The sequence below is a fragment of the Homarus americanus genome, unplaced genomic scaffold (assembly GCF_018991925.1).
Source record: "Homarus americanus isolate GMGI-L3 unplaced genomic scaffold, GMGI_Hamer_2.0 scaffold6317, whole genome shotgun sequence".
NCBI lineage: Eukaryota > Metazoa > Arthropoda > Malacostraca > Decapoda > Nephropidae > Homarus > Homarus americanus.
This window is the reverse complement of record NW_024730668.1, coordinates 22,031,104-22,103,192: the sequence shown is the minus strand read 5'-3', so window position 1 is coordinate 22,103,192 and position 72,089 is coordinate 22,031,104. Positions and strand designations below refer to the sequence as shown.

The 72,089-nt window shown below is 39.3% G+C and overlaps 2 protein-coding genes across 5 annotated transcripts in view; both read right to left on the bottom strand.

The window, feature by feature from the left end:
- The window catches only part of LOC121867129 (kelch domain-containing protein 3-like), a 30,110-nt gene extending 22,828 nt beyond the window's left edge, over positions 1-7,282 (bottom strand). The window contains exons 1-2 of the mRNA XM_042366885.1: positions 7,153-7,282; positions 3,203-3,358 (exon numbers count right to left, since the gene is read on the bottom strand). Of these exons, the coding sequence (XP_042222819.1) occupies positions 3,203-3,353 (151 nt within the window). The 5' untranslated portion in view covers positions 3,354-3,358; positions 7,153-7,282. The remainder of the gene's footprint in view (positions 1-3,202; positions 3,359-7,152) is intronic.
- Positions 7,283-16,732: 9,450 nt separating this feature from the next.
- Positions 16,733-63,713, bottom strand: LOC121867335 (leucine-rich repeat protein soc-2 homolog). Of its 4 annotated transcripts, none has more exons than XM_042367257.1 (4): positions 63,474-63,713; positions 32,100-32,243; positions 17,596-17,763; positions 16,733-17,301 (listed from the first exon to the last, which is right to left on the bottom strand). In XM_042367257.1, exons 1-4 carry the CDS (start codon positions 63,607-63,609, stop codon positions 17,138-17,140), a joined length of 612 nt encoding a protein of 203 aa, XP_042223191.1. In that variant the 5' UTR covers positions 63,610-63,713; the 3' UTR covers positions 16,733-17,137. The 4 variants fall into 4 exon arrangements, with proteins under 4 accessions (XP_042223191.1, XP_042223193.1, XP_042223194.1 ...); XM_042367259.1 differs by lacking the exon at positions 63,474-63,713 and adding an exon at positions 48,147-48,452; XM_042367260.1 differs by lacking the exon at positions 63,474-63,713 and adding an exon at positions 45,538-47,871.
- Positions 63,714-72,089: the final 8,376 nt, after the last annotated feature.

The following is a 72,089-nucleotide window of genomic DNA, read 5'->3' as shown; positions in this document are numbered from 1 at the left end:
CTCACCATCTTTAAGGCCAGGATGGAGGCTACACCTCCAGTCCCCACTTAGACTCCCCAAAGTCTGTGGGACTCAGGTTGATGTCTCCACTCCACCTTAAGAGTCCCCATAGCCTCAAAGGAGACATGTGATGATGACCAGACTTGTTCTTAATGATGTGGTGAGTGTTGTTTAGTTCTTTTGTACTGAGAGTAGTATTTGAGTGTCCAGACTGGCCAGGAACCTATACCCATTAAACCCCATGTTATAATGATTCTGATTCACGATATTTTGGCTGCGGTGGGGTTTTCAAGAACCTAACTAATTATTATTATTAATACAGTATTATTATTATTACTATTATTATTACATTTTTGCCCCCCAGGCCCTGAAGTGGGTCAGTGACCTGTGCCCGGGTGGGCTAATCCCTGTAAAAAAAAAAAAAAAAAAAAATGTAAGTCGTTTCTCAGGAAAAACTTCTAAACTTGACCCATTCACAATATTGCACTGAAGTAATAAGTGAACTCAAGCAGTCTTGGTCCTAATGTTGCATGGCAAATATTTTTGTCATTCCTTCACAGCAAGTATTTTTTGTATTCCTTCAAATAGTTCTGTTCCTGGTATCAGTTACTGTATACAGGTTGTACCTCTCTAGTCCGGCATTCTGTGGTCCGGAAACTCCCGTGGTCCGGAACGATTTTAGTTTGTCCAATAGGTAGATAGGCAGCTTTTTTTTTTTTTTTTTTACTTATCTGAATTATTATTATTATTACAGGAGTATTAAATTTTTGCCCCTCAGGCCCTAATGTGGGTCAGTGACCTATTCCCGGGTGGGCTAATCCCCTTAATAAAAAAAAAAATCCGCAGGAAATTAAGGTTTGTTTACATCCGGCAGTTCGGCTGCTCTCTCTCTCTGCTTGTCTATACAGAGTACAACATTTAACCCTTCAATATATATGAGCAGTAAATAAGTGATGCTTTCATATTCTTATGTAGAGTAATGACGATATATTTTCACATGTGCGCACTTACATACGAGCAGTCTCACTTTTTTTTTTTACCATTAATGGTTAGCTACTTATATTGTTCAATTTATTAACATTAAATAACATTACAGGTACTTCAAGCAACCATATTCATTTTTTTACATTAATTTTACTACAGCTAAACTCAGGGTCTTATTTTCTTCAGTTTTATATGTAGAACCAATCAGTCACTGGTTTCGTAAGCGTTAACATAAACAATGCCGGCAGCCGTCTCGTCTCCTCTAATATTCCACGTATTATTAATAAATTGTATTGTTAATTTTGCACACACGTACATAAATTCAATAAAAACAAATTCAGAAACATTAATTAAAATATATATGAACAGTAAATAAGTGTTGCTTTCATATTCTTATGTAAAGTAATGATGATATGTTTTCCCGTGTGCGCATGGGCACTTACACATGCGATCTCTCTTCTTTCTTTACCATTATCGTTAGCTACTTCTATTGTTCCATTTATTAACATTAATAACATTACTTAAAACAACCATATTAATTTTACTACAGCTACAACCAAGGTCTTATTTTCTTCAGTTTTATATGTAGAACCAGTCAGTCACTGGTTTTGTAATCAACGAATACAATGCTGTGTCATTTCCTCGTGTGTTTTAATATTCTACGTATTATTAATGAATTGTATTGCTCATTTTGCACACATAAACATTAATTCAATAAAAATGACATTCAGTAATAAACAATAATGAATCTTTTGTACATAAGAGAAATGACGCTGTTTACACGATTATGCACGTCGTCTGCAAGTTGGCGGGCCGTTCAAACCCGTCGAAATTCAAGTTTCTGGCGTCAAAATTTTTATTTATTTATTTTTGTGTGTGTTCCAATAAAATACGTTAAGAATTAAAAACTCGCGAAATTTGAGAAGCTACTATACGACATTTAACCCTTCAATATGTCTTCAAAGAGACCATGATGCAGAGAAAGTGGTGCTAGTGCTTCCAGGCATAAGCACAAGTCACTATCTATCCAGGAAAAGGGTGAATTTCCATGGTCCGGCACCGGTCAGGTCCCGAGGTTGCTGGACTAGAGAGGTACAACCTGTACCAGTACATCTAAACCTGCCTATCATGCCTAACTTCTAAACACAATTATGTCATCATGGAAAGCCTCATATACAGTAGCTAGATATGGACATAAAAATAATACAGTAATTATAATCATTACAACAACAACTAATATGAAACAAGGCATGCCCTTGGGGTATGAATTTTTTTTTATTTTTCAGATGTACAGTACAGTATTATTACATGTACTGTACCTGCTACTACAATATCTGCATCCTTCACTGGTGTAAACTATTGTTTGTGATGTACAAAATCCTTTTCAAATTACCATATACAATACTATATATACAGTAAGATATACAGGACTGTGGGAATAGAATAAATTAAATTCCAAACTTCAAAAGTTTGGCATCCCCCGGGTTATGGAAAGGTTCCGTTCTAGAAAATTGTTCCGTAACATGAAATTCAGTAACGCAGGATCGATTTTCTTATTGACTCCCATTAGATAATTTAAGATGCGTTCCTACTGTTTTTTTTCAGGCAAGAACCGTAAAACAAGCACATACTGTATATGAAAGAAAATAAACCGTTTTAAACACATACAATGATTCATTCATGATGTAACATGATAGTAAATGCACACAACACTTGAATTTAATTCACCAGAAACAATGTCATGTGCTACATGAGGTGGTGCAATCGGAGTTACTGGGAGTTACCTCCTTAAAACATCATGTACTGTACTGTACGTATAATGTCCAACGGTGAAATCTTTTGTTCTATATCGCGATTTTATGTTTGAAAAACTTAAAAAATTTGCCCAAATTTCATAAGGGCATATACAGTCCTGAACACAGATGCAAAACTGAACACAAGCTGGGGAATGAATTTAAACTGACTGACACTATTTTTGTTGTTGTAGTGGGTCCTCAACCATCTTGTAGCAAGTACCCAGAATCCACACGAAATAAATGTTAAAATATTTTTTATATATACAGTAGTCTTTTTTAATTACAAAATTGACCAAAATTCCATAAGGGCAAATATTTTTATAAAAATTTCCAAATTCTGTAAGCTCGAACTTCCGTAACCCGAATTTCCGTAATGCGGGGGATGCCTGTATTCTTTCTGGGAGAAGAGAGTTGTCATTTACCTGTGTCTAAGATGTGTACATCCATATTTCGTATAGTTCGGTAGTTTTCACCTGTACAGTAACCCCCAAAGGAGTAAATTTTTTCACCCACTGGGACAGCAGCATGATTAACACGCTGTGGGCCACCTTCCAGCTCCACCGTCCACAGCATGATGCCTGCAGTATTAAAGACCAAGGAAATTTAAAATGTAATTTCAGTATGCACACAAAACTTAAGGAAAATAATACTGTACAGTGTACATGCGATAAATATATTGTACAGTATTAAGAAAATTATAAGGACTGAAGAATAAATTTAAAAATACTATATTCTTAGAATAAAAAGGCATAACTTGTTCAAAAAGATAATATCAATTTTAATTCATGATGCAAATATTCAGGAGGGTACTCGTTATTCATTGTATCTATACATGTCATTTCATATATACAGGTAGTCCCCGACTTACGACCGACTCGACTTACGTCCACCCACACTTACGACCGCCTCAGTCGTACCAAAATGTGGTCAAATTATGTATTTTTGAGTCCCAAAGTCAGTACTTTAAAATGGCTGGCAAGCTTAAAAGTGGGTGTTTTGTGGTGCTGAGAAGAAAAGGAGACCCAAATTTTCAATTTTCTATGTGTTATTTAAGCATTTCCGACTTACGACCATTTCGACTTACGTCCTGGATGTCGGTCCCTAACCCCATCGTAAGTCGGGGAGTACCTGTACATTGCTAACAAAGAAAGGAAGAAATTTTCATTATACATTATTTGTTTCACATACTGTAAACTTCTTGTGCACCATCCACTGTTTTATACTAAGTGTGTGTGCATATATAAAGTAGTGTAAAAAACATTTAATATATTGTGAATATAGCTATACTGTAATAAGTAATAAAAGTGCCCTACAAGTGTTAAGTCTCTACACAAATACATCAGTCACCTCTCGCATGACTAAGCTATCCTAACATTGCTAATCCAGACCTAACCAAAAACCCTGGAGTTGTTAGGTTATACGGTAGGTCAGACTTGGATTCATGTGTCTTCATGGGCTACTACATGGGTGAATTTTTAACTGAATCTTTCCTTACCACTCACCATATTTACATTCTTATTAGTAAAACAAAAATTATTAGAGAAGCTTCTGTCATAAAACAACATATAGGTAATAACACCAAATAAATACAGTGAACTTTTACTTAATAAAGTTAGACCTTAAAATACTTTTTCGATCTATCCAACATTCAATCTGATTCGTTGAGGCTGATAATCAAGATTATTGAATTTGTTGACTTGCAAATATGCTGGACAAATAGCAGAGGCAAGTACAGGTCTGTGACCAGACAAAAAACTACTACCTATACTGTATGTAGGAAAGTTATATATATGAAACAAATCACAAACACCTCAACTTATAATTGGAAAAATAAAATACTATACCTGTATGTTGGACAACGTTCTTTTAAAAAGTGAAAATGGAAATACAGTCAGCCCTCGACTTACGACGGGGTTAGGGACCGACGACCAGGTCGTAAGTCAAATTGGTCGTAAGTCGAAAAGGCAAAAATAATACATAGAAAAGCTAAAATGGGTGTCTCTTTTTCTTCTCAGCACGACGAGAACTCTCACTTTTACGTTTGCCAGCCATTTTAAAGGGAATTACAAACGAGAATTTTGTCAGTACACAGCGCGATCACTAACGTCGGGACTCAAAAATTCGTAATTTGAAAAATATTTTATACAACTGCGGCGATCGTATGTCCGGGTGGTCGTAAGTCGAGGAGTACCTGTAACTGCCATTTCTTGTGCAAATTGGTATAACTCTTGTTATGTGTTTATATATTCCGTGACGCGTAAAGAGGGATGTGTCATCCATTTCTCCGTATGTCACGATATGCTGCAATACTGACAGGTGCCTCAGTTTGTATTGTGATGCGTTCATGGAAGGGTGTGCAATTCATGCCCTCTTGACTTTGAGGATGTAATATGCCATGTTGGACTTGACAATGATAAAGCGATGTAAGTGTTTGTTGATTATGGCTTTATACCTCCTTGTTAAGTTGTGTTAAGTTAGGTTTCTACATTATTCTCCACACAGCTTCAAGAAAACTATGCATTTGCACAGAAACGAATAGCAGATTCATGTTCAGCACAGCAAAATTATCCTAAATAATATTTTGATTAATAATTTGTAGTTGCCACCACTTAACTGAATAATGAGTCATATATGGGGAGATAGAGAAAAAATATAAATAATTCATTCTATGACTTTTCCGTCTAAATTTTTTAGTTTTCAAGTTATTTTAACTTTTATTTTATAATATTTGGTCAATCAGCGAGTGTTGATGTGACATAATACTCGTACACTAATCTGCATTCATGGCCAGTTGAAAGATGGCTTTTATGTGCAATGGATGTACGAGTACGGTACATTGGCTAGCTGCTGCATTATTCAGTGCATTTTGAACAATGAAGCAGCAGCCATTGTCATTTTTTGGGCTCAAGGTGTTCTTGTTTCATCTGTAAAGTGTCCAGATGTAATTCAGTTTCAATACCATGTATATCACCATGCATGGTACCGTGAAAAGAGACGGACACTGACGAAGGCACCATTCAAGTCGCATCACTATCCTCCTGTATCTCTTACTTAAGGTAAGTTTCTTACACACTAGGGGTTAGGTTAGATAGGTGATGTTAGGTTAGGTTTTTTAGTTTTTTTTTTTACATTGTTTTACCTTCCATTTTTGTTTTTCAATATCTAAAGTACGGGTCACTTCCAACAGCAATGAAGGTCAAATTTGTATTTAACATGATGATTTACTATAAAAAACCATTTGCAAAAGCCATTTAGGTGGTAGCAACTACAGTACTAAATATTTACCAATATTTCCTTGTCACGGACCTTCACTAGGGTTATTATTCGGGTTAGCACATCTTCAAATTGTATAGAAACACTTACCTTTAGGCAATTTATAACTCATACAAAAATTCCTCAACCCTTGAAACCTCTTTGAAAGGTTTCTTTCAGAAATATCACATAAGTGAGGAATGCCTAAGAAGTTAGATCATTAAATCTCCACCCTACCCCACTGGGGTTGGGGCTCCCCGCAGGAATTAGGTGAGGTTAGGTTAAGGTAGGTTAATTTAGTGAAAATTAGCGGTCTAGATGTTTAGCTTCTGATGTATTTGGATGTATTTTGTTCAGATCTCACCTTATTTTTGATGGAAAATAGCCGTTTTTGATCAAGGATGACTTGCATCTTTACTTAAAAAAACGACACATTTTCCATGGAAACTAAGGTCAGGTCTGACCAAAACACATCAGAAATCAAACATCTCGTGAAAAAATTCGAGGGTTGTGCTAAAACAAATAATTACCTACAGTTGTATCACTTTATACCCTTTATTTCATGTCAGCGAACGACCTGGCAAATAAGCCCCAACCTTATTCACTGTTTTTTCTAAGCATTACCATGATCAGCACACCATTAAAATGTGTACATGAAAAGACCCACTAGACTGTCACTGCTCAACAAAACGCAAAAGTAAACATTCTCTGGATTCACCCACATTAACATGACCAACTTTGCTGAGATTTCTTTACATTTTCTTGGGAGATTATGTTCTATAGTCCTGACATTGTATACATTATACAAGTACTCAACAATCAAAATCATCTATTCATCAAGTAGCTTTTGTTGTCCCACTATTGCAGCCATTCAGCAATTGACCTAGTGACACTAAGCTCTCATACATTTCACTAAGACCGTGGTAACTTTACTGAAGTATCAAATTATCAGTATCTGTCATCGCCAAAAAACATATTTCAATTTAAAGCAAGTGGAGTGGATGTTTTTTGTAAAATATATGACCAACGAATATAGGCTTTTAATGTCTCTTATGCTATTCTTAGTTTGGATCGACAAAGTATGCCACTGCCAATAGCCCAGTATTGCTGTATTACTTACATTTACGCTGCTCCAATGTATATATTGAGTATAGCAACTTTTAACTGAATTTCTGTCTCCTTACCGAGATGACGCAACCCTGAGTAACTGCAGCTCCCAGGGCGGCGGTAGAGGTCGGTTTGTTATGGTGATCTGTGCTGCTTACCTCTCTCCCTCACCACCCGCCCTCCCTCCCTCCCACATGTCCCTCCCTCTCTCCCTACCTCACCACGACTACGGCACCCACACCAATCTACCGTTAAATCTACGCCATCACTTCTAATCGTCGATGACTTCAGCTATTTTATCTAAAAAAATACTTTAGGCCATTTAGGGTGTTTTCCCCAAAATCCAGAGGCCTGTTTCTATTCCAACGCCGTATCCCACTATTTTTCTTTAAAAAAGAAGATAAAACTAGAAAAGTATGCTTTCGAAGATAGCTTCTCTCTCTCTTCATGTAAGTGGTGGAATGATAAATAAAAATACAATTTCATCAGTAATCGGCTCGTTAGCCGCTTGGATGGACGATAATGGCGTTTCTGTTACGCACTGTTGGCAATTGCTGTATTTATAATTTCACCACATAACAGTTAAGGATTCTATTGTAGTAGGAGTATGGCTCACTCCAATTGGCAGTTCACCCCAGAGCCGTTGATAGAGTTCGGCTAACCCAGCACCTGTTGTTACTCAGTAGGTGGAAAGTCTTCTCGGCTGTCTCACACATAGTTAATACACATACTTATTGAAATGTAAACATGCATGACAAATTTTATGAATAAACAACATCATCATCATCCTCTACAGTACGAGAGCAAACTTCTTCAGTTCAGTAACAACATGGCGCCCGCTTGGCCGAACTCTTTATCAACGGCTCTGGTTCACCCCAGAGCAGAAGAGAGAGTTCGGCCTGTAGAGTTATGAGATATTGGTTCACACTCAGGATGGGTTGGAGAAAGGAAACTCACAATGTGCTCTCTGTATACATATTGTATTGGATGTACATTTTACAATGCAGCTTGGTGCTGGGTAGGCAGCATGGTTACAAGCGTTGAGTAGAGAGCTGGTTGGTGAGGGTGTAGTGGATTCCTCCCCTACAAGCACCGAACCTTCTCGAATTCCTCAGCCTACGCCTCCAGCGCTGCCCACGGAGCGGGGGTCAACTATCTACCCACGCCTACCCCCGCCATATAAGACCTGACACCGCTGTGACCAGCCTCTTTCTACCCAGTGCCACCAGCAAGCAACACCTCCTCCGCGCCAGCCTGGCGGCTCCCGCTCCTGCCGGTGACTTCGGCGTCCCTCAAGCTGCGTGCTCTCCTCTGGACACCCTCACCAACCAGCTCTCTCTACTCAACGCTTGTTACCATGCTGCCTACCCAGCAACAAGCTGCATTGTACATCCAATACAATATGTATACAGTGAGCACATCGTGAGTTTCCTTTCTCCATCCCATCCTGAGTGTGAACCAATATCTCATAACCCTACAAGGGTGCCCCAGAGGAGGGCACGCAGCTTGAGGGACGCCATGGTCGCCGGCGGGAGCGGGAGCCGCCAGGCTGGAACAGAGGAGGAGGAGGTGTTGCTTGCTGGTGGCCATAGGTAGAAAGAGCGTGGTCACAGTGGGGTGAGGTCTTATAAGGCAGGGGTAGGCGTGGATTGATAGTTGACCCCCGCTACGTCAGGCAGCGCTGGAGGCGCAGGCTGGGGAATTCGAAGAGGGTCGGCAACTCAGCGACAAACGGCGTTTGTAGGGGATGGAATCCACTACAGGCCAACCGGGCGCCATGCTATTACTCAGCTGGTGGGAAATCTTCTCGGGCTCTCTCTTACATAGTTTATAAACATGCTTATCCAATTGTAAACATGTGTGACAATTTTACTGAATAAACATCATCATAGGTAGAAGGTAGTAGGCAGCTACCAAACAGGAAGGTACTACCGCCTGGGAAGATATTGGAAGCATAATGTATTGTCTAATGGTAGACCCTGCTGCCATATGGCATCACGAATATTGTGGCCAAGTCCAAGGTTGCTGATCTGACTTTCTGCCTCATTTACACACAATTGCAGGGTCTCAATTGTTTCTCGTACGATTGACAACACATCATACTGTACTTATAGTGTTTCTCACTAATGATTTTTTATTATCATTATTACAGTGTTGTTATTGTTATTATTTTATTTTACTTTTTATTATAAATTTTATTTACTATGAATTACTGTATTATTATTATTATTATTATTATTATTATTATTATTATTATTATTATTATTATTATTATTATTATTATTATTATTAAATTTTCGCCCCCCAGGCCCCGATGTGGGTCAGTGACCTGTGCCCGGGTGGGCTAATCTCCTTAAAAAAAAAAAAAAAAAAAATCCTCTACAGTACGAGCTCAAACTTTTACATCACCTGAGTAGCAACATGGCGCTATGTATGACAACCTATGACAACCGGGCGCCATGTTGTTACACAATGGCGGTCTGTGACTCTGTGGTGTAATGGTCAGCATGTGAGCGGACCCTGGTTCGATCCCCGGGCTGGATGAAACTATGGGCAACTTTCTTTACCCATTTGCCTCTGTCTACCCAGAAGTAATTGGGAACCTGGATATTAATCGATTTGCGGATCGTGTTCCGGGGTACTGGTTAACCAGTGCAGTTGGCGAGTTGTCCGGTCTTCTCGGACTATTCCTTGTTACTGGGTCATACAAGTTGATATAACTCGTTAACTCAGGGTGTGGTTGTTGTGTTGGCGACAGCTTCTTCACCTTAAACAAATTCACTCCTCGGTGGCCCTTGGGCCGGCCATCCTCGTTACACAAGGGATAACCAATTATGTTGTTACGCAGCAGGAGGGAACTGGGAAGTCTTTTCGGGCAGACCAGCTGTGGCTTCTGTTCTCATATTATTACCAAATTGATAATTATATATACTGTACTGTATATCATATTGTGAGATTGTGAGATGGAGTACCATCGTACAATACGTTTTCCCATGTGTTGAGGTGTGAGCTTGTCTGTGGCAGCGCCCGGTTACTAGTCACCGTTTCCACGTTTACGGGTACCCTGCCAGATCCGGAATGCTCACTTTACGCGGTACATGAACATTTTACGCGGAGAGCGGCTCGGGCAAGGTGCGCACAAGGTCGCCCAGGCATCAAAACATTACCGAGTTCTTCACCCGCCACCCACCACAGCAGGCCCCAGTCAGTGATAGTGAGGATATGGACTTATATGGACTTTGAGGGGTTTGACAAAGAGGCCCTGCAAGCCTCTGTGGTGGATAGTGATACAATTGATACAAGTGATACAGGTGAGGGCCAATAATCTGCCCTCTGCCTCGGAACCAACCCCCCATCTGTGCAGCCATCTTTTCTACTAATGTAAGTGTTAAAAAACCTAATATTATTGATATTTCTCTTAATTATTAATTGTGTGTGCATACCATCATAAATTAAGAAGTTATTTTTACTACAACGTAGGTATTGTGTCGGAAAAAGTGGAGTTTGGGGGTCGGCCCGGTCTCTATTTCAATTAATCCCATATGTTCTGTTGTTCACTTTATGTCACATTTTTACGCTGGCCTCTATGGGTTCAATTGGATCACAGAAAGCTGAGGTTTCACATATATATATATATATGCTGATAACCACAAGAAAAGAAGAAAACACGAAGTTCCCAAGCGCTTTCGTGTAATTCATATCTTCAGGGGTGAGTACAGACTAGAGAGAGCTCATTTGGTGATGCTACTGCATTGATCAGATAATGCTCTCCTCAATATTACCATGTAATCTAATTGATAGTAGGAACATCACAGAATCTGTCTATTAAACATACCGGCCATTCAACATGAATTTGAGTAACGGCATGTACAAGCTGGACAATTTTGTAATTAAGAAGATTTGTGATCAGGTGAGAAGGCCGGGTCACTTGAGCATCTGACCTGACCACCAACCGTTGTGTGCTATTTAAAGATTAGTAGGGTCATTACCTAATACCTGACCATTGTGGACCTGGTCTCACCCTCCTCTGTATATATACACCTTGATTTGTATTACTCTTTCTAGTCTGTACTCACCCCTGAAGATGTGAATTACACGAAAGCGCTTGGGAACTTCGTGTTTTCTTCTTTCCTTGTGGTTACTGTGCACATACCTAGACAAGACCCCACAGTGATTTACTTGCATATATATATATATATATATATATATATATATATATATATATATATATATATATATATATATATATATATATATATATATATATATATATATATATATATATATATACAGTATATATATATATATATATATATATATATATATATATATATATATATATATATATATATATACAGTATATATATATATATATATATAATATATATATATATATATATATATATATATATATATATATATATATATATATATATATATATATATATATATATATATATATATATATATATATATATATATATATATATATATATATATATATATATATATATATATATATATATATATATATATATATATATATATATATATATATTGATTATTGAAACATGCAAACATTTCTATAAATTTGGGGGCCCACTGATGAGTTTGGCCTGGGGCCCACAAGTAGGTAAAGATTCTTTCAGATTGACACTGGTTCTACTGGGAATACTCTACCCCTCAGTTTTGCCATACATGTCAAACCTACAAATAGAGTCCTTAAGACCTGGAACCAAGGCAGTCAGGTTCCAGTTGGTATATGCATTAGGAATTTGTACAACCCTGTAACTGGTCAGAAATGTCCTATTGATGTCATTGTCTTTAAAGATAATCTTACACAACTTTTAGGAAAGAATGATTGTCAACAGATGGGACTGGTGGAAGTAAAGGAGGGCAACTTTGAGAGAGTGTACAATATCAAACTAGAAGATGAGTATTTGGATGTAATAAAGGGCTCTCTAGGAACTCGCCATGGTGTACAGTCCCTCAAAGTTGATCCAAATATTAAACCTGTAATTATGCCTGACATTCGCTTGCCAATATTCATGAAACCTTAACTAAAGGCAGAACAAGAGAGACAAGTCAAGCTGGGTGTAATTGTACCTGTAGATGAACCAACCCCTTTGGTGTGTCAATTTGTCGTGAGTCCCAAAAAGGATGGGAAAGTCAGAGTTTGCATAGACCCAAGAGAGCTGAATAAGGACCTTCACAAGAACACTACCTGAATGCACTTCCTATTCTTGAGGACACCCTTCATAAATTGGGCCAGTCTAAAGTATTCTCAAAAGTCAACTTGGCATCTGGCTATCGGCATGTGAGACTTAACCACATTCCAAACACGTCATGGTAGATTTAGGTGGCTTCACCTACCTTTTGGGCTGAATATATCCTCAGAAATTTTTCAGAAGCAGTTACTTGAGGCACTAGCAGGTTTGAAGGGAGTTGTCTGCATTGCTGACAATGTCATAATACATGGGGCCGACACGACAGAACACGATGCAATTTTAGAATTTTTCTCAAATGTTGTAGAGAAGCAGCTGCAACTACCTAGCTTATACTACAGATGGGTGACCTAATCGAAGTGTGTAAACATCTCAGGGGGCACTACTCGGCCGAATGTACATACCTGGAGCTGGCAGATGTCCTCCCCACAAGGGGTCACAGCTCAAGGTTGAAGAAGCCTCAACTCCAGAAAACCGAGGGCAAATTTTTTTCAGAGTAAGAATTGTGAACTACAGTATTGGAACAATCTGCAGGAGAGCGTTGTGACAGCACCGAGAGTTATCTCTTTCAAGACCAGACTTGGCCAACATTGGAGCAGGTTCAGATACATTCAGGAGCCAGTGCATAACAGACATGACCAACCGCCCAAGCGGCTAACGATCCAATCAGTGGCGAAGAGAATTAAAGTCAAAATGTTACTTGAGTACAGTACTCAAGTAAATTTATTTAGTTACTTTTAAACTCTGCCTCTCAATCCTCATAGGTGCTGGATAACTGGGGTTCTACTGTATAAATCACAGCCTTCATATGATTGAATACATCATTATCACCTTTTTATAGCCATTTTCTACACTTGCCTGGATTACCTGTGATATGTGATGAGAGCTCCCCATGCTGCACAGTATCTTGCAGCCTGTCTTGTCAGGTTCTTATCCTTGAGGTCATTTCGAAGTTCCAACAACTTCTCCACATGTCATTCTTGGCCTAACCCAAGCTCATGCACTGAAGATTAGATAAGAAGATGAGTTTATGCAGTCAACTTTTATGCTGACTATTTTGTGGATATTTTGCTCAAGTTCCTATATCATGAGTAGGTTCTTTATTTAAATTTCCCAGGTTTAAGTAACAGACAAGGTAGAGTCTTTATAGGTAAAAAGGATTCCTCACAAAAGCCTAATACATTTCAGATATGACTGGAAAGTTACAAAGGAATTTTTTTAATAGGCAATTCTCAAATGAAAGTCAGGCGACATTATCATTATCTGTATATTTATAAGGTTGCGTATAAAAAAATCAAACTACATGTACAGTCTAATATTAAGCCAGAAGAATATGGTCAACATAAACTACTAATATGCCTGTGTGTATATATATATATATATATATATATATATATATATATATATATATATATATATATATATATATATATATATATATATATATATATATATATATATATATATATATATATATATGTGTGTGTGTATATATACAATGTGTGTATATATATATATATATATATATATATATATATATATATATATATATATATATATATATATATATATATATATATATATATATATATATATATATATATATATATATATATATATATATATATATATATATATATATATATATATATAAATATGTGTGTGTGTGTGTGTATAAAACACACCTATCATCATATAATGACTGCTGGCCAAGGCAAATCATCATATTGTTTGTTTCCCCAAAATAAAATAAACAAATTGTATCTCTTTTTTTATATAAATCTATTTGAAGCAGTGTATGAATTACATAAAAAAAAAAAAGTTGAAAATGCACTCATCAAAACAGGTTAGTGTCAACTGGTTTTCACTTTCCAAATACTCAACATCAACAGTAAGCAACTGAAACGGCAGGGAACTGAAGCCTATCAGTTGTGAAAATTATAACATTACAGTATCAAAACAAGCTACTGTTATGACCAACTCTGTACCTAGGTGACACAGCAGATTGAGAATGGGTTTCACAAGAGATGTAGCTCTATATGGTCTTATCAATATTGTTAGTATCCCAAAGTCTTGCTTCTAATTAACATCATTTCATATTACCTTTACTCATATTTTTCACTTGCAAATCTCTTTCCTGTCATAACACAGGGTGAACACATCCTTTTCATGTGTCGTAACTCATTCCCACAAATATAATACCTGTAAGTCTTGGTTTATAGTTATATGGTCTCTATTCAAATACTCCAGTCAAAATTCAAAATGTCTTCAGATACAAGCTGCTTCTGTAAAGATTTTGCCAATAATCCAAACAGGTTGCAGTACAGCATATGGGTCTTAATCAAATCTATATACAGTACAATATCTGCATTGAATAAGAGTGCATTTGATAATAAAACTTTTGTGTGTAATGCCATTAATAAAATTTAATACACCGTACACAGTAAACACTGAAAAATTAAATACTTTTATAAAGTACAGTATTCACGAACACTAGTAGGCATTACATTATGTATAAAGAATTGTGAAACAAAATTCCTCCCCAGTTTGTGATTTGCTACACATTTAAAAAAAATTAATTCAATGACATTTAGTTAAATATTTTCACATGTTCTATGAACTGGATTCTGTGTATTATTGGTAGGCAGGTAATTTTTTTGGAAAGAACATGTTATTAACAACATTATTCATAAGGATATTCATTCTCAGAGTAAAACAGAAAAAATTTCAAGTGAGGGTGATGATTGTTCTCACCAAGTTTGAAGACAAATAAGAAGTCCTAATAATAAGACTTGTAACTGTATAGTTATCTCCCTCAAACCATGAATAAAATTAACCAATGTTCAACTTACAGTATACCAATAACATAGTCTAAAGAATAGTATTTGGAAAGCATATAAAAGTCAAGTTCATAGAAACCATTCTACAGGCCTCACGGAATGCAACAGTGTTTTAACCCTACATCAGATGACAATGGTGTCCAATGCAGTACAGTATAGCAAATCAAATATTTCTGTTTATTGTCAGGCAAATTTTGTTTTATATACTGCATATTTTCCAAATTAATATTTTCTTAACCATTTAATAAATGACTGCACACAGTACATTCAGAAACTACTGTATGCACTTCCATATATACAGTACCTTGTACAGGTATACACTGTATATAAAATAAAAAAAAATTGCAGCCCACCACCATTTGAATAATTTGAGTATCTTTGTTTATATATATATATATATATATATATATATATATATATATATATATATATATATATATATATATATATATATATATATATATATATATATATATATATATATACTGTATATAATACAATACTGTATATACATCCTAAAACTCTGACTAGATACTGTATTAGTTCTAGAGTTAATGTGAAAGACATTGCCTGCCATATGCACAATATTACACCGGCAAAAAACATTTATTCACGCTCTTGCATATTATTTATAAAAATATCAAAGATAAATTCAAGCCATTGTTCAAACCAGTTGCTTCATGTTGTACAGACTTCTGTTTACGATATTTACTATCTTAATAAATCCATCTTTTGTTCAGCTTTAACCCTTCATTGAGTTAATTAAATTACTCTAAGTCAAACGAGTCCTAAAATCTTGGAAACATTAAACATCTGTTTGTAGTCCTGGCTTGGTACTCTCAAAAAACATATAAAACAGCCATATTTCCCATCATCCCAGCTGACTATGCTTATACTTGTCTCAGATAAACACAATGGAATAAAAAATGAAGACATGGGGTGACTTGAGTCAAAATGTTTTACAGGAAAACCCTTGAATAAGATGTTTCCTACTGTGCCTGAATCACAAATGATTATGGCATTAATGGATATTTTCACCTTGTTTCAAGCATACTGTTACCAATAATTTTTTTTTTATAAATCTAACAAATTTGCATTGGATATAATTTCAAATACATATTGTGTTAATACAACAGTCTAACATATTGTAACACAATGGGCCATCTCAAGTCAATACATATGACAAGGTATAACACTCTTAGCTCCCTTGTCAAAAAAACTGAATAAAGAAACAACCAGACTTAACAAATATTTTGAGAAGTTCAATATCACTTAATATGCTTGGACAGGTAATATGGTTGTACAGTAATTCCAATAACAGTACAGTACTGCAATTATATATATATACAGTATATATATATATATATATATATATATATATATATATATATATATATATATATATATATATATATATATATATATATATATATATATATATATATATATATATATATATATATATATATATATATATATATATATATATATATATATATATATATATATATATATATATATATATATATAAGTATACGTACTGTATTACTACTGTACTGTACTGTACTTAAAAAAAAATTATTGTTTTTCCAATCTGTTATGCCTATACATATTATCATCTTCACTATTTGGTTGTAAGTACATCTCCTTCACTTTATAATCTGTCTATAGACATGGAATCTAAGACAAATTAATAATCACTAGTAACAGAACTATGATCCTTTGACACAAGTCTTTGATCACAATGACAAAGTTGTGAGCCCCTTTTATGGTGATACAACAGCTTGTAATATTCATCATTACAAAATGTTTAACACTTCACAGGCAACATTCTCAAATCCAAAGCAATGAAATCTAAGAATCAACAGAGATGATGGTCTCAGGTTAAAAAGAGCTGAGGTTATTGTAAGGATATCATTGTTGTACAGTTGATTCAGATAGTAAGATCTTCCCAGTCCTCCATCTCCCTTGGTGTAAGTGTAACCCTCAGGTTGGTCACTGCTCTCAAGCCATCATGACTCTTTGCTGTGAGGGGGTTTTCACAAATATCAAAGTCTTCCAAAGTTTTGGCTCGCTGCACTTCCTCCACTTCAATGTCTGTATGGAAGAAATGGTGTGAGCAAAAATGAACTTCAAACCTTTTGAAAAATATTTAAAATGTTTATATTTTGTACTGTACACTGAACAATTGAGCGTAACAAAACAATTATATTTATGGCAGTGACAACCATATGCAGTACAGTATCATGGTTAGTGTAATTTTAGATGACCTTACTTCTGAATATTCATATACTGTACTGTACTGTAATAGTATTCCACATAAAAATAAACCTTCCAATGAACTTTCTCTCCATCACGTAAGAAATAACAAAGAATTGTGTTTGGTCTTACCCATAATATAATTGTTGTTGGCAAGAATGGTCTTGATCTTTGGCAGTCGGAAGATAACACTGGGAAGGTTGACATAGGAGTTATGGCTAAGGTCAAGACGCTGCAGCTCAACACAGTCTGCCAGTTCCTCGGGCAACTTAGACATCTTATTGTGGGACAAGTTCAGTTCTGTAGAAAGAAGTTCATTACAGTATAACAGTTACAGGATTGTAGAACTTGAATCTAATTAAAATAAAGAATTGCAACAATTACTTGTGATTGTACATTAAAGCAATTTTTTTTATTTATTTTTTATTTTTTACTCATTAGGCAAATTTTAACCTCGTTAGGTAAACTTTAATGCCCGTATTATTAAACAACATCTTCCCTCTCTGACGAAGAGTCTTCTTGATGGGATTGTTCTTTCAAGCGGTATTTTCAATTGCTCGAACCTCTTTCCCCTCGTATGGGACTAAGTAGGGTAGGTCTGGTAATACTGTCCACTTTGCTGATGCATTATGGGTTGTCTTACTCGTGTGTGTGTGTTTGTTTACTTCCGTTGGCACTAAAATTAAGAGTAAATGTACTGCACTCTCATCATGGAATTTTTTCCTTCCAATCATCAAGGGCAAGTCCTATATTGCAGAGAGAACACGATTTATTAATCCATTTGACTGGGGAGGAAAAGATTTTACAAAATAAAAATACTTGTAGAAAGCCTGTTAATTACAAACACAGGGGAAATAAAAATTTTCTAAAGTTTCCAGTGTCATTTTCAAATATAACTAATGTACAGTAATGCATAATATACTAATAGAAAATGGCTTTTAAGTGCTGATATGGCCTTATTATATTGTTATTGGTTAAAAATTGTGATTTTTCAGAGAAAACAAATTTCTAAAATCCGCAATTTCAATATGTTTTATAGTGAGACGGTCGTATTTATGGCAAATGTTTATAAAATTATTTATAAGTTAGATAAGTTAATCTAACCTAGCATAACATCACATGCCGTGGGCGAACTTATTATTACTGAGACGGGGAAGCTGCTATGAAGTCCTCTATATTAGCCAACAAACTGTTTCATATATGCTTGTCACATTATCATTAAATAATCAAACTCCATCTCCCAGTGATCTTCTTTTATTATGCACCTAATTCAGCTAAATGGAAGTTTACCAAAACGAAATACTGTAATTGGTGATGAAAAATTAGAGCCTGCAGTATTTCACATAATATATCATGATCCACTGTACCAAAGGTATTTTTGTATGTAATGTTACCATCCTTGTAACAATGCCCTCCCAGTGAAATTGCCTCTACCCATTTTAATATTTTTAGGCATAAACCTCCCCTGTTTACAGTACATTTTCCAGACAGAAACTCACTTAAAAAACTGCTAAAAAGTTGCACTAAGTAACTTAATATACTTACTTTATTAATCTATGCCGCGTAAAGTTTGGTGACGATTTTCTCCCAGTGAAATTTGACTTTATCCATTTTAATATTTCTTGGCAAGAATCTTGCCAGTTTATACTTTCCAGACAAAAACTCACTTATAAAACTGCTAAAAAGTTTAATAAATTACTTGAAATGTGCTTACTTGATTAGTACCAGCATTAGTTAGATTAGATGACTCCAGCAGCTTGCATTTGCCAATGACAGGAAACAGCTTTTGCAAATGTCATAATATGGGCCGTAAAACCAATAAAGTAAAAAGATAAAAAGTAAATAGATTTATAAAATTACCAATTCGTGTTTCTTTGTACATTACTCGTATTGACTTTAAATATTCAATAAAACTAACAAAATAATTATGAAGAGTGTGACGAAAAGCAGCTACTAGCTACCTCTTCAAATTTCAGTAATATTAGTTCGTTTTCCCGCCACCATACTCCTTCGTGCGCTGCTGTAAAAGGTCCTTTGCATTTAAAAATTTAGTTTTAGACACGAGGACCCTCTTCAAGGGAAAATATTGTTTAATAAAATGGGCGTAATTGTATTCCCTTGCAAATACGTCCTACGACCATCATGAAAAAAATTGGCACTGATGTAATGCCTTGATTTACCATCTTTTAAATCTTTTGGGACATTATATGTTTTAGCAAACCCTCAAAATTTTCACGAGATGTTTGATTTCTGATTATTTTGATGTGTTTTGTTCAGATCTGACCTTCGTTTCCATGGGAAATGCGTCGCTTTTGAAAACAACATGCAAGTCATCCTTGATCAAAAACAAATGTGAAATCTGAACAAAATACATCCATATACATCAGAAACCAAACATCTAGACTCCTAATTTTTAGGAAATAAACCTTCCTTAACCTAACCTCACCTAACCCCTGCGGGGAACCCTAACCCCAGCGGGGTAGGGTGGAGATTTATTGATATAATTTCTTAGGCATTCCTCACTTGTGCGATTTTTTTGAAAGAAACGTTTCAAAGAGGCTTCAAGGGTTGAGGAATGTATATATGAGGTAGAAATTGCCTAAAAGTAAGTGCTTCTATGCAATTTGAAGATGTACTAAACCGAATAATAACCGTCTTTTGTAGTTCACAAATTTTATTTATAGTATTATATTTTGTCATCATGTACATTACTCATTATATCAAAAAATATGAATTATTGGATGGAAACTTGTTCTTCAACAAAGAACCTGATTTCAATCTGATTCTGCTCCATTTATGGCCACTCTGATTATCTGATACCTGTTATGCTTTGACTAAGTACTTTCATCTTTACCACTGAATGGCTCGCTAGCCGCTTGGGCGATCAATCACATCTATGTTGGCAAGTACTGGCCTTGAAGGAGCTGACACTCGGTGCTGTCACAACACTCTCTGGCAGATTGTTCCAAATGTTCACAACTCTCACTCCAAAAAGTTACCCCTCACAGTTTTCTGGGCTTGCTGCTTCTTCAACCTTGAGCTGCGACCCCTTGTGGGGCGAGCGTCCGCCAGCTCCAGGTAAGGGCACTCGAATGAGTAGTGCCCTTTGAGATGTTTATACACCTCAATTAGGTCTCCCCTTGCTCGTCTGTAGTATAAGCTAGGCAATTTCAGGTGCTCTAATCTCTCAGGGTATAGCTGAGGTGCCATAGTGCAGGCACTGGTCTGGTGGCCCTCCTTTGGACATTTTCAATCAACTGACAGTCCCTAGCATATCTCAAGGACCAGACGGGGTGACAGTACTCCACACGGGGGTGCACTTCACTCTTGAAGATCGTTAAGAAGGACGGACCGTCTAGATATCTGAAAGACCTTATAAGACCTACTAATTTAGTTGCCTGATTTACCTTCTCGCAATGTCAACGTACACACCTATGTCCTTTTCACATTCAGTCTCAATTAATGCAGTTTCTTCGTCCTGTTCTGACATATATGTCTACTTACCGTTGGTATGTCCCAAGTACAGCTTTTTACACTCCGTGACACTGAATCTTAGCAGCCATTTCTTCGACCATTCTTGAAGCTCTCAGAGGTCCTTCTGCAGCTCCTCACAGTCTTGGTTCTTAATTTCCTGAAATAACTCGATGTCGTCCGCAAACATTTGTATGGAGGAATGTACAGCGTCAGGCATGTCATTTATGAAGCAAACAAACAACAACGGGGGGCCAATACACTGCCCTGTAATATCCCGCTTGTGACGGGTACACATAATGATTTCGTGCCATTAATCACCACACACTGCTTGCGGTCATGGAGAAAGTCTCCGTTCCACGCTAAGACATTTCTCCGAATCCTGTACCTTTCCAGTTTAATTTTCAGCCTTTCATGGGATACACTGTCAAAAGCCTTGGCAAAATCAGGTAAATATTGTTGATATTACCACGCTGTTCCAGAATTTGGGTCCAAATATCCAGAACCTTGAGTAATTGTGTTAAGCAGGAGCGCCCCGGCATAAAACTATGTTGGTAATCCTTTACAAGGTTGTTTCATAGTAGATGTTCCATCATGGCATCTATTATAATGCTCTCAAGTACTTTACATACTATGCTGGTTAGGCTCACCAGTCTATAGTTATTCATGGAGTGATGATTGCCTTTCTTGAAGATAGGACTCACATAAGCTATTTTCCAATCACTGGGGACCTTTTGCTCATTCAGGCATTTACAGAACAGGATCTTCAGGGGCTCAGCAAGCTCATAGCACAAGTCTCTTAGCACTCTGGGATTGACCTTGTCAGGGTCGGGACTCTTATTAACCTTTAGCTTTGACAGTCTATTTCTTATAACCTCTTCTGTGAACATAATGTGGGTCAGTGCTGTGTCGCACCGTCTGTCCTCAAAAGCAGGAAGATTAATCGTATCCTCTCTTGTGAACACTGAGGAAAAGAAGCTGTTCAATGCCTCAGCTTTGTCCTGGTCAGAATCTGCGTAACTACCATCTTTAAGCCTAAGGTCTGTTACTCCTACTCGCCTTTTTAATTGTTGGAACAGAAAATTATCTCTCATAGTTTCTACAAAAAGAGTAGCGGGGCTATTTAAGTCATTTGACGTGAACTCATTTCTCCAGTCGATGTCGCCATAGTTAAAGTCCCCCATGATAAGGAGGTGGCTAGGGTTGACCTCGCTACCTTGTCTATTAAGGTTCTTAAGTTCCTTTGGTTTGGTAAGCCACAGTTTGGGGATCTGTAGATACACCCAACAATAATTTAATTTTACACCATTTGAATTCTTCAAAAACATCCTCTCCCTGTACCTTCACCTGGCTGATTCTAAGGTCTTGGTTAGCATTGATAACCACACCCCTCTTGAAAGTTTCTTGAGAAAGGTTTGTAAATAAGTCATATCCGTCGATACTGAACTCACATTCCTCTGGGTCGATTCTCCTGTTGTTGTACAACAGTTCTACAACTCCTACTATATCGGGTTGGTGTACCTTCGGTAGTGTTTCAAACCCCTCTCTTTTTATCAAGGAACGTGTCATTATTAGGGTACTGTACATGATATTCAAGCAGGAATTTGTTTTCTGTAACGTCTCTGCTTTTGGTAGTAACCCCGGCCCCCGTCCATTCTCAACAGCTGCAGCATTTGCTAAATACTCTGTATTTTGCAGGGTGTGGTTAGAAATGTCATTGTATACACAGTGCTCGCCTCCTCCTGGGTGGGAGGTAGAGCTGGTGGAGGGTGTACCCCTGCCCCCTGGCTCTGTGTTGGAGTTCTTGCTTCCACTACCCTCCCCCTGGATATAACCCATGTACACCCGTCCCCATTCCTCCCTCCTCTGCTTCAAGCCCTGCAGGAGCTTCCTGTGCTGTTCCCTCTGCATTACCATGCAATCTGGGTGAATGAAAACATTCCGAAATGCCTCGCTCCTTGCTAAGTTTTTTGCCTATCAAATAACTTCCCATTTCTTCTCCTCACTCACTTGTGTGATCCTGAGGGGGCGAGGCTTGTCCTCCTGCTTTTGTCCCAGCCTCCTCACATCCTGAGGGGGGGGGGGGGATGGCATATTCAGAACCTCTGTACAAATATTCTCAAACTATAATTTATCGTGTGTTTTCCTACTCTCAGCTTCCTCCGACTGGCTCTCAGGGGCTCCATAAACTATTACGTTGTTCCTGCGCTCGAAACGTTCCCGTTGTTCCTCCCCTCCCCTAACAGTAGGTCTGCTAGTTGCCATCTCTTCGACACACTTCTTCAGAGTCCCTAGTTCCTGTAGAACTTGTTTGGATCCTGCATTACTCTCCGCCACCTTCCGTGGCCCTGATAAGGCCTGAGCATAACTCCTCTTCACTACCACCTCCATTCTACTGGGTACATCCTCAGTCTTAGCAAGGATCTCCTTCCCAACTTGTTCTAGTTTGGCAACCAGCAAGGATCCAGCTTCATCTATTTTCGTCCCTAGGAAACTCGTTCCCCTATGGCTTGCAATAGCCTCTTTCACCTTGACTATGAAGTCAGGGCAATACCACCAACAGCCTTCATGCCTTACCGCAATACCGCATTCTGTAACGTTCTAAACGCATGCCAATTAATCAGCCGCATATAGCATTGTATTGTTTCTGTTTCTAGAAATGTGAATAAATTCGCCAAACAAGATTTTCTCTCTATAGTCGTCAGCACACTGGGTACTTTCCTCCAAACATGTTTGGCAAACACGGTCCGGCCAGCAAAACAAAGAGAAGTTTTGCATCGCACTGGGGCGTTTTGTTGGTGCGCCTTCCCAACACAACAACAAGGTGTCTCCCCGAAGGCTGCGTCAACCTCAACCTCTCCCTCAGCCTACAGAGCCACATCCCTCTGCATCCCCTCTGTCTCCAGCAACGCCTTCTTCAACAACACCTGCCCCTGCCTGGCCTCACATGGCTGCAACACAGCAGTCCCGGCCGTCTCCTAACTCAACTACCACTAGGTCTCCTCTTTGTCTCTACTCTGACGCTGTCAGGCCCAGTGCTCCCACCGGTGCCCCCCCACAACCCCCCTCCGGTGACACGACACAGATCATATCCCTCTTACACGAATTTACCAACTGTATTGAAAGACTCTTTCATACACTCTGTACCGCCATCTCCAACCTACACAGACTACCCCTGCCTCCAGCTGCTACCTAGTCACCCCCTTCTTCTGGTCTGACACAACCTGGTAGCCCCCTGTGTGCCCCTCATGCTCACGGCCTACTCCACCACGGCCTGGCACCACTGCTGGCGTCCACGCTACCGAGCCTGCCCCATGCCCGGCTGCCCCTGTCCACCCACAGTGCGCTCATGGACCCGAGGACACCACCCCCGGCTCCCCGTCCCCCACCGGCATACTGGCACCTGGGGCCCATCCACTCCAGTTCTCCACATCAATTGACCACCATGCAGACATGCTAGTGGGCTACGTATCTACGCCAAGAAGGACGTCCCCTACCAACCTCTCGACGTCCCCCTTGAAGCCGACACTACCGACGTACACGCCATCACAATCACACTAAAAGGTATGTCCCTCAATATTGTCAATGCCTATGGCCTGGCACTTGACATTATTAGGGACCTGCCACGCTTTGCCATAAACAGATAAATTGTACTGGGAATTTTCCCCCCACACACTCATCATTCTGTCACTTTATGTAACTTGCTAACAAAACCTATGACCCTTGAGGCTTTTACGCCCTTAATGCATGAGTCATAAAGGTAAGCATGAACTCCACATGCTTCCCAGATGGGCGCTGTAAACGCTTCTGCGCTTCACCTTACACAGGATGTAAGGGGGTGCCCAATAAACTAGCCCCTTCAGGGGCAATCTAAATCTACTCGAGACGAGGATCCCGTTATTACAGGCTTTGCAGGTTTGTGCTACAGTTCTTCAATTGCTGAAGCAAGTGAGGCGTCTGCAAAAGCTAAAAAAAGACACTGGATGCGTCGTTAAGTTTCTTTTTAAAGTGGCGGCCGCTGGCTGGTCAAATAAGACCCTGAATAATGATTTAATACTAAAGAAGTTTTAAAGTAACAAATAAATAGATAAATGTCACCGTTTGTTATATTTTAAATTATTATTGCTTCATAATTTATTTAAAATTTTACCTGAAATTATATGAAGCTCATTTGACAACTAATTCGGCCAACAAAGATCCCCCCCGTTGTCTATTTCTCCCAACAGCAGAAATCCTGGGGGTTGCTGGGCCTTCAGGCCAACGGCCAGCAAAACGGGCAATATGTTTGGAGGAAAGTGCCCGTGTGCAGCTGCCGCCTTAAAAGCCAGACTGTGATGTGTTAACGAGACAGCTATTTGGTGTTGGATGGTGACAGTACGTCAGTACCCCACAAAATGTTATCAAAATTTGCATATTTGAGTTTAAGGTGATGGGCTTATTATTTTTTGCTAAATATGTACTGAGAAATCTGAACGTGTTAATAAAACATTATACTGAAAATCGCATAGGCCTTCTAAATAATATTGCTGTTCTAAAAATAAATGAAATTACGGAAATTAATTATCCCTTACACAACAATAAATTGGGCGTAATTAATGAACTAAAAACAAACAACACTATAACAAAGGGCCAGTAGCTTTGCGAGTGTTAATAGCCAGGACCAGCCGTTAGCTGTCTTCCTATTCAAGGTTGCGTACTTATCGCTTCACAATCAGGAGTAATTTTTCCCAGGACAAACGACGCCCTCAATGAAAACCCACACATTACCAGAAAAAAATAATAAACATCCAAGAACTACGACTACATACCATCGAGTGTTTTTCCAATGTCATTTAGCCTCCACAACTTCAAAATATCCCCTTTAAATATCCTCGACCGCATTGGTAAATAAATTTGATGACAATTGTCTGATGTCTCTCTTTGCCTTTATTTGTTAAAACAACCAATAAAATTTTTATCACTTACGTATCACCAAATTTTTCAAGCGTTGACTTGATCAGTTCGGACGTATATTTACAAAACAACAGTAAAGTATAATTATGAAAGATTCACTAGCTCCACAATCTTAACCAAGACATAACTTATTTTTATATAGTACGCTTCGGCAAGATTTGAAATCCGTAAGTTGTGTCTTGTTTACCCTGCGCTAAAAACAAGGACACGGAACTAGGCACCTCCCCCATCCCATGGGAGCATTACCCCAAAGAACAATCCTTGACAACCTGCCCTTACGGCTTACTCGCTCCTTTGATTCGAAGTGTCTATCAATTTGAGCAACAATAATTTCGTTACGCTGCCCTTATTTACAGTGGATCATCTACATATATCTAAAGTACAGCATGTGCTGTACTGTGTTAAATTTCAATTTAAAGCTTAAATTGGTACTTCGTCCTTAAAGGATAACTGCATAGGCTGACAATACAAAATAAAATAAAAATTATAATGGCCGTATTGCATGAATGGTCAGAATTTCGTTAACCAACTTGGGGCAGGTGGGACGAACAAGATGAGACGGGAGGGGGGCGACGTAGTGCGGGGAGGTTTGGCAACAGTAACAATAACCGGGAAGACAAGACATCAAACCAAGTGGATATGGTACCGACAGCCCCTGTGCAGTTATGCCCATATTAATACACCTTGTGATTTTTAAACACGTAAATGATACAAAAAAAAAAAAAAACACGAGTCGCATTGAATACCTAGTAATGGTGGGATATCACAGTTGCCCAACAGTGTTTAACGCCAAACATCTTAGACTTGCAATTATGTGCCAATATTCAGCACTGCGACGTAACCACACATGTATGCAAAGTTAGAAGAAAAGGAGTTTGAATTCAAACATATTCATGGTATTCTAAGGTCAGAATTTATAGTATCAACCCATTCACTTTTCATTCAACCAATTACCATAAAAAATATAACATTACTACATCATATGAAGCAGCGGCATCATACCCCTCCCCCATTCATATGTTGGACCATCAATAGACAGTAAAACTTGGGCGCGTAAAGAGCCTTCAACATGATGTCAACTGGTATCTGATGACGTGCACGTCAAATGCTACTGTGAGGTTGACCAACCTTAACTTATAACGGTGTCTCTCTCAAGTTTAGTAATTACAATAAACGTTATAATCTTGGAATTTAATTCTGTGGATCCTCAACTCTGCTACCCGACTTTCGTATACCAACAATGACGTATTTGAGTTACGATGTTGGTCAAAGAAATGCATGTACAGCAAACGACTTAACTAACAATACTAAGTTATATATATATAAAAAAATATATATATATATATATATATATATATATATATATATATATATATATATATATATATATATATATATATATATATGTGTGTGTGTGTGTGTGTGTGTGTGTGTGTGTTTTAAGGCAAAGAAAGATAGGCTTGTTTTATCCTCCATTTCTACGCATCCAAGGAGTGTGGCGGTCGAAAGGATACACCACACCACTCGCCTCCATTTAATAGATTTAGGTGAAGTATTACAGCGGCATATACGGCATCATCGGCATGTCACAATAATATTATAAAATTATGTGATAAATAATAACAGGAAACATAAATTTCTATTAACGTACAAAATAAATCCTCAAAATGTGTTACAATATTATAATTTATGCAAGCGATAATGTCAGTCAATCAGTGATCACTCAGGTACAATTTTACGGTCCGATTAATTTAACATTACCCTCACAGTCTGTAACGCCGTCTAACAATATCGTTGTATAAAACAATTGTACAATTGTTTATAAGTACATAATATTGCAAAAATGCATATTTCCAATGTAAAATCCGAATAAAAGATGTGCCGACTGTAAGTGATCCTGCGTTGGCGATGGCGTTCGTTCGCCCCCATCATGTTTACTGGTATGGCGATTCATCAACAAAAAAGTTTGAACTTTATGGGAATAGCGGATGTCTTCTACTATGTCTAAACTTAATGACTTGCTCCGTAATTAGTGACACTAAATTGGAGTGAACTTCCTTACTCTCCTGAAAATAGCAAAGGCCTCGTTGCTCCCACATCATGTGTTCAAATAAATAGCACACCGATATACAATTCCCAACAATTGATAATAATGTAAATAAACAGCAGTAAATTGTTGACTTCTGGGTATGTAGTTCATTGCCTGTGGTCAACAACAGGGGGCGGATACATATTGCGCAGATATTGACGCCGTTGGGTGGCACCCACCCCACGTGGTTGTGTTGTGAACGCCAGACTCCACGTGCTGGGTTTCCCCCTACTCTTTGTTTCATTTTTTCGAGCCTTTTCTAACGTCTGCAGGTCACTGTGTCACCCACAACATTCTCTTTATACCTTCAATGGTCTCTTAATGTACTTATTTGTATTGAGATAAAGAGCTAAATGAGTATAGAAAGCGGAGGTGCACTTGTGGCGTTATAACATTACTTTTTTGTTAGTCCTTGGCGAGGGAAGGGGTACTGGGCACGGTGCCATGGTGGGCTCTCCAGGTGAATCAACGGGCTTCCCGCGTCCCTCCCCACCCTACCCCATCCCCTTTCCCCTGCCCCACCCTAAATCAGCCTCTCACCACCCATTCTTCCGAAACCCACCCTACAATATTTTCAATAACCTTTTCTTACTCTCACTTAACTTTCATCAACTATTTTTTACTCCGGTAAAATATCTCTCGCCTTTCTTTACTTTCTCCCCACCCTTGCATATCTCCCCAACCTTTCCTCCTCCCCACCGTAACATAGCTCCTCCACTTTTCCTTCATCCCCACCCTAACATACATCCTCCACCTCTTCTACTTACTTTCCTTAACATACTTCCCCCACCTCTTTTTCGTCCCAATCCTCTTTTATTTGTACGATGGAATGGTGTGGTCAACGATACCCTAGGCAACGATGATGTGCTCAGAAAGGTTATGCTTCGGGATACGATTGTCGTGCTTGGATATACTTTGGCCAATGACGTGTTGTCCAAAATCCTCTGACTTCGTATCCTATGGTCGGGAATTCTATGCCCTAGATTCTTGTGGCGTTCAACGGTTCTGCGAGAGCCGCCGAGAGGAGGTCAGGCGCTCGGTCATGAAAATCAAGACTGGAGCAGAACTTAGGAGCGCAGCAACAGACCCTTCGGGTTCACCCATCTCAGAAATTCACCCGCTGCGTCACACCCTCACGCCCACTACTACTACTACTACACCCAATACACACAGTGTTTACATGCCACACCCCCTTCACAATACATACACCCAATACATTACCGTGACATCCCCCAAACTATTTACAACCCACGCACCCAAAACACACACACTGATCTTACATCCCCAAGCCCCCTTCACAACACATGGACCCCACACACTGCAACTACCACTACTACCCTACACCACTGAAGTTCCAGTTATCAGTGACTAGAGGTGCCGTCGGTGGGGGTGGATGTGGTGGGCAGGGGGATACTAGCCCAGTGGTGCACCAACCCGGACACTACACTATAAGTGGGTGGCGGCGCTCTGACTCACGGGGTCCCTTTGTTCCCTGGGCAGGTGCCGCCCACCTAGCTTGCAATCCCCCACCTACACTCTACCACCTAGCCCTGTACACCTCCACCTAGCCTGCAAACCCCCACCTTGACTCTACCACCTAGCCTGTATATCCCCACGTACACTATACCACCTCGCCAGTCCACACTCTACCACCACAACACACTATGCTTTGGTTCAAATCATCATAATCTAGAACTTCTGTGGATTTCTCCCACTTCTTTTAAGATTACCATGGCGTTTCAAACGTATACAACACACACACACACACACACACACACACACACACACACACACACACACTGGGATGCTTGTGTCAGGGAGGGAGCAGGGTGGCTGGGATTGGGCGGGTATAGGCCAACGCTCCCACAACTCGCCCGATTCATGGTTGCAGGTGGCTCTAACGTCTCTTGGTGCGCCCGGCCAAATCCCATGTCAGGAACAGGGTATGGTGGTGCGCGTCAAGGTAAAATAGTAGGTGGTGTGGTTAAGCGGCTGGGGCAAGTTGGGTTGATATTGGTGGTGATGAGAAGTAGGAAGGTGTTGAGCGCGTACACTGGTAGATATGATGGTAGAATGCTTGGTATTGTGTATTTGGTGGAAGGAGGGAGGGGAAGGTTCGTGGTAAAGATGGTGTTAGTGTAAAGCGATGGTGGTGGTGGTGGTGGTAGAGTGCGTGACTTTGAGTGTGTAGGGGGAGGGAAGGAGGCAGGGGCTAGGTACATGGTAACGATGGAAATCATGTGCGGTACTTAGGATAAAAAATAAAAGTTGAAGTTCGGACGCTGGTGAGATAGAAACGTGGCGGAATGACCGTACTGTGACACCAAGGACTCCCAAGAATAATAATAAGAGTCAAAAACCAACACCACCCGGTGAAGTGTTTCCTACGGTGTTGGTGGGTGACACAGCACACTGCTCTACATCACGAACCTGACGGCCCTGGTGTGGTGATGGTGATGTTGGCCCTGATGGTGGACACGTGATGATGATGGTGAAGATTTGGGAAAATTGGCTGAGGGTGATGTATGCCATTTCTTCGATACGTGATAATGACAACGATTTACGGCCATGATTAACAACAGGTGATGCTGATAATGAAATATATGTGAAAATGCACAGGTGATAATGATGGCTTTCATTCACGAGTACTGGCTGATGGTGATGACACTGGCTGCTTTAAGAATGGCAGTCACAACAATCGGCAATGAAGAACGAGTGATTCCTTTGACAAATTTTACATCGATTCGAGTAGCTAACAACAGTTTAGCTTAAGAACAACGGTGGTGAAGATATGGATAGTGGAGACAGACTGGGTGAGACAAGTAGTGGGGTGATAGAGGGACGGGTGGTGGGGTGAGAGAGGGACGGGTGGTGGGGTGAGAGAGGGACGGGTGGTGGGGTGAGAGAGGGACGGGTGGTGGGGTGGTGGGGTGAGAGGACGGGTGGTGGGGTAGAGTTGAGAGGGACGGGTGGTGGGGTGAGAGGGACGGGTGGTGGGGTGAGAGGGACGGGTGGTGGGGTGAGAGAGGGACAGGGGTGGTGTGGTGAGAGGGACGGTGGTGGGGTGTGAGAGGGACGGTGGTGGGGTGTGAGAGGGACAGGTGGTGGGGTGAGAGAGGGACAGGTGGTGGGGTGAGAGAGGGACAGGTGGTGGGGTGTGAGAGGGACGGGTGGTGGGGTGAGAGGGACGGGTGGTGGAGAGGGACAGGTGGTGGGGTGTGAGAGAGAGGGACGGGTGGTGGGGTGTGTGGAGAGGGACAGGTGGTGGGGTGTGGTGGTTGGTGGAGAGGGACGGGTGGTGGGGTGAGGGAGGGACGGGTGGTGGGGTGAGAGGGACGGGTGGTGGGGTGTGAGAGGGACGGGTGGTGGGGTGAGAGAGGGACGGGTGGTGGGGTGTGGGGAGGGACGGGTGGTGGGGTGAGAGAGGGACGGGTGGTGGGGTGAGAGAGGGACGGGTGGTGGGGTGTGAGAGGGACGGTGGTGGGGTGAGAGAGGGACGATGGTGGGGAGAGGACAGGTGGTGCGGTGAGAGGGGGTCGGCCGGGCAGCGGAATGTCACCAGCCAGCACCGTTGCTCACGTCAACAAGGCTGCCCCTTGACAAAATTTTCTACCACGAAGGCATAGCCAATAAATCCCTGGTCAAATCAATGGTATTTATGGATGAATCTGAAAGGAATGTGGCCACTCGGTAAGGAGAATTTACAGCTGGAGTGAATTTATTAGCTATCCACTTGATCTCGTATTTTTTAATGTGTACTGCCGCACTACCTATAGCTTCGCACCGACGAGGAGGAACTTTTCTCTTGCCTGTGATTAGGTAGAACCTGTTTGTCATCCTCAGAAAATAACTTAGGGGCAAACATAAAGACTTGGCGGCTGTTACCTAATAATTTCAGAGATAACTTCGTAATTTAACAGCAATATGGCAGGACTCGAGAGCAAACGTACTGTAACAGTGACATGATTGAACTTGAATAATTCTGAGATATAATAATGAGACAAAACTTGATAGTCAACAAGACAGGTGAGCAGTGGTAAGGTAGATCTTGCATAGAACTTAAGTGGTAAGTCAGTACTAAGGGACCTTACCAATAACAATACAAGATTTGAGGGAAACTTACCTGTTATGAGACAAAACTTGAGTGCGAACTTGGGAGGGATCTTGGAGAGGAGGTTACCAGAGAGGTTGCAGGTAGTGAGGGGGGTGTTTCTCATGAGGTGGAAGACGGCGTCCGGCAACTGGCACAGCTGGCACTCGCTCAGGTCTGTGACCACAAATACACACTGGTTATAATTTGGTACACCAGGGTTCACGTTATATATATATATATATATATATATATATATATATATATATATATATATATATATATATATTATATATATATAAATAAGGTTTTAAAGTTATATTTTATACGGCGAATCACTAATAATAATGCATGTGCATTAATTAATCCACTAACGTATAGGACAGTGAACGTATTTCACGTAGACATATATTTTTCTTATATTGTCATTTATCAATTAAATTTTCCTCTTCGAATTACTATAACTAAACACGTGTTTCAGTGTGTGCCTGACAGTGCCAAAACACACAGCAGTTATGTTGGCAGTTTAAGTGCTGTGGCTTTCCCAGACCCGTGATTCCCAGGGCTGCCCACCTACCGTATATTTTATTTTGAAGCATTACCCAGCACAGTACGCTTGAAATTCCCAAGAAATTTTTAAACTGAAACTAAAGAATAGTTTTATCTTAGCCAAAATTTAGTTCACATTTTCTCTTCATAAATATTTTTTTTTTTCATTTTTACATTTCCTGAAAAGAAGTTTTTCATATTCTTGTTGTGGAGAAACTATTCCGTGTTTCAGTGTTGGTCAACAAAATTTAGTTAAGTGCCTCCAAAGATTAATATACTGTATCTCGAATTCTCTATTAATCAAATACACCAGTTTCCAATCACCCAAACGAAACCCGGAGTTGGATAAAAACAAATTTAAATATCCAATAGTTCACAATCCATTTCTCTTCCAAGGTGATGGCGTTCCAGTTGATGAAGATTAAAAGATGCAGTAGCACATGAGGAATATCTCGGCATCATTATTAAATCGAAACAATGAGTCTGTTCAAGTTCCGGTGTTGCAGGATCAATAATAACCCAGCTCAGTCTCAAACCGCTATTCAGTGATTGTTATCATTTCCTGCAACAACTGTAGGCTACGAAGAGGGGTTATCCGTCCTTCCTGTCATGAAGGTGAAGTCGAGGAATAGGTTGAATGAAGAGCATCACCTGCTGTTTTGTCTCGCTGTGATTCACCCATAAATTGGTCCTCAGGTGTCCCCAAAGCAAGTCCAACTATATCAGCAGTCTTCTTGCGTCTTTGCAATCTCTCATTAAATAACACAGAGCAAGGAAAAGCTCCCGGTCAGTCAAAATTGCCAAACGGGGACCCAAGACAAAAGAGGTAACAGGGATGGTCGTTCTAATCCCAGATAGTACTCGTGTGTATGTGTAGAGAAAAAACTAACCTAACCTAACATACTTTAGTCATTCGCTCAGTCAAAAGGTTGAAATAATATGAAGTGGTATTTTTCAAGAGGATGCGTTTACCAACAAGGTTATTTATAAATATCAGTAGACAGGCCTCACAATGGTCCAGAGCGGTGAGGATATACGTGTAAGGAGGCGGATTTTACAGTTAACCAATCACATACCAGTTAAAGAATTAGCCAATGAAATGTATAGTATGAAAGACTCGATAACTTGATCCCACCGGAAAAGCGTCCAGGTCTACATGGGTGGGGTTGGGACGTAGGGTGAGGTTAGGTTAGGTCGGAAACTGTAACTATTAATGACGTCACGAGTTACGTCGCCCATAAGGAGCTGATTATATGAATGATCGGCCTATACCTCGGGGCAGTTCGGGAATACGCGACCAACCTAACCCAGGTGAAGCTGGTCGGTGGTTGGTCGGACTGGTTACCTTGGGAATGTGCTGCTAAACGCAAACCTATCCCTTGACACTCCTTTATCTCCAACACCCTAACTCTCTCTCTCTCTCTCTTTCCACAAAATTCTCCATCACTAAAGACAATGCTGATATCTATGTTATTTTGAGACTTGGGAAACACAGCGCGACGCTGAGTGAAATAAATACTATATATGTAAATCAAAAGTAATGAAAAATAAGGTAAAGCAGTACAGGAAGAGTTGAGAATGTTGTGAAAGAATAATGAATGAACGAGAGAATATAACAATAATATGAAAATAGAAATTACTTTAAAAGGAAAATCACAATTTATTGATAAATATAATGATACTCAATACGCAAATAGCAAGAACAGCCCTATATTGATACACGGTCAAGATGAGTCAAAAGGTGATACAGCATCACTGATAGAAACACACTAAGACGATGGAGGAAACACCGAGAGGAATTAGTTCCCACTGAATGAGCCAACGGTGCTCACGACGAGGAAGTGTGCAATGAATGCTGCCCGAGTATTTTGTTGTAGTTTACAACATCTAGGCTACACGGGCATTGTTCAAGTCTCATACGCAAGACGACGAGCACGGAGTGAACCACATCCACACTGCTAACCTTGGTTGCGCTTCGCCTCTCAACATAACGATAAGAAAGACCCATAACACACATCCCCCTTTACTTCTTGGTCATTGTAATCTTTAATATTCTCGTGTACTGAACTTCGCAACTGTTACATAATTATTGTAAACATTTTTGTGTTTGACTCCAAAGTTGATGATTTGTTGTAGGGCAGGACACATCGTCGTATGAGGAAGCGTAGGCGGAGGTAGTGGTGGCTGGAGGGTGGGAAGGGGAGTGGCGCCACGGACGGGAGGTATTGCGTAGTAAGCCACGACACCAGCACTTCCCTTAGCAGCAGCAGAGATGAACTGGCACACGCCCCCAAACTCAGCAAGGCCTGTCTCTTCTATTGATTACCTCATTATTTATACTATAATTTGTTAAATTTCTCCTCATTAATTGCATATGTCTACTGTATGGCTCTCAGCTGATCTACGTACTGTATTCTAATGCTCCTCCCAGATCTATTTGAAAAAGGTCACTCAATACTAGTAAGACTTGTTTCTTAAGTGTAAATGTGGGTGAAAACTCGGACACAACGGAAATAGATACCAGTGGATTCCTTTGTTATAGCACAACCCAAGAGACTACTGTACATAATTATAGTGACAGGATTCCAGACACAAAGCTGTTCTTCCTCGTTACATATTTTCGTTGTTACTCCAAGTAACCCAGTCCCTTTCTCCTTGCCCATTTAGCGCTTCTATACTAATAATTTATCTCGTGGTTGAATTCGTTTATTTACAGCAGAAACAATCACAGGAGCGGTGACCTTGGCTGGAGGATCCTCACAGCCAGCATCTCTAACGCTGGTAGTAGTAATGAAGGTGGCCAGTCTAACAACACAGCCTTAACTAACACCCAGTAAGTGCAGTAATAGGAGGGTGCCGGCTAGTTCACAATGGTAAACCAGTGCAGGTGTAGTCCCTAAAGTACGCTGTGAATAGGGATACTGGGTTCATCTACTGAAAGATGATAATAAATAAATGAAGCCACTTCTATGAGCTCCTGAGTAGACACTCCAGTTTGCATTGCGCACACACACACACACACACACACACATATATATATATATATATATATATATATATATATATATATATATATATATATATATATATATATATATATATATATGTGTGTGTGTGTGTGTGTGTGTGTGTGTGGTGACCCCAGCTGGCCTGGGTGTGGTCCTTACAGTGGTGGACCCCCCCTCACCTTCGCAATATGAATGACTCAGTATTGCATAACTTTTCGTGTTTACCCTCTGGTGCCCTGAAACGAGGAAATAAATATCTACACATTCTTACCAGTTTATGCTCGCTGCGTAATCTACCAATAATTTTTTTAGGCTTGTCTGATTAAAGACAGTCGTCGATTTAAACTGTGAATATGTCAGTAGGAGTTGCAGGAGGTGGGTGGCGGGGAGGGCAGTGGCCTTGGCGGCACAGGGTGGGTAAAACAGCCTGCCAGAAGGTGGCTGGGACGAGGGTGGGGGGCGCTGGCCTTGGCAGGAGCAGCGGGAGGGAAGAAGAGGGGGCTACAAGGACAAGTGCACACCCTAACCAGTTATCATGAACGGGGCTGAGCAGCAGCGTCATCAACACCTCCTGTGCCGAGCTGAGCACTTTGTATCACCCGGATGGCACGAAGGCTCCTGGTGCCTTGTGGTGCCAGTGGTCAAGGTGTTTAGTTCATCACGAATCACGCGGGGACACCACACAATACAAGTCCTGTTCCCCTCTTCCTTGTATAACGGTACAACAATGCCACAATCTTTGCAGTTTTCTTACTGATACCAACGTTTATGGTAGCCATTAGCAGCAGTCGATCGTGATAACTTCCGCGCTGCAGCTGTGCTTAACGGTGCACCTACAATTTTCTTCATTACCATCCCCTGGCCCCGGGGACAACTATTCACCTTCCGTGTTTGCGTCTTGTGCTACGTCTCTTGATGATAATAGGGATCCTGCACCCAAACCAGGTTTTCCTTGAAGTGAGGGGCGCCGGAGCCCCGCACTCCCAGGGTAAATATTTAGCTTACAGTTTGTTAAGACGGGAGCTGTAATGCTTCCCGTTAGAATACAGTATAGTAGGAAAACTACGTGTTTGCCAACTTACTACTCGGCTCGCGAATCAGTTACATAGTTACAGTTAATTTGTAACCTTAATTAATTATTAGATTGATTCACTATTCGATTACGGAAAATTAAAAACCTGATAAATATATATGTGCGCATTAGCTCGGCGATGCCAATGATCAAAATCACTATTACTAAAACAACCATGATTGATAATGCCAAACCATGACGCTCAAATGTTTTATTAAATAATAGACACCGCATAAGCAATTGATTTTCTGATGACAATATTAATATTGATAGTGAGGTATGTTAAGAACATTAACATTTAAAAGTATGAAACCAAATATAAGCTTTCAAAAGTACAGGACTCTAATGGAGAGCAGGTACCGTATAATTCCAGGGACCCCACAAATCTACCCCTGGACCCCCGCTAGGCTCTGAGGTCCCTGCCTACAACACACAACAGAGAGGTGCATTGTTTCTGTTTCCGAAAAGGTAACTACATTACCTTAGTTTTACTTCAAGTATGAACAATAAAAAACATCTAAAACGAGGAACTATATGATATTTGAACTTGATGACATTTGAGGTTATATTATACTGTGTCTTCCTTAGACATTCTCTGTCCTTTAAATCTATAACAATGACAAAACTTATGTTATTCTATTCTTTTTCTTTCTAAAGTGTTTCGTAGTCTGGTAAAATCAAACAGCTTTACCAAACAGCGAGTCACATCAAACTATTCTTGGTAGCCAACTGTGTAAGGTACGGTACAGTACGCTTGTGTAGAACCTTATCTATGGTAACCTGATGCCTTTATTTATATATATATATATATATATATATATATTCTTCCTTTATCTCCCCTATCAATCTGGTGTCTGTAATCTCCTGAGTCAGACAGTGAGCGTTCCTCACATTGTAATATGTTTGAGGTTAGGTGGGAGAGTAGGGAGGGGGAAGGGGTTGTCAGGCTTCCTGAACGGGACGACCTTGAACGTTTGTTCACGTCCAAGCTGCGCCTCGTGTTGTGTGTTTACCTTTCGTCAGCTGGTTTGTTATCGGCTGTTTTAATGTATGTTTTCTGCAAATACCAACAACTGTCCAACTTCCTTTATTTATGGCACCAAAAAACCAGTTTATAACTAGTGTTCACACTGCCGTCCAGTGTTTCAGCATCTCAACACATGCAACAATAACTTCTTGTTTTCATTTCTGTTCTTTTGATTAACAATCGTTTTTAGTCAAGATTTTTTTTAATCCAACAACACAGCATCATACAATACGACACAACACGCATCCAGGTTTCTAGCATATCCCTTCTAAACTAATATGCTTCATAATGCTTATATTATGAAATAAAACAGCATATTTTTCCATACAATTAAACATTTTCGTAATTAAAATGTACTAAATGGCAATTTTAAATTCCTCACAGTAAAAGCTGGCATGAATGATGTGAAAGACCAAAGGTTAGTAATTTTTTCCTTATGATAACATGATTACAAGGTCACGGGTAAACAGCAAGGCGTCTGTCGCAACACAAGTTGAAGGATACCAACAAAGAACAAAGAAGACTTCATCATGTGACTCGTTCATCTCTGAAAATACGTAAACAACCAAGTTTTGGGGACACCTTCCGCCCGTTGATCGAGATGAAGTAGTACCCTGGTGTTACTTTAACTTAACGAAATGTATTGATTGACGCTTATCATTAATTTAAAAAATATTTATTCATCGCGGAATCATTTTTTGTTAATTAACAAGAATTTTATTGATTGACGTTGATTATTACCGTGTTAATTTACACGCATTTTATTACTTAACACGGATTTTATCGATAAAGGCGGGTTACCAGTGTTGAGATATAACATTTTCATCTGACGAGACCATTCACCGTTACGACTGGGTTAACTGGAGACAGGAAGACCTGCAAGTTTGTACGAATTTTGTATGACGAGACTTCATTTGAGGTATTTAAATTTCAAGGATCTATTATCAGCTTTGTGTTCATTGACAAGGATTTCTTTTTCAACTAAGTTCCACTAAGTATGTGTTAACAGAAGGATTTTCCCGAATGGTGACGTCTTGAGGAAGAGTGGGGCTGGTTAGTTACACAACCATGACGTGGCCAACACATTCCCTCACACAACACAGCCACAAACAACACACGTGGCCTCACACGTTGCCGCTGTGTACCCTATCTAGCCTGCGTGTCCACTAGGATGACTTGAACTGCCATCAGCTGTGTTTGTATATATTTTTGCTCGAGAGTCTTCAGACTTTCAAGTGTGTCTGGTACGCTGATGTGGTCGTGTTGACTCAGTTAAGCATCTATTATAAATGTCAGATCAAATACACGCTCTGGGGTGAGTGTCTTTTGAGTGCAGAGATACACTAGGAAAAATATACAGTATTAGCATTAGGTAATCCTCCTTCTATACAAAGACTCAAGAGTCTATTTGGGTACTTGCACCTGAATTACATCCATCATCGTATCCTAAGCAATGCGATCGTATGGACAAGAAAGTATGACTGGCTTCATAAAGTCGGCATTCTCTCATTTTCGGTGACTCATTTAGATGTTCCTCTATTCCTGTGTTTAGGTGAACTCATCTAGCTGCTGTAGTCTAAGCCATCTCGACCAATTTCCATTGTCCTGTCCTAACAGACGCGATTACAGTAGGTAAGTTCTCACGTTACCACTAAAGGGAAAAAATGTATCGTCCTATAATTAAGTGTAAGTCCTAGTGTCAGCGGGGTTTGTTTGGGTAAGGTAGAGCTGCCTCACCTGACCATGACTTGCTCCAGTGCCCGCAGGCTCCTAAAGACTCTGAATGACAGGTTTTTGACCGAGTATAAAAATGTAAAGGGAAAAATAGTTTAGAAATTCGCAGACACTAAAGCATGGAAAATTTTGTCAGTGTAAATTTCAGAGAACAAAATACACTAACCACAACTTACCACAAACCTTGAAGCGGTCATGGTTAGTATCTTCCGTATGCTTACAATTAAACGTATTTAAAAAGCGTCCGTCATTTCTATAGCCATGAATATCACAAAAAAAATGCGTGGGCAAGAACAAGAGTGTTGTAAGACCTGTGGTAAAAATAATATGCAGTTCAATTTACAAGTGTGAAGAAGATAGTGATCATATAATAAGTCAATTATCAAAATATCAAGGGTGCGAGAGGATTCAGCTGAAGATTAGGCACCCCAGCCTACTTTAGCTGATCATTAAACACCAGAACGCTACCTACGGTTCGGTTGGATTAGGTAAGGTTAGAGTAGATTAAATTAGGATTGTTAAGTTAGCTTTGGTTCGGTGGGATTAGGTTAGGTAAGATTAAATTGTTTGGTTAGTTTAGGTTAGGGTGGTTAATCTGAAGGTGCAATGAAGTGGGGTCCCTAATCTCCAGGTAGCTATTTCTAATCAAAGCATTTCACATGTGACTGCCGTATTTCAGTTAACATGTATACTCACGACAGCCTTCATCACCAACTAATAGTACAGCAGACACTTGTCCTGGGCGCCAGATTTATTATGGCAGGACCCCGATAACCTTGGTGGTGCAGGTTCTTGTCCCAAACGGCTGGTGCCTCTCAGAACCTCGCCTCAAGGTCCACACAACACACACACACACTTACATATATTTATATCTATCTATATTCTGGTGTGTGTATGTGTACATAAATAACCGAATAAAAGCAAATACGTCGCCTACACGTCAGGTGTAAAGGCCGCTCAGAACCTCACCTCAAGATACGCACGCAAGCACGCACATTCAAACAAATAAACACACACACACACACACACACACACATACATACATACATACATACATACATATATATATATATATATATATATATATATATATTATATATATATATATGATTACCCTGATTAAAACATATATACTGTATTCATATAAACTATACATAAGGCCACAATACAGTTAAACACACCTTAACCGTTGCCCTCATCAGATAGCTATTATAATTATCTCCTATACTGTATTCACTTTCACAACCAAGTCGTCACTCTAATGTTTACTAGTTTGGTCTGGAACACACCACGCCCTCGCCTCACCACGGGGTTAAGACCTTCCAAGTTTGACCCCATATTGACGTTTCTGAATCAGGGAGCCGTTGGTAGAAGCGGTATCGCTCTTGCCTCGCAAGCAAGATGCCATGAGTTGGATTCCCGGGCCGGTGGAAGTTGTTTGGACATATTTCCTAGCCCACATTAGTCCCTGTTCACCTAGCAGTAAAGTAGGTACCTGTTGTAAGTCGAAAGTTGCGAATTCGTATTCAGGGACAAGTTGTTGGAGCTTCCAATAACTTGATGACATAAACCATTGACTACAGGCTTCTACGCCCTTATCTCATGAGACATAAAGGCAAGCATGAAGCATGCTTCCCTGTTGGGCGCTGTAAACGCTTCTGCGCTTCACCTTACACAAGGATGTAGGAGAGTGCCAAAGAAAAAAACAACTTTAATCCAACCAGAGTCCTTTGTCATGAGTTTAATAAAGAAGAATTTGGGCACACACAGACCCTGGGAGTGAAAAAAAAATCTTTGTTCCACAGACACACTGCAGGGACGTGTGACTATATGCTACACACCTTTGTTCCACTTCTTGGTCTGCATGTCTGCCCTCTACAAAGAAGCTTGTTGATGTTGCAGTCTGTTCTAAATACCCAATAGATAGTTGCCTTTTTTTGGTATAATGTACAAACTTCCCTATTAGTGGTTATTCACAAGGGGTAGAAGCAATATACAAAGACTTCCTGATACGCTGTCTGCTCACACTTCATATTCCTTTGTCTGAATGAACATGCCTACTCTGGCTCCTGCTTATTCACACACCTTCCAGGTTAAGTTTTAATGTACTAATTCACTTTTAACTTACCTAGAGTAAATCATTACATGGTGCAAAAAGGCATTTAATTTATTATACGTTACCCACCACTACAGCTTACAAGCCGTTCGAGCAGTGCAAATTATGCAAAAAAATACGATTAATTTTAATTTATAGAACAAAAATGTTGAAAATGTTAAAAAATATAACACAATTAAATAAAAAGCATATATCAGCTGGCTACTGCAAAACCATAACCATGTACGCAATAATCACCTGCGTGATTCATGACGTCACGGCCGCCAGTGTGCCCAATCAGCTGCGTTGTTGCTGACGTCACAGTCGCCACCCAAGTCAGTTAGAGCGGTAGCTATAAATAGTCGATTGTGTGCAGTCGCCGGCTCACTTTAACACGATATTACATGGTTAGATCCATAACAAATCTATGTTATGATGTTGTTATCTAGTTCTTGAAGCTATTAGTGTTCTCAACGTACCCAGATGACCTCCATTCTCTCGACACTCATTACATTTAGCTACGACTTGTGCAGCTTGCCTCGCCATCACGACTTCCAACACCACAACACAACCAACACTACCCAGTGCGTTCGAACTTCCTCATTGGCTCAGATTTTGGCGTAATATATCATACTAACAGGCTCCCAAAAATCAACGTGACACTTAAATTACTCAATATTTAGCCTATGAAAAATCATATTCTTAATATAAATTGTATCACATCAAGAGAAAACGCGTGCCCTGCGGTCTTCTTCACACACTTCGCAGCCACACAAACGCCAAATCAAATGAACCACGAAATGCGTCGTAACAATTTTGGTTCTAAACCAACTTTACGCATATAATTATGAGGGGTATCTTAGAGTTTATGTATTTTCCGAAACAAAATCATACAGCATCTTAAAGCACTTTGCACTGCAGTTACGATAACAATAAGCGAAATGAATACTTTACATGGGTTTTCAGTCCACCAAGTGTGTACGCAAATCAAAATCCATTGTCTGATATCATAGCTACAAGATTTCATGCATAACCCACACACACACACACAGTTAAGGGCATAATAGGCGTGTCACTCCAACATGCTCATCTGTAATGTAGAAGTTAGTACAACATAACAAACATCACGTTTGTTATGTCGTAATGTACACAATTGATAAGCAGAAGGCATAATGTTCAGCAGCGTAGGATAAGGCCGATCTTTATTTTTTTCCGAAACCAACTTACATCCTGAATTATCAACAAGGGGCTAAAACTCCCGGTGTGTGATAAATAGATACATTTATTTATTCAATAAAATCCTCATACAACAGTGATTCAGTATGTATGATGTATTATAATTGTAGTATATGGACAATACAGGTCAACATGCACAGTCAGCAGCACTAATTGCTCTCTTCCACCCCCCCCCCCCTATAGTAGCCGGAGCCACAGCCAGTAAAGGCCGATATTGAGACAATGCAACATCGCTAGCCACGATAGTTCCAAAACTAACCAGCAACGTTTAGACGGGGTGGGAGAAGGGTTTGTCCGTCGCCAGGCCTTCACTTGCCGTGGCTCCAGCGAAAAGGGGAGGGGGTGGTTAATTTCTGACTACATTTTATAGTCAATGCCGGTATACAGTTCAGCATGTATATAGACAACGCAGGCTACATTCAGCATGTATATACTGTAGACAGGTATGCCTCTACTGAATGAACTGGCATCCAATTTCATGTGACTACATCAGTCGAGTGTTTTTTTCAGCGCTCTAAGTAGTGGTTTCATAATCATTTTCTACAATGCTAAGAGGTTGAGAGTGATGGTAGAACTATTTACCACATGCCCACCCAGTACCATCCTCATACTATCCCAAACTTTTATGGTTAGGTTAGGTTGATACGTGTCATCTATTGCTAGTTTATGGCTAGGTTAATACCATTGACATCACCCACCATTCACTAATTCTTCACCGGGGGCCCCCTCCCCCTACAACCATTCCCCTGAGTACACTGTAACTTATGTCATCATTCGTCGGCACGCAATCTTCCACAGCAGTGAGAAATATTGACGCAAATACTCCTCTACCACTCACCTACTGCCAATAATTACTCGAGTGTACAATAAAAACATCACGTCTCTATTACCGCGCCAACCACCACCTTCACACCAACAATACACCACTCTTCCCACCCACCGCCACACATAAACACTTTCAACCACTTTACAAGAGAAGTTATTGAAAAGTGCATTACTATAAATACAACTTAAATACGATAAGAAAGAAAATTAATATTCTGAATCGAAATAAACACAGCTCGTATGTGGCCGATCCATGAAGTCAAGTGGATTTGATGGATGAGAGGGAAACAGGAAAGTGCTAAGCTTCTTTATTTCTCTTACATTATGGGCTACACAGAACTCAGCTTCAGAGAGAATACACCTCTTTTATGCATTCCCGTCCCTTCATCTCACACTGCCCTACTGACGACTAGAACTAATGATTCCTCTTCCTCCATTTCCTCCAACCACCCGCGCTCCCTTTGGATCAGTAGCGACCACGGTTCTTGGGCGTGAAAAGTGAAAGCAGTTTTCCACGTGGAAGCATCGCGTGTTCTACTGGCTGCCGACGTTGACTGTTGTTTCCAAACTGGTGTGCAATAGAACTCAAGGTCTTTTTGATAACCTGTATCATATATCTTCCATGTACTGTCTGTGTTTATGTAGGAATATGTTTACCTGTATTGCCTATACACACGCTGAATCAATGTAAACCTGTATGAAAATTTTACTGAATAAAACTGTACTGAACTGCTGATCCGCTGCATGCTTCCTAAATAATTTCTTTACTCGTGATTTAACAAAAGTACGGTGCTACTCAACACAGGGCGGGCGTATGGCGGTCCTGTTGGGTTCTGTAATGTAAACGTTCAAATATATAACAGGTGTAATCTAAATGTACTAAATTTACGAATAAAACGTGACAATTTGAAGGAGGAGGCTCGTCATGCTGCGTAGGTACAGACAGGGAAAGTTATAATATCCCACACCTGTCGTACCTTCTGTTCATCGTTCCAGATCTCCTCCCCCTCCTCCTCCCTTCACAGTCATACTGAACATTAAGAAAACCTATATAAATATGATAAGACAAAATAGATGCATTCCTTACATTGAATTATGGGTATTCCATTAGAAAACACCAAGGGTATATGGAATAGTTTAGGCAGTGTTGTTGACACGCGCCAATAACAGCTCGGTACTGTACCTGATGTTAACCAATATAATGGACAGCCAGAAGTAAATGGTGAGTGGGACCAAACCTCAGATTGTTTTCTGGTACATTTGTCTTCAGCGGTCCCTGTAACCTACTGTAGGTCTTCACTACGGCTCTGATTAATATTAATAATGGAGGGTATTACTTGCACAATATAGAAAAAAAAAGTTTGTATTTCTGGCACGGTTTATGACATAACCTTCTGAGTGAGAGGCAATCTAATGAAATGCTCACGTAGTCACAATAAGAGTCAACACCATACCTGCTATTCACCGCTACAGTGAAGTGAGAGGTAAATATCAACTCACCAGTAGATTAGGCACCCCAGCTTATTTCATGTGATGATTAAACACTCTAAAGCTAACCTACCGTAATCTACCCCCCAAGGAAACGTAAAGGTGTTGAATCACAAGGTGAAATAAGCTGGGGTGCCTAATGTTCAGATATGAACCATTTCATCATATATAGAAAACATGGGTCGTTTAAAAGACTAAAACATTACTGCACACTTAACTTGGCAGGCTACTGTATAAACTTTCTTTACAGTATCATTTAAAATGTTCAGCCATTTTACATTTAAACACATACACACACACATATATTTATATATATATATATATATATATATATATATATATATATATATATATATATATATATATATATATATATATATATATATATATATAAGATATTCAGCCTTTAATAAGTAAGGTCTCTAAGATAAGTTTACCAGGTTGGTGGGTGGTGAACATGGTGGAGGGTAGGGAGCGGGTACCAGGGTGTTATAAGATCTCCACGTCCTTGCTGAAGTCTACAAACTATCATCGGGAAGCCAACCTCACTCCTCCCTCCGTATGTGGCAACGCTCACACCTCAACGTTATCAACTAATTTTGTGTCATACCTCTTCAGTTATTGGCCGATAACGCACTGCTCCTTAGCCTCGTGAAAAAAAAAATTATAGTACTTGTTAGATAATATACCTTGTAAATTTACGAGGAAACTATCTCACCTTTCTATTGAATTCCAATGCTAAATAATCTACGATGAATACGACACTAAAACTACAGTAATTCAGTCAGTGCAGTCCTATAACTCAACACTGTAAGTAGAGAATTATGTATACCTGTAACCTTAATCTATTACAATACAGGTATTAGTATTTCTAACTATAGTCAGGTTATTCTGACACAAACCCAAAAACAAATTACTCTAAAAATAAATTCAGTCACCACTGTCAGATAAAATGTTCCTTTTCATGTATTTATATTCTAAGTTGACTGAACGGTGGACTATTTTATGCATACACACACACACACTACAGGTTAACCACTAGGAAATAGCAACACGAAAAAAATTCTCATGTTTTTATTTCCTAGTGGTTATGTACAGTATATACAGTATTGTAATGTGAATCACGTGTTGTTGTGTACCAAGTCAGCTAAGGCATAGACTGCAAATTGGCTTGATGAATCCACCCGGGCCTGCAGATACTAATATAATAGATAACCAGTACCTCTCACTTGGTCGCAATAAACACACCCTTGGCTTCCTGTTCTGAGCCAGACCTGCAACACGTAAGTGTAAAACTATTCTGTGTTTCACTGTTGACGTGAAAAATATTAATTGAGCAACCCCTGACCATTGATATTCAGCTTACATTGTGTTACTATTAAGATAATGTAATCATTTGTGTGCCAGTGTTAGGTAAATGTATTCACATCTATGTCATTGAACATTCAGTTCCTCTTATAAAATTGATTAATTATTTGTATTTGACAGGTTTCACCAAAATAAACTGTACTGTATCGAGTTGGTGTGGCGCGTTAATCTCCCTACTGGGCGATTATTTACTGCACGGTAGGAGTTAAGTTTCGAAGCAGTTTTAATTTGCTACATCACTAATTACTATGCCACAAAATGGCATGGTGAACTTGACTCGCTCATTCAATCTATTGGAGAAAACACGTTCAATATATTACTGAACGTCTTTAATGTTACACACATGATAATAACCTGACTGAGCCACCACTTGTTCTCATAATAACGATGTATGTGTGCGTGTTGTTGCTGCCTTGTTGTGACTGGTCACTTGTACTGGCAGTCTACCACCCTCACACTGCTTGTGTAATTCCACCTGTATTTCGTCTTGTAACATTAAGTTCAACTTCCCTTCAATAACATGACTACTTTCCAGTGGTTATCAAGGTGAAGTGACCAGCTGTGCTTATCGAGGCAACCTTGATCAGGGATTGCATAATTTTGTAAACATTTTCTTTTGTTTGATGTTACTTGCGATCAGGCGGCCATGACTGTTCCAGTAATTCACAACGTACAGTAGTTCTCTTCAAGGCAAAGACAAAACAAATCCACCACTAGATGAATAGTGTTCCTCATTTCACAACACAATTTATAGCTACAATTTGCGGACATAATTTTGCAACCATTAAGTGAATTCCTGTCTCGTACAATACTGAAATATCGGCGTATAACAGCAAGGAAACAAATAATAACTCGCAGGTGAACTTCATAGCCTTGCAGTAGCCCACAACTCCGTTAAAAGTGATTCATATCTTCCTACTCTTATACCCCCCCGCCCTGAGTACTGGATCTTACCTGTACCGAACTAAACATAAGTACCGGAATCTTTTGTGACATATCTACTGCCTCTCTTTGTCAGCTGAACTCGGGTTTGTTGCCTGGGAGAGCTACTTACGCATGACGACTTTAACGGAATATACGTATATCTATCTATCTATCTACAATGATATTACTGCTACTGCTCTGGTCACGTTTACTACAAAATGTCAATTGTCAGACAACAATACTCACAAATTAATCTGAATGTCAGCCAATAATATCCAATACTTAATTTTGTACATATGAGTACTTCCTGTTGACATAATCAACATGAAGAGTTACCCACCAAATGAGTAGAGGTGCCGCACCCTCCCCCCTGTTTACTGTGTATCATCAACGTTTTTTTATTACGGTATTCTGTAATGTTTTTTCTCTGCTCTTCGATAAGAGTGAACCCAGATTAAGATCCATGACGTGTAAACAATGAAGTGTACGGTTGCCTCGTGCAACAATAGCGCCATTGGGAGGGGGGCGAGTTGCTTTAGCAATAGTTTCCACCAGCGTTGCTGCCTATCAGCGTGGTTTGTGAAGGTGTGATGCCCATTAACCTGTCTGACACGCGCACACCTCCAATACACCCGAACACTTAGAATCTTCCTTGGAAACTTTTCAAGGAACTCTCAAATCCTACATATACCCACTGAGCTACTTCGAATTTTCTTGGTCGAATATATATTTGACCAAAGTCTTATAAACTTACAACGAAAATTCCGAGTTGCAAACATGGTGGGGTGTCTCGATTATCAGCGATTTATCCAGTTTCCCAAATAACTTAAAAGCAATATCAAAAGAAGATCGCAAGAGCATCATGGCCGCGAGACTGCTACAAGGATCCTATACTAGAGTATAGAATCCTTGACTGCTCCCAGTATGAGTCGGAGTCGTCCATGTCGGCAACAATCATGGTCCTGGTAGTGGCAGCTGATGATAATGTTCCTTTGCTGCCTCATAACACCATCACTGTTCAATAACGTTTCATTTATTCTCCTAAATTCTGACACTCATAAAAGAATTTATTCCCACTCAGCAAAGGTAAAAATACTACCAAGTCTTCTTAATTAACATTGGCACATCTGATGAGACGAACGACGAGGCAACTGAAACACAATAAAAAACGAATATCAACTTACTGAGAAACAATACACTGTATATAAATAACAGCGTGGAAGTTGCTGACATTCCAGGGCCCTGAATTTCACCCAAATTCTAGAAATATTTTTTATCTTTTTGGGGGGAAGAACATATGTTCATAGATGTTATCCATATGTGATAACAGTAGATTTAGGATAGTTTTGACATACTTTTTGAATGTGGGGAGAGTATGGTTCAGTGACCCCCTAAGCCATCGATCTGCTTGTTATCGCACATATGGATAACATCTACAAACATAAACTCATTACAAACGGCTCGAGAGACCACGATATTAATTTATTTATATTAGAGATGATGTGAACCAAACTGACCTAATCTAACTATTATAGGTAGCATTTTGTTACATTGGACAAGTCTGATAGGTTACACAGACCGCAACGTCAGCAATCCACACTGTCGCTGTTTTTCGTACGAATATTTATCATTTAAAAAAAATACAACACCTGTTTCTAAAAAAAAAAAAATATTTCGTAATTCTGAAAAAAAAAATTAACATATTAGGTCATGCAAATATAGAATTAATATTTTAACTATTTAATTACAAGTATGAAGGTATGGGTGTAACAATGCTAATGTTGGCGGTTCACGACCCGGCACTACCAAGTTGGTAGAGCCGGGTCGTGCCTTTTGAAGTAACCTCGTGTTGAGAGGCTTCACACACACACACACACACACACACACACACACACACATTCTCCTACTTCTGTCGTTTTTCTCAAATGCGGGCGAAAAAAAAAACCCTGATATACTGTTACTTCGAAAATTCAGTTATAGAATTTACAGTTAATGAAATGGCCAGAATATGAAATAATTTTTAGCACTTCTTGAAAGCAAATTATATGATGCCAAAATAAAGTACTTGGTTGTAACAGCAGGAGTAACGTTTCGACGTATGAAGGCCTTTTTGCTAAACTGTTGTATTCTATAGTTGTTGAGGTGACCGAACACTAACATGCCACAAAATTTACCTCGAACCTTCGGCTTTGACCTGGACCTGGTCTTCTCCCCCTTTTCTCGTGAAAATAAATATTCCTGTGGAGTTTCATTACCGCTATAGTTACAAGTTATACTCCAGATAAGGTAAAGGGGTACAACTAAATGTACTGGAAGTCTACCGAGCTGGAGTTGGTCTACCAGGATATCTATCTAATATACTATAGGACTAGCCGTCTGTCTGTCTGTCTGTGTGTGTGTCTGTTCTGGGCAGCCAAAACGGCACAATCGTTTTTCATCAAACTTGGTGGAAAAATCGCAAAAAATTCGTAGAGTGGAACAAACCTGTTCCCATGGCGATGGTTTCTTTAGGAAGGCATTAATTAACTATTTTCTTTATGATGGAAAACGATGCAAGTCTACGGACTTGGTGCACCCTAATTAACCATGCAAGTCTACCTACTTGTGCAACCTCAATCGCTGTACTTTGTCACGAGCGTTCAAGCTTTCACAAGGGCACGAAGGGCCTGCGATCACTTGTTTACACTGTAGCGTCCATTAATGATTAACCTAACCTCACCTATAGGTTAGGCACTACAATGCAAATATCCAGGTAGACCAACTCCAGCTTCGTACAGCGCTTACTATATACAGTGCAGTATAAATATCCCGGTAGACCGCATACTGTAATAGCACTAGAAAAAGTTAAAATACATACCTGTGCAGGCGGATGGTCGGACAAGACTAATGTACTCGTTCCCAAAATTATCTTTAAGGAGAGGTCAGATGAATTTCACAATGAACACTGCGACTCCTATTGTCTCGGGAGGGTTGTCAAAGTCCTTCGTCCGTTGGCATATTGTCTAACACAAAATCGTAAAGATAATTTTTGGAGTACCATACAAAATGGAAACAGGCAAATAATAATAATAATAATAATAATAATAATAATAATAATAATAATAATAATAATACCTTGGTACTTAAATGCATTTATAAACCGATAATTGAAAAAAAAAAAACTTACATGTCAAATATGAGAATTTGTACTGTATTTTGCAGTTCACATTTATTGCAGCACTAACGTGGCAATATACACTAGTTGTTAATTTTGGTTGTTTTAATAGGCAAGTCTCACATTGAAGACAGCTGCGAAATAATTTGTTGTCATGTGTGTTTTTTATTAATGGATCAAGTTTGACATTTTAATATTTTTTTAGGATAATTTCGTTACATGTTTTTATCATTCAATCAATTCTGAACAATATTTAAAAAAAAACTATCTACATGTAAATGCAACACAGAACTAACAATTGAAACAGATGGTTTTGTTAGCAAGTTACATAGGCGAAGGAAGAATAAGTGTATATACCGGTATGTAGGTAGCCTTGGGGGCTTCACGCACGAACACCAACACACCTACGTCAGTGTTATCATGGCTCACACTCTAACTATCTCTGGCGTGACGTGGCCATATTGGCACTGCAGAGCGGTCATGCACTGTGCTTTCATGACGAAATGTGGTAATAAGGTTCCCCCAAACAAAACTATACCAAAATACACAAATGTTGAACTCTGCAAATTCTCAGCTGAAGAGGAAAAGGATGGATCATGATAGATAAATCCGTCGTTGCTGACCCCAACAATAAACTGGCACCATAATAGTTCATTACTCCCTTATGTTGACAGTGACTGGTGTGTGTACCTGGTGCTGTTGTTAGTGACTGATGACTGTACCAGTTAGTGACTGATGACTGTACCTGGTGCTGTTAGTGATTTATGACTATACTTGTTAGTGACTGATGACTGTACCTGTTAGTGACCGATGACTGTACTTGTTAGTGACTGGTGAGTGTACCTGGTGCTGTTAATGACTGATGACTGTACCTGTTAGTGACTGATGACTGTACCTGCTAGTGACTGGTGAGTGTACCTGGTGCTGTTAATGACTGATGACTGTACCTGTTAGTGACTGGTGAGTGTACCTGGTGCTGTTAATGACTGATGACTGTACCTGTTAGTGACTGGTGAGCGTACCTGTTGTTAACTTACACTTAAAAGAGTTCAAGAGAGATACTAACGAGTAAGACAACAGAAAAATTAAAAATTCTCTTCCCTGTGAAAACACAAAATAACACAACCAATAAGTTTCTTAAATAACATGTTAAGATTATATTTATATCAGAATATTAAGTGTAAAGACTAGAATACTATTTGCCTACAGTCTACATGTCTGATACTCTGGTAAATTTAGATTGAGAACCGAATCTAAATCTTAAGATATTTCTATAACGATTAAGTCATTGATGCTTCGTAATGTTAGTCAATTGTGTGGCACTGGAACATGCCGACCAGCTCAAACAGCCCGACACTCCTCGATAGAGGTGTTGTCGAGGGTAAAAATGCCACACCACGAGATATTCATTGCCTCGCCAGTCGCACATCATATCTTATTGATAACACATTGATTTTCTGTGTTTACGTGTTTAGAGGTCCCGTGCTGTGCGTGCGTTTGTCAGTTGCATTAAAGTTCCTCACACGGACGTTGACATTAGCTTTATTAATCATAACAAAGAATGTTTATATATCAGCAATATGACAGCTAGCATTCTTCCCAATGGTCGAAAATACACTGTGATAGGTTACGACATATCTTCATCTTATAGACAACATAAAAGCTTTAATTAACACTGTTAGTTTAAAGGTTATAACTATAAGGACATAATATTCAGGTAAGGTTATGCCAAATTTATGGTTTATGTAAATACAGTAGTTTTAAGATGTTAGGCTCGAGGTGAGAACGTTATGGGTAGAAGGGACTGGAGAGTACATGACCATCCCCTGGGCCTCGGCCACCCGCCCCTCCCTACCCGAATTATACCAATCCCTGTCGGCGTTACTGAGCAATCGCTCTCAGTTTCACTACACATAAAACCAAACTTCAGTGAGAACAAATGACTTGCATGTTGGTCCGTACAGTTATTACTAAGAAATTTCCATCTTTATGACTAATACTCTGTATGCTTGATAGGACTCTCTGTGTCTACTGGGCTTTCTCTTCCATGCGCTGTCTCCTCTCGTCTCTGTTGCATGAAAGCTCTTTTTGTTTTTTAGGTTTAATTCTCTACTCGATCCCCTCATACTATAACCTACTTCCTTTGGTTCAATAATCCTTAATTCATTTTGTCGCCTTCTTTTTTTTTCTCCTATAATTTATATCTTTTCTCGCAATTGTTATCTTCTCTCTTTATTTTTTCTTATTCCCGCTCTTTAATCTCTCTCCCCCTCTCCTACTATCACTACCATATCTGCTCTCTCCCTCTCCCCACCCACAATAAATGTCGCAACGTTTTGCCGTCTGGTGAGACTCAAAGCTAGATGTGTCACGCTTGTGGCAACTCAAGGAGAACACTTGACTGGTGGTGTACCGAGTATAAGACCCCAGTCCGGCTCTCACACAGCATTTAGAAAACAGTAAGGTACGAAGCATCACGAAGACCTTACAAAAATCTTCTCAAGAGACCATAACGGTAGTCTTTATTGTTCACCTTATAATTAGACACCCTCAACTTATTTCACCTGGCACTGGAGGTTAGGTTAAGTTAGATTTGGTTTGTGTGAGATAAGGTTAGGTTAGGTTTGTGTGAGATTAGGTTAGGTTTGTGTGAGATTAGATTAGATTAGGTTAGGTTTGTGTGAGATTAGGTTAGGTTTATGTGAGATTAGGTTAGGTTAAGTTAGGTTGGGTTAGGTTAGTTTATAATAAAATAAGGTAGTTTAGTTTAGGTTAGGTTAACGGTAGGGTGGTTAATCTTAAGTGAGAAACTGCTAAAACAGCAAACTTTTATAACTGGGGGGGTCAAGTGTGAGAAAATAGCTATGATTGCCAAAGCCTGCTAAACAAAACAAGATCATACTGGCCAAAAGAGTCAAACTAACCAACGTTATAACACTAACCACAGCGGCTCTTAACCAATGTCGCCACTGACTTACTTGGGGGAATGTCTGGGGTTCGTTAATTATCCACAGTCGCTTTTTATAACCTGTCGCAACGCCATTATACTTCAGCACACTTTAGTGTCATCAAAGCTCATGGTCGAGATCGCAATGGTTGGCATTGCATTGATTCTATTTTTTTATAAAAAAAAAAAAAAAAAAATATATATATATATATAATATATATATATATATATATATATATATATATATATATATATATATATATATATATATATATATATATATATATATATATATATATATATATATATATATATATATATATATATATATATATATATATATATATATATATGATGTCCGTCGACATATACTGCATGGTGGAATACATCTCCCTACTGACCCTCACTACCCACCAGATTTACCACATCTCCAGGTCACCATCACAACCACCCAAACAAGAGCAGCATTTTTTATAACTACTGTATTATATTTTCGTCGTCCTTTCCGGCAGAGCAGCAGTGAACAGACAGTGCAGAAAAACAAGCACCACTTTCATTTTCGTGGTGATGGTGGTGGGTGAGGGGCGGCAGGTGTGGCCCCTGACAGATGGCCTCAACAACACCACCACCATCGAAAAGTTCCTAGAACAATGCTCCTCCCTCCCCACCTTCCCGCTTAGCACATAGTCACACACACACACTATTTCTATACTCCTGATCTTACAGCGTTCATCTTTTTTTTATCTTGCATGTATCCCAGATTGCGATTCGAATATGAAATAATTTAGTGTACAGTATGTGTGTGTGTGTGTGTGTACACAGGGTGGTGTAATGCGTCTAGTGTGGTAGCATTATGTTAGTGATGAGGTGCAAGCACTATTTGCTTCCTCTAGCTATCAGCTACCGCCGCTGGCTAGCCCTCGTGGCGAACAGGGAAGCAACTTGCATAAGTCCTACCCTGCCAGTACACAGCCTCTTCACCACCAAGAATCCTGCTGCGCCTCCTCGTGGCAACACACGGTAACTGGGTGCCCCGTGGGCCCAGGCTAGACCAGAAGGGGATCTCGGAGCAGCAGTGGGCCCCAGAGGGACGGCGCATAGGCCCACTGGCATGTGGACACATACTGGTGCCTACCAACCACTGTCCCGCCGCCTTGCGGATTAACCCCAATGAAAAATCTGAGGTGGAGCCCCGCATCAGGTAGACATGCTTACAGAGCTCCAGTAAGACCCCAACGGCGGTATTGGCAGAAGAGTTGACCAATATGGGAACCCAACGACTACACTGGAGGACGAAGGCAATGCAAGATGGACAGGCTAAGTCAAAACCCAACAAACTGGGCTATCGGCAGTCCATTGTAAATCTCCCTCTCCCCAGTCGTTGCAACACTTGCATCACTGGATCAGGAAAAGGGAGAGCCAAGATGTGTGGTTGCAGCCTGAGCTCCTGCCTCACCATATAAATTAACTCACGTGCAGCTATCATCCAGCTCATCATACTTCTCATCATCATCAAAACCCCTAAACCCCCAAAAGTCCTATGACGACGAGGAAAGACAGAGATGACTGCCGGGAGTCTCTAGTCACAACTCTGCACATGGGCGGCATAGATAAGATGGTCGTTTATGCAGCAGTGCAATCCGGTCCTGTTTGTGCAAGTGAGCAGCCCTTTCGAGGAGCCACTCTGCTCACCCCACATGAGGAGGGGGCTAGAAAAGGTGCCCTAAATATAGCCTGCCTAAAGAACCAACCTGACTGGGCAACCGCACCCAGTAAGGTCATTCTTAAGCAGTTCAAAACACAATCATAACCACAGATCAAAACAAAAACAAACTGTACAACCTCTTATGGTCGCTGCATGGTATGTCTGGACCTTTCTGGATACTGACACAAATGAACGTCCTGAAAGAAGAACCGCTCTTGTGACAAAGGAGCTGGCTAGGTATAACATCGACATAGCAGCCATTAGTGAATCCTGGCTCCCAGACGAGGGTTGACTCACAGAACGGGGGTCTGGCTATACTTTCTTCTGGAAGGGTAAGCCTGCAGTAGAGAGAAACCGCGTTTATGGAATTTGCATTGCCATCCGCCAACGCATCCTACATAGGCTAACTGAAATGCCTGTTGGGATCAACGAGCGTCTCGTGACGCTCCGAATCCCACTGAATCACTCACGTCATGCCTTCTTCATGAATGCATACGCCCCAACACTGGATGCAAAGGATGACATCAAGGAGGCCTTTTATGCCGACCTTGACAGAGTGCTAACCTCTATCCCTAGAGAAGATAAGGTTGTACTTTTAGCTGACTTCAAAGCCAGAGTTGGCAGAGATGCTGGAATTTGGCAGGAAATCATAGGGGGAAATGGACTAGGCAAGTGTAATCCCAACAGCCTACTCCTTCTCAGCAAGTGTGCTGCACACAAACTCACTATCACCAATACCTTGTTTAGGCAGGCCGACAAGTTCAAGGGTTCGTAGCAACACCCACGATCCAAACACTGGCCTCTCATTGAATACATCATTGTCAGAGAAAGAGATCACCGAGATGTCCTCATCACCCGAGCCATGCGTGCCTCAGACAGCTACAAAACTGATCATCGGCTCGTTAGAGCAAAGCTCTCACTTCGCCTCGCCCCAAAACGGTGAAGGCAGCAAGCCTCCAGAAGAGGTCCTAACACTAAGCGGCTGGAGGATCCAGCAGTAGCACAATCTTTTAGAGAGCAGCTCGAACATGTGCTGATAAACAGCCCAACAACAAACAACCCAAATCCGAGTGCCGAATGGGAGATTCTCGACACTGTCATGACAAAAACCTACAGAGACCCTCGGCCAGATCGAAAAGATACACCAGGACTGGTTTGATGAAAATGGCCCGGAAATCAATGTACTCATCGATGATAAATGTGCTGCTTTAACTGACTGGCAGAACAACCCTCGGTCTCGGACCAAAGCTGATACCTTCCGCAAGAAGAAAGCGACGGCCCAACATGAACTTTGGGATCTAAAGAACGACTGGTTTAAAAATAAAGCAGGTGAAACACAAAAACATGCAGATCAACACCGGCTCCTACTCCCACCTGAGATCCCTAGCCCGAGAATTGCTGTTCGACACCACAACTGCATCCAGCCCAGACGTGCACGAACTGATCGCTATAAGAACAGCCCAGTCCCAACCATTGTAAAAATTATCAATAACTTGTAATAAACCAGTGTATTCACTCCCAGTAAATCCTACTTCTTGCACTGTCACTATGTTGAAATGCCCTGTAGTTTGAGCTTTTCACCATCTAGTTATTATATATCTTATTTGTATCACTTATGTTATTTGTATATTATTTGTAAATCGAAACCCATTCCCCAATTAAGTAACTGTATATTTTTAGCCTTCTGGCTGCTATGCTCTTTCAATAAACCGTTAATTTTTATTATTATTATTATTATTATTAAGATGTGCGAATTTTTCAATTCCACAAAAACATTTTATGGGCCAATCACTCATGGCACAGCCCACCTCCACTCATCCAATGGTGACTCCCAAATTAAAGATGATCCTTCAGTGCTGGAAAGAGCACTATCAATTACTAGTCAACTGAAACACCGATATGGATGTCCTGACTAGACCAGCAGGTCCCTCAGCATCCTGAGCTGATCCACCTCAGCTATCCTCCGTCCCTGGATGAGGTAGCTCCTGCCATCAAACAAATGAAAAATAACAAAGCCTCAGGGCCTGATGGAGTCCCAACCGAGGTATATAAAGCAGGAGGACCTCTGCTTACCAACCATCTCCACCCTCTCCTGGAGAATATATGGGAAAAGTAGGAAATTCCCCAAGCTCTTAAAGATGCCGCCCATTGTCAATATTTATAAGAACAAAGGAGACCAGTCAGACTGTAGCAACTACCGCGGGATTTCGCTGCTGTTTGTAGCTGGCTAGATTATCACCCGAGTCCTCCTAAACAGACTTCTTCCTGAGGCGAAAAACTTCCTCCCAAAATCTCAATGTGGCTTTAGACCATCACATGGCACCACTGACATGATCTTTGCTGCTCGCCAGATAGAGGAAAAGTGCAGAGAACAACGTCGTGACCTGTACGTGGCCTTCAACGACCTAACCAAGGCCTTCGACTCGGTCAACAGGGAAGCCAAAATTCATCGCCATTGTGAGGCAATTCCACGATGGCATGAACGGCAGTGTCCTGCACAATAGCACCCAGTCTGAGTTCTTCCCCATCCAAATGGAGGTAAAACAAGTATGTGTACTGGTACCAACTCTCTTTTCCATTTTCTTGGCTGCCTTCTTTACTCGTGCCTGTGTCAATTATCCGGCGGGGTGGACATCGAGTACCAGATGAAGGGTCTTTTTAACATAAGACGACTCCAGGTAGGAATAAAGGTGTCAGCAGTTTCCATTACTGAACTTCAGTGTGCAGACGACCTCACCCTTGTCGCTCACACGAAACGCGTCCTACAGGAGATCCTGAACACCTACACTGATACGTAAGAACACTTCGGCCTTGAGGTAAATGTACATAAGACACAGATTCTCTTTCAGTGTGCCCCTGGTTCAGCCACACCTCCACCATCCATCCAGCTTAACGGTACTACCCTCTTTAATGTTACCCACCTTCAGTGTCTCGGCTCCCACCTGTCCACCACTGCGGACATCGATGAAGAGATTCAACATTGGATCAGATGTGCATCTCAAGCCTTTGGCAGACTCCGTACCCGTGTCTTCGGCTGTAGGGAGCTGAAATTATCTACAAAGTTGCACGTATATCGAGCAGTAGTCCTCCCCACCCTGCTATATGGAAGCAAGACATGGGTCACATACAGGAGGCACCTCAATGCACTTGAAAACTTTCACCAATGTAGTCTACGTTCCATCCTCCGAGTTCGCTGGGAAGACAAGAGAACATATGCCAGTATTCTCGTTGACACCAACTGTACGAGCATCGAGGCTACCATCATCCATGAACAACTATGCTGGGCTGGCCATGTTACTCGCATGGACGACAGTAGACTGCCAAAGCAGCTACTTTACAGCCACCTAACAAATAGTAAACGTAATGCTGGCGGGCAACTGAAAAGTTATAAGGATAGTCTTAAGACAAACCTGAAAAAGTTCCAAGTCGACCCCCTCACCTGGGAGACGATTACTCCACACTGTAACGCTGGGAGGAGCATCACACAAGAAGGTGTCAATACGTTCGAGTTAGCCCGACTGCATACTGAGGCAGATAAGCGCTAGCGCCGGAAGGACGTTGCCGCCGCCCCTCCCGCACTAGATGTGGCCCTTTACACGTGCAACATCTGTGGACGGCACTGCCTTTCCCGTATCGGCCTCTTAAGTCACCTTAGATCTCACCAACGAAGGTGACATCCTTAATAACTCATATCATTGTATCATAGCTGGATTATCGTCATACTCGATTGCGAGTGACAGCAAAGTAGTAGTAGTAGTAGTAGTGTGTGTGTGTGTTCATTGCAATGCAATATTTCTAATCCCCATCACCAAGCTAGATTTTCTTTTGAATTTCATATAGAGACAAACTTTATTATTATATTTCTAAAGGGTTTGCTCAACTGTGTCAGTAAGAACTATATCCGTTGCCGTTCAATAGTTTCTAACACTCAACATCTGTTTCTAAATTTATCAATTATTTATTTAACATTACAGTGGCCAGATAACCAACACAAACAAGGATAGTCCGAATACAAGACTGAGTTGGAATGTCTGGGATTTTTTTATCCCAAACTCATAAGACCGTCATTATCTCTATAAAGATTAAATTCACCAGATGTATCTATGATGTGAGAATGGTTCTGACTACCTAAAGAAACCCAAGCATACAGCGAGGCAATCAATGTTTAGGTACAACGTTCACGCAGTACTATACAGTACTACCAAAGCATACTCTAGTCACACTTCACAACAGGGCAACAGTGTCAGACGATCCACCTCTCTCCCTAAGCTTAAACACGGGTCGGCCTCGTCAGTCTTTATTACCGGTCCATATGATTAGAAATATGAAGCATGTTATCACCATAAACTGCTGTTATCGGCTCACCGCACAACACGATAACAAACTTACGACTTATCAATAAAGTCTAATGATAAAAAAAAAATCAACCAACACTTTTTAGGAAAGGTTCGTCTTACACCCGGGTACCACTTAATATTCTTGGAAGTACTGTACTCTACGTTCAGGTTCTCTCACGCATACTTTTTACACCACTCTCCAGTAAATAAACATATGATAGACTTTAGTCCCATTATGTTGGTTACAAGACAATATTCCTGAGGCAACAACTTTTAAGCCTTATCATGAAACCTTCACTCTTGATCAACACTGCATGACACTGTATTTATTTGATTAACTTTATTGGTGATCTGAGTTAGTTTTTAATTCAAAATTTATCTCTAAGCCAATGTAATACATAGCAATGAAGGCTAACAGATTTCGAACACCTGCGTTGTTCCATAAGTTGTTGCTTCTGAATTTTTGTTAGTTCTGGCCTTATGTTTGAGAAACACAGTTAGTCAGTATCATAAACATAATATTGGCGTTCATGAAAGCGAAGACACCACACAAATATCCATCTCTCGACAGAATGAGTTTTACTTTTTGTATCAACGCCACAAAATCTGGGGGGAAAGCAACTTTTGTTTTTGTTCCTGGACGCGTTATACTAATCACCATTTCAAGCAGTGAGATAAATTGACTAAAATCGAACAAATTGTCATGAATGCAAAAAATAAAATAACAAAAATAAATAAATAATCAAATAATCACCAAATGACAAATGTAATTACTTTCGTGCAACTGCCAATTATTTTAAAAATGCTAACATCATACAGTATGTATTATTTTCTTTATTCTTTGGTATAAATAGCGCTGCATAAAGCATAGCCATTTTTATGAGGATATAATACCCTGCACCATCAAATGGTCAAGGTCAAAAACGCTATATTGCACCTATCTTCAGAAACACGTTTTACACTGCATTGGAAACAGTTGTATTTACAGTTCCAATATATATATAAATATATATATATATATATATATATATATATATATATATATATAATCAACGACCTCACCAGCCAGGAATCGAACCCTCGACCTACTGGGTGGGACTAGGGAACGCTACAGACCAACCCACAAGGACACTAAAAGCAGTCCTAGACTCTGTTATATTTCACACAAAGCCTGTTCATCGAGCTGATGGCGCCGTGAACCTCATTGGGAACTGCCGGTGCCTCGTATGTGGTGTCAGTAGCATTTTACCGAATCCAGCTGTTATGAAACACGAGGTACCATATATATACTTCATTTTTAGTCCATATAAGTATATATATGGTACCTCGTGTTTCATACCAGCTGGATTCGGTAAAATGCTACTGACACCACATACGAGGCACGGGCAGTTCCCAATGAGGCTCACGGCGCCATCAGCTCGATGAACAGGCTTTGTGTGAAATATAACAGAGTCTAGGACTGCTTTTAGTGTCCTTGTGGGTTGGTCTGTAGCGTTCCCTAGTCCCACCCATTAGGTCGAGGGTTCGATTCCTGGCTGGTGAGGTCGTTGATTATATGTTCAAAGTCCACGTGTTATATGGACTAAAAATGAAGTATATATATATATATAACTATATATATATATATATATATATACATATATATATACATATATATATATGTATATATATGTATATTTATGTATATATATATATATATGTAAGAATAGGTCGTAATATAGTTATTATCGGTACATTTCCGTGATCTTAGCTGTTATGTGGTGTGAAACAACTACTTCATGCCTAAGAGAGATGTGTTTAGCGGAAGTGTGATGTGTGTGAAAGCTGTGGGTTCTACCATCTCTTGCCACAAATCGTAGCTAAAATTTTGACACACGCACCCATTTTTATGTAACGAACAAATGTTGCACGGATGAAAGGTGCTTCCCCATCATTAATGACAATATGAGACACTTGTGTTTAGTGTCCGTAGCAGGAGACTGCGCATGTTTACCTCAACACAGTATTGACCATAGGTAAGCCTCCGAGCATCATATTCCTCGCCTCCCAGAGACGAAATCAAGAAGGGGACGTCTAATCTTTTCCGGCCTACAATCCCTTATAAAATTACCCCACCTTATCCCGTTATCCCAGCCATTTTTAGGTCATGGGAGTCGAGCATATAATAATAAATAAATTATTAAGTCAAATACAGTACCATTCATTCTTATGTGATGAATGATCATTTCTTGCTATACTGTGTGAGGCGAAAATGGAGTGCTTTTACAATTCTTCTTACAAAAACTACTGCTACATTCGATGTCAGTTCAGCAGTGTAAATAAAAACCTCGGTAAAGTTATAAAAAAAAAAAAATATATATATATATATACTAATATATATATATATATATATATATATATATATATATATATATATATATATATATATATATATATATAGTGTGTGTGTGTAAAGATTTATAATGAAAATGCTCTATTTATCTTTATCTTCAAAAAATAGGACAATATACAGGGGTACGCAGAGGCATTAATGCATTTTTTTTTCATTCTTATGTATTAATATCAAATTAGAAAAGAAATTCTACGAGGACTGCGTACCACTATGAGCTCGATATGAAGAATTAGTGGCAAGGCTTGCGGTAGGCTACGAATAATTCCAGTGTGTGGTGTTACGTAATGTTACGTCATCACACCACAAACCTAGCTCAGCTGAGCGCGAGCCAGCCAGGTCTGCCAACCCAATATCAACAACACCTTTATGTTTTAAGCTGAAAATGTAACATCGGTGTACATTAAAAAGTTAAAAGAAATGGATCAATCATTATTTCAGAAGCGAGAAAAAGTGACACATTGAATGTATCACATCGCTGGAATGTTTTGTTAATCTTTTCCTTGTCATTTCCTTTACTTACTCGTTTTCTAATATATATATATTTTTTTTTTTCTCTATCTTATGTATTCACATTCTATCTTAATAATATGTTTTAAGCTAAATGTACATGGATTTCTCATCAAACAAAGTGTTGCAGAACAATATCTAAGAATATAAAATCCAAATACAGTATATAGAAATATTGCTATAGCTGGCAACAATGAAGTACCCCCATGAGCAGACGACAGTGGCGGACTGAGACGCTTTGTTCAACATTCTTCCCATTACCGTTAGTTCCCTCAGCATAGACTACCGTATCTCATTTAAACTTTTCAGGCAGTCTTCGTATTATCTATTGCCTACTAATATACCTGTACCATCTAAATAGAACTTACATGAGAATAGTATTTTGTTTTAAAACCCGAAAATACCTGTAACTGAATTCGGATCCGTGGTTTTTACATTTACCACTTAAAAATTATTCGATTAATACCTTTGTAATTGTAACATGTTTTTCTATGTTGCATGGCTCCGTAAATTCAAGTGTACCCATCCCTTCCTGATCACACTATCGTACATAATCTGGACTCCACGGGAAACTCTTGGCCGAGTTCACTTCCTGAATTATTGATTACACTGAGCACTTTATTTCAACAAGAAAATTACTGACACTGCAATTTGCTTCACCTGCAAATAGACACTGTAAGTTAACATTCCAAGAGAATTTCAGCTACACCTTGACATTCACTTTCCAGTGTTTCCCTATCATTTTCACTGTTGTCACTTGTCACTATATTTCGCTTAAGTTATTCTGCATCAGTTTTGTAGGTATAATACACACATATAGGCAGTAGATATATAGTAACCAGACTTAGACGTAGCGCTAGCGTTCACATTTTTTGATCAATATGAAATTAACATATTACTACAGGATGTAAAATTATAAGCAGTTAATAATATAGCCTAATCTTGGTACACAAAAATTACTAAATGATAGGTGCTACTAAAACGTACTGCAAGACATCCATAAAAATATAATGAAGTTATAAATATGTATAACACGTACTGAGACTGTTGTTTTCTTTCGCATCATTACATCTGTTCACCACCTTGATGACTGCTCTCCCTGCCATACGGGTTTGCACCACCTGGGACTGGCGAAGGATAACATTTGTCAAATCGTTTCCGAACTTCGGCTTCATCTCGTCCGACTTTATTGTTCTGATATACACCGAAAAATCTTACTACACTGTGCTCTGTAGAATAGCCTCTTGAGTATTGTTTTGATTGTGCGCGAGGGTGCGTTGCAGGTTTTATATGAGGCGCCGCGCATGGCAACTCGACACAGTGTTGTCGTACGTATGAGCAAGTATTTATCATACATAATATTCTTAAGTTGTCGAACTTAATTAGTCGTGTGGTATTAACATCTTTATGTATTTACTGAAGAATTTTATTTTATTTTAAAGTGTATATGTATTTCAGTAGCCTCGTAAAATTCACCTAGATATAATTCAGTTGCTGTAGGATATCAAAGAGATTTGGATGTTCCGCCTCAAATGACAAGTTGAGATCTTAAACTAGAAGTACTGTATATACAGTAAGCCTGTATGTACCTGTATACTGTATGCAGACAGGTAATTTCCATTTTATCAAGAGAAAAGACTCATTTCGATAAAATGCCCATTTACAGTATACGAAAAATACTATTTATAATAATAATTTATATTTAGGCACTTTTGCCAAGGACAGGCGACAAAACCGTCATATCTTCATTATTTCCAGTATGAACACACACACACACACACACACACACACACACACACACACACACAGTTTTATATGCTGTTTTAATACAAATAAAAACAAGAGCTCTAAATTATTCTCTCATATACTTAAACATTTTGTATTGAAATGCTGTTTTCCCTTAAGTGTTATATTAGAAACAACTCGGTTTATAGGCCTAGAAATATTAAAAAAAAATATTGTATCATGTTTTAACCGAACTGGTAATCAAATTCGAACTTGATTAATGACACTTGTATTAATTGCCCTCCATTTTGACAATCTTTCGGAACCATATTATGCTTTCCCGCAGTACAAACTTAATTTTAATTGCATATAATTGTAGGCACAAATATCCTTTAACTTGTTTTTACATCATACCTTGTAAAAACGGACCCACGAAATCACATTCTAAAACATTGCTGTCGTACATGAGTATTTCTACATTAGAATAAAGGAAACTATGCTGACTTTAATTAAAAGTAAAGAGAACACTTGTTACCCAAATTGTGGTAATATTTTTTGCAATATAAAGATCGGGGTATAGGCATCATAGTTAAACTAATTTACAATACCTCTATGAATTATTGGGCAACATATGATATAGATGTCATAAAAACGACCAAAATGTAAAAAATGTGCATAATAAAGAAGACAGTATGATTTAACAATATATATGCATGAGTAAAAAATGATTAGATGCGGGTAGTGGTACCATACGCAACGATGTATTATCGTACATTCACCAAGGGTTATACAAATTTGACGTCACTAGTCTGTTCGGATTCTATTTTCTTTCATATGAAAATGTTATTCGAAAGTACACTACTATATATTTCAATTTCACATACAGGAATAGACCGCCGTAATTATATATAAGGAATGATGACGTTACGATAAAGTATATTCATTTTTAGATTAAAAATTCTTGCATGATTAATTTAAAGCCAGAGTATCAGTCATAGATCTAGACAAGAGCACACTGCTGCGCGCATGTCAACAAAGAACCTTCGTATGATTGGCCGAAGAAGAACGTCGAAGCGATTTCTGATTGGTCGAATAATGACGTAAACAAAAACATAAGCATCACCACGAGGTTCTTGTAAACAAAGCACGTGTGGCGAACTGTTGCAAGGAGTTTCATCTTGCAAAGTGTCGCTGGTCTTTTCAATTATGACACCGGGTTTATTGAGAAAAAATACGCACTTGCTAACAGAATAGAGAGAGACTGCGTTTTAATTAATGACGCTGAAAATATTACATTGTCATAATTGATGACAACAAAAACAAGTAAACAATAAAACAATTTATATATAAAAACTTTCAACAAATATGTAATGCTTTGCGCATTATATATATATATATATATATATATATATATATATATATATATATATATATATATATATATATATATATATATATATATATATATATATATATATATATATATATATATATATATGCTGTACTCGCATTGGTGAAAATATTATAAATAAAATCTACCGGGTTATTGTGCAAATATTAACAACATGAGACATAATCAATGAGCACAACAGACCCAATGAAACCCTCAAAACATAATCGTTCCATTTATCTTGTGATGGAATATATAGGAAATTACTAAAGATGTTCTAGGAAGATATAAAAAGAGTGGGTACACAGTGTGTCGTTGGGCAGGTGTCTGGAGATATCCTCCCCCTCCCCATCCCAACGTTAGGCTCTTCCCGGAGCAGGTGGTGCGCTATGAAAACTTCTAAGAAGATGCGCACGGGACAAAGCTTTTGCAATGGAAAATTTTTCTGAAGGGCAGTATTAAAGCGTTTTGACAAATTGTGCGTGAGATTGTTTTTTTCTTAACAACTGTAAATGAAGACATCTGTGTTTTTCGATTATAAAATGATCAACTCTCTTGTCACCTAAATCTTTATTCATACTATGTTTTTGCACAGGCACACTTTGAGGGTTATGGTGTACATTTTTCTTTGAATAATTTTCTTACTTAGATTTCAAGTCTTGAAGCAGTTTTTTGTAAACGATAATGGAAAGCTCTATGTAGTTTGTGTTAGTTGAATATATCGAATTTGCTAATTCAATGCGACTAGAACTCTTGTACAACAGCTTAACGTGAGTTGAGTGTCATCGCCCGCCAACTGGTACACTGTGCCTCCTGGCAGCCTGGCAAACCTTCCTGGTTCAGCGCAGTATCCATTCTCCTTAACTTCTCGGAGGTCGCCTTGGCCTCAGTCCAAAACTACCTTTCCCGACTGCTTACGTAAACAGTATACTGTATATACTGTATACCCTGTATTTCGCTGGCTATTTCTTTAGTTCTACAGGTCCGACAATTTGTGCAAAACAGGCAGATTTAATGGTTGACAACAAGTTTATTTAATCTTTGTCTACTGACTCCATCGAAGTGCAGGTATAGCACCAGGTGATCTGACAAACCACAGTAACATAAGAACATAAGAAAATAAGGAGTCTGCAATAGGCCGGTTGGCCTGTGCATGGCAGCTCCTGTCGAGAGTTACTACCACTCTCTATCATCCATGAATCTATCTAGCCTCCTTTTGAAACTTTCCAGAGTTCCCGCATTTACTACAAAGTTGCTAAGCTTATTCCACTCGTCCACCACCCTATTTGTGAACCAGTCTCTTCCTATCTCCCTCCTAAACCTAAACTTATCCAACTTGAATTCGTTGCTCCGAGTCCTATCCTGCTCGGATATTATAAGAACTTTATCTATATCCCCTTTATTGATTCCTTTCACCCACTTAAATACTTCTATCATATCTCCCCGCACTCTTCGTCTTTCTAGGGAATGCAAGTTAAGTTTCTTTAACCTATCCTGATATGGAAGGTTTCTAAGTCCCGGAATCATTTTTGTCTTTCTTCGCTGCACCGACTTTTGTGAATTTATATCCATTCTATAATAGGGGCACAAGAACTGAACCGCATAATCAAGGTGCGGCCTGACTAGCGCAAGATATAGTTGCAATAAGACCTCCGCACTCTTGTTACTTACACTTCTAGATATAAAACCCAATACTCTGTTTGCCTTATTTCGAACATTAACCACTGTTTTCTAGGCCGTAGGTCCGGGCTTACAAGTACCCCTAGGTCTCTTTCACAAGTCGACTTCTCTAGGTTGATGTTGTTAAGGCTGTATACATTATCAGTATTTGTTCTTCCAATATTAAGTACTCTGCACTTGCTGGTGTTGAATTTCATTTACCATTTTTCAGGCCACTCTTGCAGTTTATTTAGATCCTCCTGTAATGCATTTGCATCCTGCCCTGAATTAATCTGCTGCCCTATTTTGGTGTCATCCGCAAACTTGCTTATGTCACTGCTGATCCCAGTATCTAGATCGTTTATGTAGATTATGAACAAGAGTGGGCCTAGTACTGACCCCTGGGGAACCCCACTGGTTACACGACCCCACTCATATTTAACACCATCTACGATTCTACGCTGACCATCTGCGTTCTATCGGTGAGCCATGATTTTATCCAATTTAAAACTTTCCCCTCGATACCATGAGCCGTAATTTTTCTCAGAAGCCTCTGATGCGGTACTCTGTCAAATGCTTTGCTAAAGTCTAAGTAAATAACATTTAATCTACAGAGCCCATTTCACCCTTATAGATACCAAACAAGTCAGTATATATTTTCCTGAAACAATGAGCTCGTTTTAATCCATACACTGAATTTATATTCTCTAAATACATATAGAGTGTAGAATAGATGCTAAGACCTTAGGATTTATTTGACCATGAGCTCTTTTAAAGGTGGGGGCAAATTATTTATCAATACTGCCATAAGTTTCATAGTTATTTTAATCTAAACATGATAGCTGGATAAAAATTCAACTATGATGTAATATGTATATTCTACTGTTTTTATCTTTTTTTTACTCGCAAATCTGTTACACACACACACTCACACGCACACACATCTCTATTCGTTCTCACTCATTCGTTCTTATTGCTATAATGGTTGTGTTTTACTATGGTACTCTTCTTCTACCAGAAAACCCAAGATATCCAATTAGTTTACCTCCATCGGTTTACAAAGGCTCCAGAATAAACCCGTCTGGTGCCCACCGCACTTTCCCAACTCCCTTGACACCTTGCATGCTCTCCACTAATTTACGCTCACTCTTGCTTCCTGGATGTTCATTTTCTTCCCGTCTAATGTCACTTCACCATAACATTTCGTCTACTACTTAACTTCGCGTAATTTTATCCTCTTCGCCACTGATCCGGTCATATTGATATTGAAACAGTTTATTCAGCAAGAAAAATAGAGTGGATAATATTAACAACACGTATTGACAGGGCTAAGGTAATTGAGAGCCCGAGCTCTCGTAGTGGCACCTGATATACAGTATACTGCACATTTATCTCAAGGAAGTACAGTATTATGTAACATTGAGTATCATCTGGAGGAGTACACGTAACATGGTGTTAGTAAGAACATATCAGAATGTTACCACGATTATCACTTCGTTATTTATTCATTTTGTTTTAATTTATTTATTTATTTATTTTACATTATTTTATTATTACATACTGCCACTGCCGTTAGTGGCTGATTAGCCGATCCCGCGGCGAGTTTCTCTGCCAAGCTAGCTGTCTGGACTGCGCGGGGGTCGGCCAACAGCGACGTTCACTTCCGGTGAACGTGTATATAAGCCTACAGCCTCTCCGTGAAAGGGGATTCGACTTAGCGCTCTCAAACAGACAAGACCTCTGCATAACAAGCTCCTCACCACACAGCAACTCCCTAGCACTGCATTGTATATATAATATATATATATATATATATATATATATATATATATATATATATATATATACAATATAAATAATATATATATATATATATATATATATATAAATATATATATATATATATATATATATATATATATATATATATATATATATATATATATATATATATATATATATATATATATATATATATATATATATATATATATATATATATATATACAGTATATAGATATATAGATATACAGTATATATATATTTATATATATATAACGCCATGGCTGAGTTTCCCTTCTCACCTCCATCCTAGTGCGATCCAACATCACATTAACCCCACAAGGTACTACCGCCTGGGAAGATATTGGAAGCATAATGTATTGTCTAATGGTAGACCCTGCTGCCATATGGCATCACGAAAATTGTGACTAAGTCCAAGGTTGCTGATATGACTTTCTGCCTCATTTACACATAATTGCAGGGTCTTAATTGTTTCTCTTACTACTGACAACACAACATACATTTACCGTTTCTCACTTTTTAATTTTATTCTCATTTTTGTATTTCTATATGGTTCTTTATTATTATTATTATTATCATTATTATTTTATTTATAATTGTGTATTTTTATTATACATTTTATTTACGGTACTATGAATTATTATTATTATTATTTATTATTATTATTATTACTATTATTATTATTATTATTATTATTATTATTATTATTATTATTATTATTATTACCCTGTAATCATTACATTTTCTCCCCCCAGGCCCCGATGTGGGTCAGTGACCTGTGCCCGGGTGAGCTAATCCCCGTAAAAAAAAAAATCATCAATGTGCTCTCTGCTCGATACTGTTTTCACTTCTATATCGCTTCCTTATTTCTGTATCTCTAATGTTCTGCATCCTATTTACTTCACATATTACTGTAAAAGTAGTTGTATTTTGCTACTTTTTGCACTCTCTGAAATTCGCACCCATAAAGACAAGTAATGTTGCCTCAATAAATCCTCTTTACATCCCTATCTTTGCCTCCTTTGAAATATTTCTCGTCATGCGTATCTCAATTTACCTTATTACTTTTTTTTCCTGCTACCTCTCTGTGGCTTAATTCAGCATCATTCATCGTTCCATCCCATTCCAAGATATTCAGAACGCTCCAGTTCCTTCATTCACTCTCCATCGCATGTATCATTTATTTCTCTTTGTTTTCTTTCTTTACTTATTTTCATTACTTCACATTTAGCAGATTTCATTGCGCTGTGCCTATAAGAGCAGTGTAAACAGCAGCTGACTCACCTCCTGTTTACACTCCTTAGTATTATTCATCAAACTTGCAATTCTCTCAGTTAATCTTGCTTCCCTTTTCCCTCTGCTACTATCCCATCCATGAAAATAATAAACATCGATGATGACGTTACATATCCTTGACGTAGTACTAATTTCACTGGAAAACTGATTCTCTTTTCTCTGATTGGCAAGTTTTACTTTCCTTATAAAAACTGTGGACAGTACTCAACAATTTCCCGTTGATTCCAATAATATTAACCACTTCCTACATCACTTTTCTATATTCTTTATCATATATTTTTTCTTCTAAATTTATAGATACCATAAACACATTGTTCCTCTTTTCTACTGGAGATCTTTCAATGTCTTTAACGCAAACACTTCATATATGCGTTTTCTTCCTTTACTGAGCTCAGGCTGGTCCTTCCCCAACACACTCCCTGCTTTTTTCTATGATTCTCCCAATAATAACTCTGCCCTACGTTTCCCTGGTTTACTCAACAGAATTATGTCAGTATAGTTTACACACACACACACACACAGCCGGATGTAGTTCAAATCTTTGTCCAAAATCCCACTGGGACAATGCAGTAGGTCTCTACCAGTCATACTTCCTCATAGAAAAAAAAATATGGTACCGAGGGAGTAGGCAATGAACGCTGATGAATTACTAGAAATCATGTAAATATTGAAACACACTGATTCACTCATTGTAAAATCAAGACGAAGACAAGGATGTCGATCTCACCATGGTATCCTCAGCCATGTGTGCAATATATGTACGTAAGAGCTCAGTCGTGATGTGTGAGACGTAGCATTGATGAAACAACAAACATAATGACTAATGGAAACTACTGTCTTGCATAACACAAATAAGATGATAATTACTACACTATATCTGATCGAGACACAAATCGTAATATGTTTTGTGAATTGACATAACATCTAATACTGTAAACAGTTCGTCTGTGTCATTCGCAAGAGTTCATAACCTACGAAAGATAGTGCATCGCCTTCTTGGCTAATGTTATAGGATATAATTATTTGTTGATGTGTCAGGTGGATGATGGTGAGGTGCAGGTGGAGGTGACGAGCCTTGGTGCCCCGCCAACTACACCACTTGATGAATGATATCTGCCCAGCCCGTACACATATAGAGAGACCGACCTGCCTCTAGGTGTGTGAGGGAACTCTGTCTCTATGTGAATAAGGAACCTCTGTGACTCTCTACATTGGTAAAAGACCTGTGTCTAAACAAGTGAGAAACCTTTGTGTTCCTTTGTGAAGAACATACCTGTATAGGTAAGGGGTGTGTGTTATACAGAGGAGGAACATGTGTCTACGTAAGCGAGGGACCTATATCTACATAAATTTGGGACTCAAATACGTAAGTTAATAATATGTCTCTACGTAAACGAGATACGTGTTTTCATTGGTAAGGGACCTGTGTATACACGCTGGGGGAGGGCCGGACCAGACTATGCCAACTCACACTATACGAAGGCACGGTTATGTGGATTTCCCCCGTGTGAGACACAAAGAGTTCATTTACAATGGCAATGGCCCCGGAAATAGTCTAATAATTTATGAGTGGATCAATATTCATTAAATTATTAAACATTTTATAAAGTGATTAACTATATTATAGAAGAAAAAGGCGGAAAACAAAAGGCAAGAATTAACAGAGCTACCAGAAGATACAAAAGCTGAGCGCTGAGAGCGACAGAGCAGAGTTGTAGCAACAAATACAATTTCTCCACACAATCTTCCATACGTATTCAACTTGTAGATTAAGTACAAAAT

Bases quoted from the DNA above. Each gene is read 5' to 3' on its own strand.
- LOC121867335 (XM_042367257.1), bottom strand. From the start codon at position 63,609: ATGAAGCCGAAGTTCGGAAACGATTTGACAAATGTTATCCTTCGCCAG. The intron at 32,244-63,473 runs GTACGTGTTATA...TTGTGGTCACAG, and splicing joins GAAAGAAAACAACAGTCTCA to ACCTGAGCGAGTGCCAGCTG. The intron at 17,764-32,099 runs GTAAGTTTCCCT...TTCTTTCTACAG, and splicing joins CAAGTTTTGTCTCATAACAG to AACTGAACTTGTCCCACAAT.